We start from the raw sequence: 61,119 nt of genomic DNA on the forward strand, positions 1-61,119 counted from the left end.
ATCCTATTTTAGGTAACCCCTCATAGTGCTATCTGCTCTTCCATATGCAGCACCTGTTGTTTACCTAACACAAACAGCTCCGATTTACGTGGTTCCCAGCAAATCTCTAAAGTCCTATCATCCCTCTTTCCCCCCACCTTTTCTTTGGGGTTGTCGAACAGCTGTGGAGTGGACGATGTGCCCCGGAGTAAATGCACCACTGCACTAAAGTGTAAAGGAAGGACGGTGTTGCAGGACAGGAGCAGTAAGGTGCAGGACAGAGAGAGATGAAGATGGGCAAGACTTGTAATGTGACACCAGGCTGTGAACACTTGCACAACATCTGCTCTGTGTATGGGCAGCTTTCAGTTTCAGTTTCCATGCAACTGTTTTATGACTTTTTTAACTTCATTCAGTTTTTCAATGCCAGTCCAGAAAACACTGCAAACAAATGGTGGATCAGAAATTCAGCAATACCGTAACTAATAACTAACCAGCCTCAGCTTTTTGTAACAAATGTCTAAAGGACAATCTGCACATTTATAACATCTTTCTATGTTCTTTTCCTTTAACCATTAGGCCATCCGCTGCCTACAGACCTCTCTCACCCTGGACACTTCACTATAGTCCATCAAATGTTTCCGGCCAGCGACCAACGAGAATCAAAGTTGAACTGATTGTTTATCACTATTACCTTCACAACAGGTCTACAGTCAGTTCTGAGGGGGTTGAACTCTTTGCTTTTTGGAGTGGATGGAATTCAACATTGCAAATAAAATCTCAAACAAGGAAAAACAAAAGGCTTTTGGGGGGTTTCCCAGTCATAGTCCTCTCAATGTGGAGGAGAAACTGCGAAACTTTCATAAACTCCTTGCCTTGTGTCTCTATGGGAACATGCAGCCCCCCTGTGGAGGAAGAAATGTCCTGTTGGTATTGACCCAACAGCGGTGGGAACAGGTCTGACGTAATGCTCGCAAAGCGAACCATGCGCCAGCTCCGGACAAGAGACAAGGCCCAGTCAAACCTCATCCGAGGGTCACAAAACACAATAGATCAGTTGGATGTACTTCTATGAAACTTCTAAAATCTGATGGAGCGTTTAGAGCTGGTCCGTTGTTCTGCTACCTGGACATAGGTTTAACAATGTCATATCCTCCTCATACCAGTGTGTTTGGACAGGAAATAGAAGACACAACAAAAGCTGCTTGTCCACTGGTAAATAGTCTCAACTTACAGTGCTTTTCCACCTTCATTAGACCCAAACGCTTTACAGCAAGGAACCAGTCACCCATTCACACTCCAATGTATGCAGTCACTGGAGGCAAGGTGGGGGAGATGTCTTGCTCAAGGACACGGCAGTGTGCACCTTCAGGAAGCTGGATTTGAGCCCCCGACCTTCTGATCATGACACGACCCGCCAACCTACCAACTGCACCACTGTCAGTACATCCCATGAGGTGCTTGTGGGTGCTTCCAGAGGGGAACTAGAGAGTTGCTGCTTGAGTGGTGTTAGTTTTAGACTGACAATCAATCAATCAATCAATCAATCAATCAATCAATCAATCAATCAATCAATCAATCAATCAATCAATCAATCAATCAATCAATCAATCAATCAATCAATCCATCAGTCAAGTCTTAGCAAACATAGTGTCCAACAGAGGTAATGTCTAAATAAGCGTCAGCAGCAGGTGGTCCCCTGTCCTTAGACTCTCCTAAACCCAGTGGGAGGAGAAACCTCGGGGAGAACAACAGAAGGAAAGATCCACCCCCATGGACGGAGAGGCTGTAGATAGAGAGACCCAGGGCTGATGGGAGTCCCTGCTGAACTTCTCAGCAGTCAAGCCCTTCACGAGAGTAGAATTATTTTAAAGTAACGTTACTCTTACTTGAGTAAATATTTTGGCCACTCTACCCATCTCTGCCCACACACCACATTGACTCTCAGGCAATGTGTCCTACATGAAATGTGCTTTACGTTGGCGTGACATCCCGTCGCTGTGCGTGTATGACATCAGTGTAATGAGGAGAGCCCAGCCGGCGGTGTTAGAACACACTCTTCTTTTGAGGCTAACTTTACCACACTGGCTCGAGCTGACACAGCCTGGGACCATCAGTCCGATGGAGGACTGTGTTTTTGGCAGCGTGATTTCTTATTCTGATGCTTGTTTGTCTTCCATCGAGATCTGAAACCCCTCTTTCTCTCTCAATGCCAGTGAATTGTGCAGACAGTCCCTGGTTTCTTGTGGCCTTGTGGTCGGTGCTGCTCTGAGCCGGAGTGGGCGGCTGACTAACAGGCCGCCTGTCCTTCCTCTTCAGACATGAGGAATGACAAAAACTTAGAAAAACAAAAGCTCACAAAAACCTCAATTGACTTGCACAATAAAAGTCTAATTAGCCACCAACAATAATGATGATAAAATATCGTCTAGACACGCTGGATGGGATAACAAGGGGGTAGTTTATGAGACTGTAACACTTGGTTAAAAAAGCCCCCACTGTGCCGTCTGCAGTGTGACACTCCATATGATGAATAGTAAAAAGTACTTTTCTTGGTGCTGATGTGAGGGAAAAGTATGTGGCTGGTATTAGGAGTCTGGGTCATAGGATGGAAACTTACAGTTTCATTGGCCTACTGCTGCTGCTTTATTGTTTCTCAAGTGGTTCTTAATTTGGGAGAACCCCAACCGACAGCCACAGTGGCAAATGAGACAGACCGTGACTTTGTAGGAAGAACTCCAACACAGATCACAGTTTGTGTGTGTGCTTTATGTTGTTGTAGATGAATGATTTAAAATAAGGGAATTATGGCCATTTATTATTAGCTAATTTTAATACAGTTTTATGTAATCATAACTAGGTCAAAATCATTAAAATTTTATTACATGATGTTTTTGACTTGCTCCTGTTCCTTGAGTGCGAATATCTACCTTTAAGGCAGAGCAGGTCATCACAGCCCAGAGTGAACTACGCTAATGTTTAGCCAACAACTTTTTTGTATTAGATCCTGAATCCCTTTCAGATGAGTAATATAATGATTAATTAATTGTGATTAATCAAATTTAAAAAGTGATCAATCTGACTGAATACTATATACTATACTACTATATTTATTTAAACCTATGGTATAATGCTAAAGCACAATGTTTAATTTCATGAAAGCAAGAGAGCCGATGCTTGAAAGTTATGGACAGAGAAAGTTTGAGGAGGTTATTGGTGTGGTAAGTTTACACCAGGTGCAAGGTGAGCGCCCTGACTCTGAATAACCAAAGTCGTACATTTAAAGCAGCACTAAGTGACTTGTTTACCTTAATAAATCCCTTTTGTAGTCCCTCTGGGGGTAATACAAGTGTTAATGGGATGATTGGGGGGGTCTTTCATCTCCCCCTGGTGTTGCTGGCCAGAAAACCACGCTAGCAGCTTTCCTTGCTCTGACCCGGAGCACCAATACGTGATCACGAGGAATGAACGGGCAAAGCTATCTGTGGGTTAGCGCCATTTAAACAGTATTTACAGCCAAGTAACTGGATTTACATTATCCCTCTGTCCCTTTGTCTTTTCTGTCAGCGTAGTATTTTCTCTCACGGACGATTAATGAGTAAAAAATCGCGACATGCTACGACACCTGCAGTGGCGCTTATGGCCTCTAGGGGCATGAGTTTCTCAGTACTGCTTTAAGATAATAACAATAGCCCAAAAACAAATATTATCTCAGGGGATAAGTTTCAGCTCAGTTTGAGAAGAACTAATCCAACTCCTTTTGTCAGCTCGTAACACAGAGGGAATTCTTCAGGGAGATCCATTGTTGGACGTCGGGCATAAAGAGCGGTTTAAAAAGCATCTATTTCAATCGACCTGCGGTGAGGAGCAGTGTGCGGCCTCTTCCAGCTCCCTCTGATCTTTTTTTGGAAACAAATGTAGTGATTGTGGTGAACTTTGTACTGTGCCAGCGTGCTCTCGTCTCGGTGGAACATTAGAGCTCGCCATCGTTCATTCATCTACAATATGAAGCTATTTGTCACTCAGTCCCGTTGACACCGAGTGTTGACATTAGGTAATGACAGACTCGCTGTTTTCTGGAGAGTCAATGGTGCGTGGTGGGTCATCCACAATGTCAAAGTGTTTATTTGAATTTGACCGGACAAAGAGAGGAAAGATCCACTTGAAGCGCTTCCCACAGCTACTGCAGCAGATGACATGAAAGCGACTCGGATTTCAGATCTTACTGGCCCGTTCGAACGTCACCGAATTCACTACCTCGTTGAATTTGCATGCTCTCCCTCTATTGTCGCATTCAGCTACTGCATAATGGCAGCACGGAGAAAAGAGCACGGCCTTTAATGTGGTTCCAGGCCCGCTGTTTCATAAAGCGAGTGCACCGTGACTTTATGTCTCTCATATACTTTTTTATAGACCTATATCTTTAAGTATAAAAACTTCTATTAACCACAAGCATCATTTAGCTGTTATTTAAAGAAGAAACCGAGGAATCCACATGTCAAAGATTTCAAGAAACTATTTTTTTTTACTTTAAGGCACCTTAGCAATGGTGTTTTACTTTCCTTTATGGGACTGTGACGCAATATCCATATCGTATCTCTATCCTCATTTGCACTCCCGTCAGCGTCATTTTTGCCATTTAGAAAAGCACCCCGTGTTTTTTTTTCTTCTTTTTCTGGAGGTCTCACTTGAACTCAAAGCATTTATGATAATGACGCACGAGGCACCAGTTGACACATGCACACTCGGTCCAAAATAAGAGTTTACGCTGAGGGCTAAACAAAGACTCTATTATGGCCAACTGCAGGGCCCAGACAAGACGCTGACTGTTGATATTTCTGTTTGTTTAAACTTTTTACTCGCAGTGAAACAGCGTTAATTTTGGTTTGCGGGATGTTGGCGGTCGGGGGGTTGGAGAGCAGTGTGAAGAACAGATGGTCTGAGTAAAAAACCTGTTCAAAAGCTGCCGGGACAAAGATTGTTTTTTTTCCCCCCACTTTCACTAGCAGTTGTAGAGCACCGCTCAAGTTTCTGACACACCAGATATGTTAGGGTTGTGTATACAGTGTTAACTTGTTTTCAGAGTGACACAATATCAATTCTATGTGTGTGCAACTGGTAGAATTGGCAGTCCGGTTAGCTGACATCAAATACACAATACCTCTCTTAATGATCTCTTAAAGTCATGGGGTAATTGTACAACAAGAGGTTTGTCTGATCAAAGGGTCAGGCCTCAGAAACTTTGAATACGTAATAACACAAGTAACTACAGGTAATTACACAATTTAGTGCAAGGTGAGCAAAGTGTAACAAAGGTGTATAACATGTAGGTGTATGTGTAAAGGTGTATAACATGTAGGTGTATGTGTAAAGATGTATGACATGTAGGTGTAGGTGTAACAAAGGTGTATAACATGTAGGTGTATGTGTAACAAAGGTGTATAACATGTAGGTGTATGTGTAAAGGTGTATAACATGTAGGTGTATGTGTAAAGGTGTATAACATGTAGGTGTATGTGTAACAAAGGTGTATAACATGTAGGTGTATGTGTAAAGGTGTATAACATGTAGGTGTAGGTGTAAAGGTGTATAACATGTAGGTGTATGTGTAACAAAGGTGTATAACATGTAGGTGTATGTGTAAAGGTGTATAACATGTAGGTGTATGTGTAAAGGTGTATAACATGTAGGTGTATGTGTAAAGGTGTATAACATGTAGGTGTATGTGTAAAGGTGTATAACATGTAGGTGTATGTGTAACAAAGGTGTATAACATGTAGGTGTATGTGTAAAGGTGTATAACATGTAGGTGTATGTGTAAAGGTGTATAACATGTAGGTGTATGTGTAAAGGTGTATAACATGTAGGTGTATGTGTAACAAAGGTGTATAACATGTAGGTGTATGTGTAAAGGTGTATAACATGTAGGTGTATGTGTAAAGGTGTATAACATGTAGGTGTATGTGTAAAGGTGTATAACATGTAGGTGTATGTGTAAAGGTGTATAACATGTAGGTGTATGTGTAAAGGTGTATAACATGTAGGTGTATGTGTAACAAAGGTGTATAACATGTAGGTGTATGTGTAAAGGTGTATAACATGTAGGTGTATGTGTAAAGGTGTATAACATGTAGGTGTATGTGTAAAGGTGTATAACATGTAGGTGTATGTGTAACAAAGGTGTATAACATGTAGGTGTATGTGTAAAGGTGTATAACATGTAGGTGTATGTGTAAAGGTGTATAACATGTAGGTGTATGTGTAAAGGTGTATAACATGTAGGTGTATGTGTAAAGGTGTATAACATGTAGGTGTATGTGTAACAAAGGTGTATAACATGTAGGTGTATGTGTAATAAAGGTGTATAACATGTAGGTGTATGTGTAATAAAGGTGTATATCTCACTTAAGATTACAGTGTGCTGACGTGTAGTTACACATTAGGTAAGGTGTGTTTGCACATTAGTTATGCGGCTCTTTCCCGTTGTTCCACCCTTTACTCTCTACAGGCCGTAGCGTCTCACTTCAGATCACAGCCCGGCTCACGTGTACTTACACAGTAGGTACAGTGTATTTGCGCTTTAGTTATGCAGTTATTTTCCTCAATTTATTTTATTTATTTATTTATTTATGATGGGACAGTGCATATTAATTAACATGAGTCCTCAAAGTCCACATGTAAATATGCCAGAGTTAGCCACAATGGCTAATTTTTATCTGTAGTCCCAGGGCAGGTTGCTGTCTATGGACTTTATAAAGCTGCCACATCAGTAATGTCGGCCAAAACACCTGCAGTAACACTTTATTTACACTACCCTTGATACATTGTACCTAACTACAATCTGGATACATTGTACCTAACTACATTTAGTACAGTGCAATATGCTCTGCAACAATGTGTAATAACTTGTACCTATGGGTTAGATACACAATGGAATAATGTGTATTGTAGGTAGATAATGTAATAAGACATAAGTCTAACCCTAACCCTCCTATTACATTATGTACCTACAATGTACTAATACAAGTCATTCCATTGTGTATCTAACCCATATGTACAAGTTATTACAGACTGTTACAGAGCACAATGTTTTAAGGTATTGTAAAATAAAGTAATACGGGTTGTACACTTTTGTTACACTTTGTGAAATCTTGCACTTTACTGTGTTATTTGTACTTACATGTGTAATTACTAATTCTTGTTCCCTGTATCTACACGTGGACCTTATGGGCTGTAATCTAAAGCGATGCCTAAAACAGATGATTGGAAAGGGAGCAGGACATACACAAAGAATTATTTACAAAAATCTAAAATTACAATCATGTTTTCAATAATTTTACAAAACATTGTAAGATCTAGAGTACTCAGTGTCGACTTGTAGGATAAAAGGAGCTTGATGTTGTATTCAGCTGCACCACAATAAAATGTGTCTTTTAACTGAAACGCATCATAGTTCTCACTACAGTAGAGGCATGGTTACAGTTGCTGTGTCATTGGGCAACATACTTCCCTCACCTGCCCTGAATGACTGTACAATTACTAATTTATTTGTTTAAGCTTCGATTTGATTCAGCACAATGGGATAGTTACCAAACGGACAACCCAGGCACAGTGCAATCACACGCGCCAGCAAAGCCCCATTCCCAGCACAGCACACATGGCAGTCTGTTCCCACTGCTCTCCTAAAATAGTCACCGAGGGCTTTTCAATTATACAGGCCACGCTTTAAGAAGGGGCCCAATCATAAAACCAGAGTGTTTACCTCCTCTCTAAATCTTACTGGGCTTTGATTAAGGGGGCAGAAAGCAGTTGGGAAGCTCCAGTGCAGAGGGGAGTTCGGGTACACGACTGACACAACGGAAGCTGTAAGGTTGGATTCACGAGACGACAACCTTCGAAAGCTCACAGACTGACGGGGAGAATGTGCCTTTAAACCGTCATACGCTAGAGGCTGAGGTCTATCCACATGAAAGAAAAAGGGGTTTATATTAGCACAGATGACCTAACGTGAAACTATTGTGTCACCACTTGGAGATGTAGTACCGTAACCTATGAATGAACACATGCGATTATGTACGAATGATTTGGTTAGAATTGTTCATTGCTATGACGGTCCAAAGGTTTCAGCACTTGAGACCCATGAACTGCAGACTATGAACCAGCATGCCACTCTCCAAAATGTTATGGTGAGAGGTGACTTTGTAACACAGTGAAGTGCAGTTATTACAGTAGGTTAAAGGGGTCCGCACTTCTTTTAATGGAGTGTTGTGTTAAAACGTTGTCGCTTGTTTGAGTTGGGCACGCTGAAGAAGCTGTAGCTAAATCGTTTCCTTAGAACACAAACTCCTCATTAAAAATCTTTACGTTCTCACTTTTCTAGCTCCATTGCATCACTGACCTCTGCAGGGGTCTCAGCACTGACATAATCTGTTCTGTTGAACCATTTTTCTTTTTTCTCTTTTGTCCGCTCTCTTGATTCTGCTGTTCCATAATAGTTTAATATTCCTTTTAAATCAGATGTATTATAGCTTTTAGCTTAACTTCTTACTTTTTGTAGCTAATAAACTTTGCTACCAAAAGATATTTTTGGCACATGAAGCTAGTTTCATATGTAAACATACATACTCAAGGTCATTCAAGGTCAACATTGCAGATTTAGGATTTGCATGTGGCACCTGACAAATGTGCCTATTCATTATTGTGTGCGATCCAGACTCAAGAGCCCGCACCATCTTATGAATGAAAGATCTCATCAGATGTCGGAGACTCATTAAGGGCGGGCCTGGTTAAATCCTTGATGGGATCAGAAATACCGGGTAGCCTGTGTAAGTGCGTCCGTTGGTGCAATGTGTCACACCAGTGTCATTCTACCCCAAGGGCAACTGTGGCTACATGTGCAGCTTAGGCTTGCCACCATAAAAAAAAAAAAACCTTCCTTTGTAGGAAGCTCTTTGACTTGTGCGCTGTACAAATAAGCTCCAGCTCTCCCCCTTCAGTGACCTTTATTTACCCTTCTCTCCTTCCTTTGGAGCATTTGCATGGGTTTTATGAATGAGCCTTAGTCATTGTTTGTGTCTTCTTACCTGAGGATTCCCTGATTGTCATCATGGAAAAAAACACACACCGCAGATATTACGTGTTTCTCATTGTGGCTTTACAGAAGCAACGGTTGCGTCTGAGGGCGTGGGTGCTCCCGCTGAGGCCTTCACACTCATATTCCCAGCTTTTATTGTCCACAGGTGCTTTGGGGAACCTGCTCAACCTGTCTGGAATCACTCTGTATAAACGAGAACATCTTTTACAGAGCGCCCTGCTGGTGCTGTGGAGGCAACGTGACGGTATCGCCTCATGTCACGGGTATATGGGTACAACAACTCTAATGCTGTTGGACTACATTTACTATGACTTTATCTTACTGGTTCTTTCTCCTTGTTTGTTTATTTGTCCTTTTATGTTGGTTTTGTCCTCTGGAGTCCACTGTAACTAAAACAATAAATGAGGCTTTCATGCTCAAAACTGTTATTTGAAGTAAGTATTCTGGCAGTACTTGCACCTCTGCAGTTCAGCCATCTCTCGGGCTGAAGGAATATCCCCGCAAGAACATGTTAACATTTTATACCTACTTTATGAGAGCCTTTCCATTTCTGTCTTTTTTTTCCAAAACCACAGCTAGAAATCCCCTAAACATATGTTTGTGTTTTAGTATGTTAATCCTCACATAAACAGGACAAACTAAAATCTCTTCTCTGCATATCTACTTTGAGTTAACCCCCCCTTTTTTGTCGCTTTTATGTCATGTTTTCATAGGGGGTTTTTTCTCGCGTTGTTCTTTTCAAGAAGCTTTAAGATTTGGGAAAAGCCAAACTGGAGAAAATGAGCTCGGTTCAGGTGGGGGTTAAGAGATTGGAGCCAAATTGCAAAATATAGCAGAAGTAAGTAACTTGTTTACCTTAATAAATCCTTTCCGTAGTCCCTCTGGGGGCAATACAAGTGTTGATGGGATGATTGGGTCTTTCATCTCCCCCTGGTGTCTCTGGCTAGAAAACTTCGCTTGCAACTTTCCCTGCACCGACCTGGAGTGGAGACCCAATACACACTAATAGAATCACGAAGAAGAAGCTAACGGGCTAACGGGCAAAGCTAACTGCGGGCTAGCGCCACTTTAGCAATATTTACAGCCAAGTTCGAGTGAAAAAAAATATCTCTATTGTGTAATTGAGTTGTGGCACAATGTACAATATCCCTCTCTCCCTTTTCCTTTTTTAGCAGCGTAGTATTTACTCTCACAGACAATTATATATAATGAGTAAAAAAAATGTTACGACACCTGCAGTGGCGCTTATGGCCTCTAGGGGCATGAGTTAGTCCATTAGTCCTGCTTTAAGGTTTTATTCATTTTATTTACAGATAATCTCATTTTGTTTTAGTAATGCATTTACCTTAGATGTTAAAACCATCTGTTTAGACAGAGTTTCATTCGAAGTACCGCCAGGCCTCGATCAAGATCAAAACATTGATCTCGGCCTGGCGGTACTTCGAAGGCCTATTACTTCATGAGGCGGTATTTGGGAGCTATTTAACGGGGTGGTGGTCTGAGAACTATTTCATTCTGTTTGTTGGGGTAAATATTATTTAACTCTTGCTTTAATATTTCAATCAGAACTGACTGGAAAATTCCTAATTGCTTTTAAATGTAAACATAAATGATTAATACAGATTTAAGGCTACATTAGATTTTGGTTGATCTTTAATTCAGCAGGTCAAGTGCATAAACAGTGCCGTGTGCTCTATTTGTGCCGGCTGGAGTCTCCGTGGATTAGGATTTCTAACGAGCTAGTCTTTATAGGAGGCCCATCATCCCTAATCAATATTGCACAGCATATATTAACATTATCCAAAATGATGGAGCACCTGGGCATCCACAAAGCCTGTTTATCAAAGGAAAGGTCACTGATGTAGTTAGTCTATCCTACAGGGTATTTTCCTGAGGATGCAGCAGGAAGACAGCGTGTTTTATCGATCATTAACACGCTATAAGCAAATGTTTACACAGCACATCAGAGGCGATTTACAGTGACAAGGAAAACATTCATGAACAAATTTTACATCTGTGCGATTCTTGAGAGAATTATAATATTTATTCTTCAGGACTTGGTGAGTCATCTTTCGCACTCAGCAAAATGTCGCACCCCGGCAGCTGTGCGAATCTGCTTTGTTTGTTCCTTTTGCTGCCGATGACGTGTGCTGCCAGAGCGGTAAACAAAAATTAAAGCCCTGACAAATGTTTCAGCCGCAATCTATTTTGACATTAAAAGCATGACAATTCTGATTGACTTTCAAACATTTTGCAGACTTGTGCTAAATGCTCGAACTAATTAGGATTCCAGGAATGCTTTTGATGAGGCTTTAATACAACATGGTTTAAAACTCAGAAAAGTCCAATTTTGCATGATTGAGGCCATTTAAGATGAGACACTACAGGCGAATACGGAGGTTCAGAATCGTGGCCTCGGATCTGGAGGTGCTGATTTGCATTCCAGTCCCTTCACACTCGGCTGCAAACTGCCCCCGTGCACGCTGAAGGTCCTGCAAACAGCAGAGATGAGATCCTGAGGTTCCCAAAACCGGACACCAAATTCTCTCCATAAAGATAATGAACAGAACTGGTGACAAAGTGCAGCCCTGGGGGAGACCAACATCAATCAATCAATCAACATTTATTTTTACGATGAAAAACATGCACTGGGAACAGGTCTGAATTAGAACCTTTTTGGGACACTGAAAGACACTTTACATGGTATTATTCATCCACTCCATACCTGATGGTGTCAAGCTGCAAAGGTCACAGCTGCGGAAGTAAGGCTGCTACAAAGGCTTCTTCAACCACTCACTTCACTCACTAACTTACCTTCACTCACTCACTCACTCACTCACTCACTCACTCACTCACTCACTCACTCACTCACTCACTTAACATAACTGTTATCATTGGGGGTATAATCTGGCCTCGGGGGGTAGGAAATAGCCTAGGCCATTTTATACCCGAGGCATGAAATGGCCCCTTTAACCCCGGGTGTAGTGCAGATGGGGGGTATACTCGAACCAAGCTCCTGCTGCGGCCATACAGAGAACGGACAGCCCTGAGCCAGAGCACCCCCTCACAGGAACTCACAAGGGACACAGTCGAACGCTTTCTGCAGATCCACAAACACATGTGGACAGGTTGAGAGAACTTCCATGAACCCACAAGCCCTCAATAGAGGGTATAGAGCTGGTCCAGTGTGTCAGCACCCTGGAGAAGTCCTTATTGGGGAGGTTGAGGAGTGTGTGCCCCTGTAGTTGATGCCCCTGTAGTTGGAACACACCCTTCGGTCACACTTCTTAAACAGAGGGGACCACCTCGATTTATGGAGGAACATTGGCTTTGTTAAAAGGTTAAACACACATCATTTCTTTGATTGAATTTGAAAGCAGAGCAGAGAAAACTGATTAGACCACAGCATGTGACTAAATTTACTCCATAAAACATAAGTACATGAATGAAAAGATAGTTCAATGTTTGAAGGTAAGACAGTCTTGTTGATTTGCAGTCAGGAAACGTAACCCTTAACAATAGCGGGGGAATATGCTAACATTTTACCAAAGGACATACTTTTCCCACCAGCTGATGATTCGGTGGAAAACAGCTGTTTTAACTCACTGAAATCGGCAGCATGTGAAACAACTTGTAAAATATTCTTTCATGATTCAGAAACAGTGATGCTTCAGGGCTACTGGCTCATGGATACAGTGATTTTAGCACCTTTCCACTGAAGACCACACATTGATTTGCTCAGAATGTTTGCACTTGGTCATAAGTAAGTGTAGTCCAACACGCTTGTCAAGTCTCTAATTTAGATAAAAACTGTATTTTTTACAACCACCAACAGGAACACATACTTATCTATTGACGCAAACTAATTTTTCTGATACGGGCCAAATCAGGGGTCAACTTGAATATACAACACTGCCGAGGCAAGCGTGGAGCAATCTCATTCCACGTCAGACTGTGGTTTTAAAGTCCATCCTTTGACTTTCACTCGCCTGTGCCGTAAGCACTTCATTCATGAATCTGTCAAACTTCGACAGTGCGAGCAGAGTAGCAATCAGCCTAAGCCAAGGGACACCCTTCGCACTCTTTCTCTGCTTTCTCTCAACCCATTCATGCTCCAAGAAACACGCTCCACCCAAAACAGTGAGTATCTCCATGGCAACGCGTGCTGTATATAGGGCAACCTGCAAGGTGTGCTCCCGTGTGTCTCCACCTCGGCAGCCTTTGAACTATGACAACAGTTGAACGTCAATGTCAGCAGATAAGGGGTTTCCCTTTTTAAAGCCTCCGTCGCCCAGGCAACATTCCTGAGTCGACAAACACTGGCCTAGACTTGAGCTGCATACCAGAGGATCTCCCAGGAAGTCCAAGCATTGCATGTTGTTGTTGATGTTGCTATAGTAGTGGCTGTGGGCCAGGGACTGTGCGCAGGTGAAAGTGGGCATGTCATCTACCTGTGTGACTACTGTTGTAGTAACGGAAGCAGTCTTTATTTAGCTTGGTAAGACGTCACAGTGCATTAGTGATCCACCCCATGAAGTGTCATCCAAGGTGCATGAATGGAAGTAACAATTATACTGGAATAAACTTTTGCTATTGCAACACAAGTTCACACTTTCACTCTGGTCGTATATATATATATATATATATATATATATATATATATATATATATATATATATATATATATATAATAGTTTTAGAGGGTTGTTAATGCAATATTTTTCAGCATTGTAGAAATGAATTGCTGTTAATGCTTCATGTGAGTTGTTCTTTGTCTTTGAGGAGTAACAGAAACATCCCATCGAGAGGGAAAATAAATATTATTAGTGTTTTTTTGTGTATTGACAAACTTTTTTTAACAGCAAAAACCGAGACATCTCAATAAACTATGCTCCTTGAACTCTTTGGGGATATCCGACTTTAGTGAGCTAACTTGTGTGTGCGCACATGGTTTGTCATGGTCACCGGGGAGGTGTGAGGCTCACAGCCGCTCAGCGCAAACATAAACTCAGTCCATCTGCATGCCTGGATCCCCTCCAACAGCAACAGCACACACAAACACACACGCCACTATATGATATCATATGGTGTCAGTGGCTACAGCAATAGACTCTTTGACGTAAATGCAATAATCGCCGCCCCCGGCAGATGTTATACATAGTGTAGCAGAGTAATGGCAAAAAATTTGGAGTCAGAACTTCGCCATAAGTTACGTGGCCACACCGTCTTTGCTCTGCCCAATCCCGTCAGACCTGGGAAGCTAAGCAGGGAAGGGCCTGGCTGGACTTGGATGGGAGACCGTTTGGGAACACCAGGAAGCCTGGTGAATGTAGTGAGTGGTGGTGGTCGAAAGGGCCGATGGCTCAGACTGGTTGCCTCGCTTCCGTCAGTTGACCCCAGGGCAGCTGTGGCTACAATAGTAGCTTACCACCACCAAGTATGGAGTGAATGAATAATGCAATGTAAAGTGTCTTTGAGTGTCCAGAAAAGCGCTTTATAAAACAAATGCATTATTGCTAAAAGAAAAGCAACAACAAACAAGAAACAGTGATTACAATTACATAGCTGACAGACTGAACATGAGACTAGTTTTGTTATAAAATTGTTAAACTGTGTCGTGTGAGTTATGCAGAAAACCATAAAGACCATGAAGCACTGAAAACATTGATGAAGCTGAAGCTCATGACCCCACATGGGTTCAATAAAAAGGTATTGTGTGTTCTAGCAGCTTCATCCTTCAACTACCTTGACCCTCTGTTGGCTTCATATTGATTTGTTTATTTCCATATATTATGTTTTCATAGTTTCTTTTCCCATTTGCTGGAAAGTTGAATCATGTTGTTTTGAGTAATGCCGTGTAGTAGACTGCCAAAGTGAAAATACTTCTCTCTATGCCAAAGATTTGCCTTGGAAACCGCGCAGAGCCGTGGCATGGATCTTCCCGACGCCCTCCTTCCAGCTCTAACAGGACGGTGTCCACACATGTGCACTTCCAGACCTACACCATGCGCACTGATGAGAACCTTCATTTGGTTTCAATTGTAACTTCAGAGGTGGCTCAGTTTCTTCAACACGACTGGGAAAAACGAAAAGACAAATGACGCGCTACGTGTTACCATAGCAGCATAACTAGCTTTTGAGTCCACTGTCACTACAAAAAAACAACAGAATGGAGAAATGCACGTGAGAGAGATTCTAGGAGCTTATTTGATGGGGCTCTGCATATACAAACAGAACATTTTGAAGATTGGATGCAGGCCAGCGGTATTAAAGCAAAGCCTTGCCTTGCTCTGTACCTATGTTTCTCGTTTCTAACAAATTGAAAATGTTTTGAAAAGAGACATCTTCAACTAATTATGCCTTGTGGGGTTGTCTGCTAGGTCTGAGTTGCCAGGATACAAATAAAAGCAGTGGATTCCCAGCTGTATATACTATACAGTTAACCATCCATCAAACTCATCCCATCTCCTCGGGATCCCCGCGCTTTCACTTTGAACGTGTGGTTGCAGGCCAAAACAAAGAGGGAAAAAATGTCAAATGTTTAAAATCTTGTCATGACTTTCCTCTTATCAGACATGCAGACAGCGAATACATACAGATTATTAGAGCCACATTGCACTTGAGCCTCGCAAGTTGCACCAAGTGTTATTTAGTGCAGGACTGAGTAGATTACATCTGTTTTTCTTTAATCAAACAAGGTTTTTGTCAAATGTGGGAACAGTGAACTTGGTGTCATTCATACATTATTAACATGAAAGGAAAATTACATCTCACGCTTTCTCTCACAGACAGTCTTTATAGCTGGTTTCAAACCTGTTTGTGGAAGCGTGTTTAATGACTTAATGAAAGCAAGTATCAGAACAGGTTGCATTGTGTTCTCCACTCATCTTGATTTCACTGCAATGCAAACGATACGTATTAGACAGAACTCTGTGTTTACTGACAGTTACCTAAGACCTAGAAAATGTCAAAACTTTATCAAGCATTTCTATCTCCACAGAAGAGTATCAACAAAACAAAAACACATCATGTTAATCTCACTTCAAAGTAGGCTTTTTCCAAGCGGGCAGCCTACTCCACATGAGTCATCCAGAGGTTTCACAGGTTTTACAAGTTTCATGTTAAAGATACAAGGATCCTGGTCCAACAAGTAGGACCAAACAAACAGTCTAGTGCGTTGTCAGGGCAAACTTTGATCATAATCCTCTTCTGACTTCAACTCAACAGACTGAATCTTCGTTACCAGTGTTATGGCTAGATCAAAAATGCACCGGACAGACTGAAACATATATATATATTAGGAAAGTTTACTCTATGTATCCTCAATGTTGTTTATTGACGTTAAGCATTGGCTCTCATTGTTGAGTGCAGTCAAGAAACCACTACAGCTGCATCTATAGTTGGTTCTGTTGTTTCATGCTTTTACAAAACATGAATGTAACCAAACAAAGATACACAGCACACAAAAACTGTATCAATGATATGATGTTATGAGAAACCTTTCTGTCTGCACCTGAATATGAGCAGCACACTGCACGGGCTGTTGTACAACATGCTCTGCTTCCATCTAGTGTTAGGATAATGTCACTGTAAATGTAAAAAGAGAAAGAAGAGGAAAACAGCAGTTGGAATGATCACTATCTGTTCAAAAGAGGGTTTTCAGGGGCTTTAATTACTATTTCAGAGTAAAGGATATCCTCATCCAAGTCTTTGTGATTGTTACACATTACAGTCACAGTGTGTTGATCAGTTTGATCAAGTTCACCGGATGAATAGTGTTTCATCAGTGCAACAGTGAACAATAATGGCATTGTTTCTGACAGGATAAACTGAATAAGTCCAGAAGCATCTTCTCCATCACTATCAGTTTCTCAGTTTCATCTTCCCTCAATTGAGAGTCAATTCTGAGAATAAAAATAGGCCTATTGATGTAAAATAGATGTGATTTCTGTACTTCACTTCTACTCATGATTTAAGCCAAATATATCTATATATACCTATATCTATTCTGAAAAGGTACCAGTACCCATACTACCACTGCTAGCAGCATGTCCTTAAAGTCAAAGTTCAAATAGTTCAAAATGCAGCTGCAAGATTGTTAACGCAAACAGTCTCCTGTGTTGAGTCTAGAATCAAATTTAAAATCCTACTCCTCGCATTTAAAGCCATAAAGGGTTTGGCTCCGATCTATCTCCAAGATACTATCGTTCCATATCGGCCAACCAGAGCACTCCACTCTCAGAACTCAGGGACTAGTGATTCCTCGGGTCTCGAAAATCCCTGTAGGAGGCAGAGCCTTTAGCTCCAAGCTCCGGTTTTATGGAGTAAACTCCCAGCTCACGTTTAAGAAACAGACACATACAGCGGGAACCATATGTTTACGTACTTCATAAAAAGACACATTTGCATTTTCTCTCACTGTCTGACATGAAACCAGAATTAACGTTTATTTTTATAGGTCAATTAGTATTTTAAAAAACATTTATATTCATCAAATGAGAGATATAATTTTCTACACAATTTTCATTACTTTTTACAAAACCGAAAGTACACTACACACAATACACTAAATTACTAACCCTTCAAACATTTTGGGAAAGCCCAGATGACCTTGGAAGCTCATGTCTGGATCATCCTTGGGTGTAATTTCAAGACACTTGAAGGTTCAGGTTCATTGTTTAAAACAATGATGGAAATGACATCATGCAGATCAGACAGAAGGCGGGTTCTGTGTCCCAGAGATGAACGTGCTGTGTCTAAAATGTGAATATTAACCCAAGAACAAAAGACCTGGTGAAGATGCTGAACCTGGTATGAGTTTGTCATTATCCAGAGTGAAACAAGTCCTGTACCGACACGGACTGAGAGGGAAGAAGCTCTTACTCCAAAAGAAAGACAAAAAAAAGTGAATCCAGTTGAAAATGTATGGGCAGAGCTGAAGAGGCACGTGAACGCAAGGTTGCTACAAATGTGTCTGTTACACCAGTTCTGTTTGGACGAATGGACCAAAACTTCTTCTAACTATTGTGAGAAGCTTGTGGAAGGAAATCCAAAACATTTGACCCAAGTTATACAGCTTAAATGCAATTAAACAGTATGCTACCAAATATTAATGAAATGTATGTAAACTTTTGGTGTTGTAACACAGAATTGTGTAGAAAATGATATCTCTCATTCGATAAATATAAATATTTTTTAAAATTCTAATTGACCTATAAAAATAAATGTTAATAAATGTTTCTTTGTATAAAGTGTATGTAAACATATGTTGTACCTCTTTGACTCAGCTTATGATCAGGTCAGGTAAAGCTCTGACCCACAGCCTAAAGCAAAGTCGTGTTAGGAGAAACCCTGCTGGGGAAGTACAGTACACTGAGCGCTATCCTCTGGTCCTTCTTACTGCAGACTTTCTCTTATTATGATACAATATTTCTTTGATCTGAAGTCTGAGGTCATTGCTATCACATGGTGTCCCCTGTCCCACTCCCCCTGTTTCAGATGGTGGGTTGTTGGTGTCGCCGTCTTCAGCCCTGTCCACGGAGGAACGGAGGAACCCCCCTCCTACAGGGACTGGACAATACGAGCTGAAGCTCCAACAAGGACTGGACGGTCTGCGATCTTGGCCCGTCTGATGAGGGCCTCCCATCAGCCCTGAGTCACTATAGCCTGTCCGTCCATGGGAGTGGATCTCTCCGTCTGTGGTTCTCCCCAAGGTTTCTTTTTTCTCCCACTGGGTTTTTGAGTTTTCCTCGCCGTGTCAGAGAGTCTAAGGACAGGGGACACGTACGCGGCTCGTCACCTGCTGCAGACGCTTATTTGGACAATATGTTTGCCTGATTACTTCATTTGCCTGAACATTGTCTTGTTTCTTGTTTTGTTTTGTTTTGTTTCATTGCTTTAATGTTTGTACAGTCCTGTGAGGCAACTCCTGTTGTCATGTTGGGCTATACAAAACAATTGATGTGTGGCATCAGCCTTTCCCTTACAGAGTTACATTCATCATTTAAAAAACAAAAATGCTTCTACATCTTATCTTTCAAGCTTAAAGGTGTATTACGGAACTTTTTAATGAAAAAACAAGACACTAGATACTTGATATTGGTACACATTTGACCTATTAGTGACTCAGTGACCGTATTGGTGGTTAGTGCGAACTCTACTCCAGGATCAATGTTTTTTGGGGGTTCTGGAGGAAGAAACCATCTCCATTGACGTGTGCATAACCACGTAGAGGTTTCCATCAGCACAAAAAGGCCAAATACGCATCAAATATCAAGTTTGTTTGATTTTTCACAGACAAAGTTCCACAATGCACCTGTAATAACTGAAGCTCCATTGGCTAAACGATGACACTATTAGCTATTGTTAGACAGATTACATGCATTCACTCCTGCACCCATTTTCTTTGTAACATCCACCAACACGCTATCCATGACTAACCAACAGTCATGTCCTGCCAACAGTCTGAGTCAACACATGGACTGTGTCCTGTCCAACACACCAGGAATGAAAAATTACAGAGCATTTGAAACATAAATGCTTTGGAAGAAACAAACAGGTATAAAATACAGAAGCTGTACAAAATAATACATTGTAAGCAATCTTAGACCTCCAGCCTTAAAGGAACAGGCCACCGTTTTTCCATGCTGTGACATGTTCTTACCTGAGCTTAGACGAGTTGATCCGTACCTGTCTGGTCTTTGTGCCCGTGGATGAGCGTGGTAGCTTCCAACTTCACCCCCGTTTGGAGCTGTTGGAATATGTTGGGAGAGGCTAAATACTAACAACATCTTTGGTCATTTTGCGTGACTGAGTGCACGCACAAAGACCAGACAGGTACGTTTCAACTCATCTAAGCTCAGGCAAGAACATATCTCAGTATGAAAAAACAGTGGCCTGTTCCTCTAAACTTTAGGCACCGGGGTACTGGTATCATGACCTTCCTGGCCAATAATGTCATTATATAATTGACCTTAAATGCTATCTTGCAACCCTTTTTCAATGATATATACTACTGAGGACTCACTCAGCATAGTGGAAATCCTTTTCATTCCAAACAAAGTGCATGTGGAGCACATTCTACCTCCTCAAACAACACAGCAGAGGATCAACTTGGTAACTCACATAATCTTTACATGTGGAAACTTTCCAACGAGCCCACCATGTTTTACAGTTTGCTGCCATGTGACTGTGTCCTGTGGGGTTTTCTGATCAATGGCTCATGATATTCTCTGTAGAGGTCGGTGGGTTCACGTGCCTTTACAAGCTTCATGCAACAGGTGGCGCCACTAACCTAGGATAAAATTGCTCAATAATATGTCATGACTTGATGTTAAGCTTCTGTAAATAAAATAAAGACTGTATGCTCAGTCCCTCACAAAGTGTGTTATAATTTAAATCATTTATATTATTTCTCTATGTGAGCAGTTGGACAAATGTGCTTAACATATTAGCTTCATCTGACATTTTCATTATTAAAAGTTCTACAGTCCATTCGTTAAACACTGTACTCACTGTTAGAGGTTATAACATTAGGCGAATGTTCCGAATGTTGAGAATGAAACGTTTGATGACACACAGGCTGCAGGGATGAATCATTAAAATCACTTATATGACGGAGAAGGTGAATCACCGTTTTTTTGTTTCCATAATCTTATGTGTTCATTCATAATTTAATGTCTTCAATAAGAACCGCACTGTATCACGACGACGTGTGTAAACAGGCAGCAACCTCCCGCTCTCGTGGTTTTGTTTGTTTTTTTGCCTTTTTCTGTGAACTGCATTTGTAGTTCCTGGGTTCTGCACTGTTTTGCTGGTGCTTTTGTACATCTTTGTTGTGTTTTTGTGGGTTCGGTGGCTTTTTTTTTTACTGCAAAGAGTCCATAATGGTCCTGAAGTAAAATAAACTAAAAGCTTACTTATGAGCTGAACCCATTTGAGACCTACACATTTCTTCCTCTCAAACACTGAAGAGGCACCAAGAGTCTCTCACACCTGCAGCACAGTGGAGGCGTCACAAGAGGCGCTACAGGAAACAAAAAAGGGACAAACAAGGAGGTATCTGGACAAGACTCACAGCCTTCTTCACTAAGCCTTCTATCCCTATTGCTCTGGCTAATGGACCTTCACTGGACAATGAAACAGATTAACTGCTAAGCTCTTTCCAGAAGACGATGAAAGACTTGTGGAGCGGAGGGAGCTGCGCAGGAGAAAAAGGAAGGAGGAGCTGACCAGTGCAGGACACCACGCTCTGAAACAGGGACAAGCCCAGGAGACGGTGCACTGTTTCAGAGGATCACTGAAGGCAGTAGCCCGGTTTCCGCTACTTCCAAAAACATGCAGGTCAGGTTGGCCCACAGTGGCAGCGCGGCTCAGTGGGAGCGGCTCAGGACTAACACCTGAACACTATTTCCTTGTACGGTTGTACAATGACAAACAAACCTGCAGCCTCTATGGGAGGAGCAGGTGCTAAAGAGGCTAAATGCTGTTGTGTGCTCAGAGTTTTTGCTCATGCCTTCTGGATGTCGTTTTTATTTTTTTATTTACTTTTTACGAAACGGAACACTGAGTGAAAATGGAGTATTTATTAAGAACATAGACCTTTTGAAAAGTGCTCTATTTTTATTGTTATGGACTATTGTCTTCTTGAGCCTCTACTCTTGCCTGAACTGTTGGGAGTGGCACACAGTGACTGTTTGTGAAATGTTCTGAGGTTTACTTCAAATGAATTGCCCATTTAAGATCAATAAAGTTTTCTGAATCTGAATTTCTAAACCTTTGACTGACACTGTGTATGGTCAGATTTTAGACCAGAGCATGTTATCATGGATAAGTCATGTACCCTGTATGTAGTTACATATTTTCAGTGTTTTCATCGTCAATCATTTTGTCTGAAATTTGGCTGACAGAGGAATTGTGAATTCTCTTGCCCAATGCAAAAAACAAAACAATAAACAAGACAGTTCAGGCAAATGAAGTGTCCAGGCAAACATAATGTCCACATTGGTGGTGAAAGCAGGTGGTGACGAGCCTCATGTGTGTCATATGTTTTCAGTGTTAAAAAGAGAATAGAGGACATAGCTCTTATTAAAGCTGGTAGTTTGATGGAGCCTGTGGGCTGCATGTCCTGGTGCGCCTGGGCTCACAGCTCTCTGTAATGAGGCCACTTGTCCCCTGAAGCTGCTGATAAATGACACAGGCCATAATGGTGCTGGTCTATAGCCATGACTGACAGTGCTGTCAGATTGAGCTGGTATGATCGATATGTAATCACACGTGTAATATGTTGGAAATTGCAAATAGATTGAGACTAAGGTTGGAAACACAGTAAATGTTTGCTTCCATGACAACGTTGACACCTCTACAACTAAAACAATCACATTGCCTTTTCCACAGTCATACAATGCCATTTCTGAGAATAGGCAGCAGGGGCAGAGTGATGGTTTTTCTCTGTTGGGTCAGGAGTAAAAGACAAAACTACTGTCCATGTATTACTTCAACAAACATCACAGCTTTTTTTCTTAAAATTACATTTGCAAATGTTGCCACACCTTTTTTTTTTCTATTTGTTTTGGCAAATCAATACAAGCACTTTCAATATGAGATTTTAATGATATTCCTCTCTGAAAGGCAGCCTCTACTCACCGCATCTCATCAGTCTGTGAGAGTGACCACGGGGGATGATTCACAAGCAGAAAACAGCAACAGTTCTCTCCCTCAATTGGATTTTACGCAACAGTAGTAGACACGTTGCCATCTGTGGGGTTTGTTCATAAAAATGATACTCCATCCAGTCCTGACGCACGAGGCATGTTACCATTTTAATAGAAACCCTTACATACACACAGATATGGGACAGTAAGAATGCTATTTAACTTTGGATCTGAAGAAACATAATGGTCAGTGAAGACCCCAGACAATTACAGCCTAAGGTCAAAGAATCACATTTCCTCCAAGGTTAGCCTTAATCATTCATGGCTGCCTCATCAATAAATACTGCTCAGAATCAGTAAATTCCCTTGTGGAAAGCGGAATCATCCAGGGTTGGAATCATCATGGACAACAGGCATTGTTCATGAACCACAGCATAAAAAAGGGAATATGTGAACCGATATGTTCCTTGATCCAGCCATGTCTAGCCAAAACTTAATAATAAATCCTAACATAAAGGAAATATAATAAATATTCAGAGTCTATTTACGTCAATATTGTGACATTTGTTATTATATTAAGTGTTTAATTACACTTAGTTACTTGCCCTGCCCCTGATCATGTGTTAGGGGTATGAGGGTTAGGGACGACAAATGTAAGTTGTGTTTCATTCACACAGATCTTACACATATTTTTAGAAACTAGAAGGCGCTCTAACCTGGAGATGGCAGACAGGTTAGCTTATCTCTGGGGTTGGTGCATCCTGTGGTTGTATTCACACACTGACATGCACGCACCTCATGACTAAATCCTCTTAACTGGTCTGGATCTAGGACTGACAGAGAATGCACTGGGTGATAACTAGTAATCATAATAAGTAAGTTCTTTATTTACGAAATTGTGTTCAGGTGTTAGGTTAGGTTAGGTTAGGTTAGGTTAGGTTAGGTTAGGTTAGGTTAGGTTAGGTTAGGTTAGGTTAGGTTAGGTTAGGTTAATTTAATTTATTTGTACCCTTGGGTAAATTCGTCTTGCAATTCTGAGAACTAGTCGACACATTAAAACACATTATACATACATAAAACATCACACATATTTAAATATAAAACTTGTAAGTGCTCCAGATACTAACAGGATGTGCCTTTGGTACAGAAACAACTGAAGTTTAAGCCACTTGACAGTAACAAAGATAAAAAAGCCGTGTCAGGGCCAATTTGATCCAGACTTGTTCATAAAGGAAAGGGCAGCGGGAACAAAGCTTTTCTTAAAACGGTTTGTGTGGCTCATTGGCATCAAAAACCAGACGGAAGCAATCGAAACTCTGAGTGCAAAGGATGCTCTGAGTCTTTTGCGATGCTTCGTGCCATCTTCTCTAACTGTCTATCATGCAGAAAGTCCAAACTGGTCTGAGGCTGGCCAATGACTTTATTTGACCACTTGACCAACTGTTAGTCCTGAGCCACTGCGACTGAGCCACGCTGCCACTGTGGGTCAACCTGACCAGCATGTTTCTGGAGGTCGGGGAACCCATAGCACCTGGAGAAAACCTGGCTGCCTTCAGCCTCATCTGAAACAGTGCAGCGCCTCATGGGTCCCTGTTTCAGAGCGTGGTGTCCTGCACTGATCAGCTCCTCCTCCTGCGCAGCTCCCTCCGCTCCACAACAGTCTTCACCATCTTCTGGGAAGAGCTTAGCAATGAATCTGTTTAATTCTCCTGTGAACGTCCATCAGTCAGAACAGGGGGCATGTGTGGCTTAGCTGTGAGTCTTGCCCGCATACCTCCCCGTTTGCTTGTACAGTAGTGTGTTTGAGAAACTGCGATCTTAATGCATGAAGGCAATTCAAAGTGCTTCACAGTTGCATAAATTCCAAGAAAACAGATACAATCAACAGTGCATTGAGTGAATAGAGTGTAACTGTGTGGTTCATTCTGTCACGTGGGAACCTTGAAATGGTGGGAACACGTGACCATGGTGCTTTAACACCGTCTTTAATTGACAGGTGCATTGACAAGGCCAAAGCGTCCGCTGCACCTACACGCAGAAGAGTGTAGAGAATAACCCACCCACAGAAAACCGCTACGTAACCTATAGGGTGTGTGCGCGCGCGTGTGGATTCTTTCATTACATATGGGAACTTCAAAGTCACTTGTCAAGTCCCTGCATGTTGCACGTCCACACACTAATGAAGTCAGACATTTCGAGGTGCACAGCTAATTGCAGTGTCGCCTTTACGCACCGGGCGCCTCCATAACAATACGCCTGTGTGTGTGTTGGATACGGGAGTAGCATCACGCTCTCCCATTGCTCCTCTGCGCTCTTCTTCCCCGCTTCCCCGTCCGTCAGGAGGCGTATAAAGGGCTAGGAGGTGTCTGTCCAACCCGGTGCGCCCTTCCGTCTGCTCGTCTGTCCTACTCCCTCCACGGCACACAGTGGATGAGCGGAGTAGTTTTGAAACAATAAACAGGTTTTGCCGCTCGTCTTCGGCGTTCGTGGCTCGTTGTGTCATTCCGGAAATTTCTCCTCAGAGTTGAAGCAAACAGGTGCGTACATCATTGTCTTATCACTCTCCGGGTTCTCTTTCCTTTAAAAAAATGGGGTTTGCGTGCGTAAGTTTACTAACAGGCGGGCGGATGGTCTTGGTACTTCGGATGTGCAATTCCTACAGGTGGGATTTCAGTGGACGCGAAAGCTGCTCACATGAGGGATTAGGACAATCATTATTTGAGGATTAAACACCACCAATTGTACCATTGCTCTGTGTATTAAAACAAAAAATGTGACACGGGTGCTTTCTCTCATTTCGCCCCACAGCTGCGTGTCTCTGCGTGCGAGTGCGTTATTTCGGAGCCAATCAAGCAGACATGGACGCGATAATGAAGGGTCTCACCAAAGCCAAGGATGGAGTCGCTTTAGCGGCGGAGAAAACCAAGCAGGGAGTGACTGAAGCCGCCGGGGCCACGAAAGACGGGGTGATGTTTGTAGGTGGGTGTGCTGCCATTGTTGGTGCCAGTGGGTCCTTTAGTGGGGGGGGATATACAAGGACACACACAGGGGGATGTGAATTCATTAAGTATTCATTGTGTTTCAGGATCAAAGACTATGGATGGAGTCTCAACAGGTAACGCAGACTTTACTCCAATGAGTGTGCTTTTTTACTGTGATTAGTGTTGGATGTGCCTTTATTCAGGAATTATGGCATGAAATGTCCCACGCCCAGATAAATACTGAGTATTGCATCATAATAAGCTGGTGTGAAAATTGCTACTTTCATTTAGTGAGTTTAGGAAACTGCATACTTTGGTTGACTACCGTGCACATGTTTTCTGATCATCCATACTATTCTCCAGTCCGGATGAATCTTTTACTTAGAAAGGGTATTTGATGTAATGTTTGTCAGCTGATATTTGCATTGGAAACACATAAAGAGGACCTTAATGTGTTTTTCCCACTTTGCTGTGGCGTTATTTACATGATCAACACATTTATTTCCATAAAGACTGGACTAAAACTAAATTCAAATCAAATCAGTCGGTGTTTTGTGTCAAAGCAGAGGCGAGAACCAATTCACTCGGTGTCATATTTCTGTTCGATTACTCCCCGTGGGCGCCCGGCGTTGTGTTTATTGGTTACACACATGCAGAATTCCGCCGAGAGTTTTCAGGGAAGTAAATGTGCCCCATTGTTGTGGCTCAGATTTCTGTCGAGCGAGTTAGGGCTGAACGAACTACTGGCTGTTGGGCCCAAGGCGTCGGCTGTAGATGACGACGTGTTCAAACCCTTATCATTCACATTTATCAAGCAGCTTCATTCTGACCATTTCTCTATAGATTCTGTCAAGTAAAGCAGTATATTCAAGGAAATAACATCAATTAACAATACAAGGATGTAAAGGAAATATCATTAAACCAGACCTTGAAATGAGCACAATTACAAGTGCATTCTAGCAGTAAATGTATTGGCCCTTTGTCTTTTATACAGCACCATTTAATTGAACATTTGAAACCGCATTCATGCAAACTTGAGCTGATGTGTTTGGTGAGGGTTTTGCAGTTGCTTCAGGACAATATGTTTCACATGCTTCTGCAGGGCGTTGACATGTCACCTCTAATGAGCAGGATTTGGCATCAGAGCATTAGATTCTACCCACTTAGTATGAGCACGTTTAGATTGTATGTCACCAGTTTATTTTGGTCGAACTGGTCTGGTATGGAATTTGTCGAGGGACGTTAAATCTGTAGGGAATATCTCCACAGTGGAGGCTCCGCCCGGTGCCGGAAATCCCGTTCTAAATCTCAAGAGACTTTCTGAAAATTTCAAATATTAAGAATTTGAGGTGAAACCCTACAGCTATTTAGATTTAGATCTTAGTTTTGTTCCTGGCTCCAGGGGTTGAGCCTTGTCTGTTGAGCTCTACGGCTGGTCTAATAACACTCCCACTCCCACTTCTTTCTTCTTTCTTCTTTCTTCTTTCTTCTTTTTCTTTCTTCTTCTTCTTCTTCTTCTTCTTCTTCTTCTTCTTCTTCTTCTTCTTCTTCTTCTTCTTCTTCTTCTTTCTTCTTTCTTCTTTCTTCTTTTTCTTTCTTCTTCTTCTTCTTCTTCTTCTTCTTCTTCTTCTTCTTCTTCTTCTTCTTCTTCTTCTTCTTCTTCTTCCTCTTCCTCTTCCTCTTCTCCTTCTCCTCCTCCTTCTTCTTCTTCTTGTCCTAAAGTTGCTGGTAAGACGGTGACTGGAGTGTCTCAGATGGGCGGAGCTGTTGCTACCGGGGTTGCAGCTGTGGCCCACAAAACTGTGGAGAGCGCCGGCACTATCGCAGCAGCCACGGGACTGGTCAAGAAGGATCCAGCTAAACAAGTAAATAACAATTCATCATTAATGTTTCAACAGTTTCATGATTTTCGTATCCGAGTGAAATACTTTTCCCTTTTCACACATTTTTGCATCTTGGGTTTTTCCATTGTTGTGGATTGTGCTAAGTTTATCGTCTCTCAGAGCTCTACTGACTCAAGGTTTGATCATAAGGCCGTCAAAAACGTGCAATACGATTTATTCCACAACCCACTGAAAATGACCTTTTTTGACTAGATAGCTAGAAGTTAATGGTTGTGTGAAGCCATTTGTGGTGAAACAACTAAGTTTGCTCTGTTTAAATCACAATGAAAAAAGAAACTACCAAACAGACCCTGATCAAAATTTTATAAACCACAGTTCTTAATACAGTGTATTTCCCCCTTTAACATCAACGACAGCTTTGATTATTTTGTGGCAGTGGATGAGCCTCTTTATTTCCTCGGATGGTAAAACTGGCCTTTCTTCTTGTCAAAAAGCCTCCAGTTCCTGCAAATTCCTGGGCCGTCCTGCATGAACTGCATGTTTGAGATCTCCCCAGAGTGGCTCAATGATATTGAGGCTGAGACTGAGATGGCCATTCCAGAGCCTTCACTTTATTCTGCTGTAGCCAATGAGAGGTCGACAAGGCCTTGTGCTTTGGAGCGTTGTCATGGTGCATCCCATGTGCAGCTCCAGGCTGATGAGTGACACTTTTCGCCCAGTATTCTTTAATAAGATGCTGCTTTCATCCTGAAATCTGTTTTCACCTAGTCCCCTGTAGCTCACACATCCCTAAAACATCAGTGATCCAGCTCCATGTTTCACTGCAGGAATGGTGCCCCGTTCAGCACAGGCCATCTGGACTCCTCCAAATGTAACGTTTATGGTTTGGGCCAAAAAGTCTCATTTTGGTTTCATGATTCCAAATGACACTGTTTCAGAAATGTTGAGGCTTGTCTCTGTGCTGTTTGGCGTATTGTAAGTGGATACTTTGTGGCATTTGTGTAGTGTAATGGCTTTCTTCTGGCGGCATGGCTCAGTCATCAGTGCATCTCGAAACCACTATGCCACTCTTTTCAGGGACTCCTGTATTTCAGCTGACGTTTTAGCGCATATTATCAGGCCAAGTATGTGAACTTTTGATCAGGGTTATTTTGGAAGTTTCTTTTTTATTATGATTTAAAAAGAGTAAACTCAGTTGCTTGAGCATAAATGGCTTCACATAATTACAAACTAAGATATCTTTTATATTCTTTGAAATAGTCAAAAAGGGTATGCAAATTACATTCAGGCTCACACAATGGTTGAATGGTTAAAGGGTTAAATCCTTTCCTGACAACTCATTTCTCAGGACACCGTAAACGTTTGTTGATCTGCTCAATTTCCTGTATCTTAATTAGCCACGGAGCATGTCGGTATCTGCTGTTGCAGATTCTCTTGAGACATAGATTTCCTTTAATTAGCTCCAGTTTGAAAGAATAATGTTGAATTCTATAATACTACTTAGTGAATGCCATTAGAAAAAGTAACAAATCTCTTTGTGGAGCAGACAGTGTTTAATGAACAGATCTAATTAATGATAAAATCGACTCAACTTTAGTTTTGTTCTGGAAAAGGGAGAGGTGCAATTGAACTCCTATTCTCTTTAGCTTTGTCCTTAAGGTTTAGCACTTTTCAAACGTACGGCGGTGTGTTTTTCTCGCTCCTACTCCATATGCAGATAAAGACTATCCCTGCCCCAAGTGTAGTTGCTGCTGACACAATTCCACCTGGAGTGAGACCAGCCTCATTAAGAGACACAGAGCAAAATGGACGACCAAACAAACGGAACAAAAGGAACCCTTTGAGTTAGACAGAGACAGACGTGAGGAGACGTTCTATGTGGGTTTACAGCAACACAGTGATGGCCTGTTATCATTCACCATCTTCAGCAATCCAGACTAGCAATAAATGTCATTAATATTCACTTGATTTTAAAAATGTATGCTAGGTTGAAAGGCCATCTACGCACACACAAAGTAGCAAACAGAAGCTGTCAGGATGCCGGGGTGGCCATTACATTAGATGAATCTGCTCATCTCGGTGTTTACCTCATTTATTTGCTGCTGTCATTCGTCATTGGGTGTGAGAGCGGCGTGAAGTTGCTAAGCACGACTGAAGACAATTCATCGCATTGTCTTCAGCTTTTAATGAGTTAATAATACAGTGTGTCATAAACGGAATGAAAATGGCTAAACTAAAGTGTTCTGATGGCAGTGACCGAGAATATACCTCGACACTTGGCTTAGCTACAGCCACTACTGTATTCTCACACAGTTATTTATTTTATTTTTATTTTAGTTTCTAAGCCGCCGGCAGAAAGTGACATAGAAGAACATGGTTGGCACGGCAACAGTTTAAAGTGGTTTACCTTCTTCTATGTCACTTCCTGTCGGTTTCCAATAAGGAAGTGAAACTATAAACATCACAAAAATGGTCGAACTAAAGAAAGCTGGGAACAATCTTTAGCAAAATCTTAAATACAATTGTGTTAACTATGTTTTAGCAATAATTGTGTCTAATGTGTCATATGCCCTTTAAGAAGGTCACTACAAAGACAGTGGGCGATAAATCCATATTTAAGATATATCGACATATTTTTAAATGAGATATTAATTCAGATAAGCTATTAAGTTAATCTCAAGCCGATTTTTAAACAAGTGTATCTTAAACTGAGCACTTTATGTTGTTATCTCTTTATATATAAATGCTGCCCTCGGATAAAATAGCCTATAAAATAAAACAGGTCATTGTTTTTCTTAGATTTTTTTTTTATTTAAATGTGCAACTTATGGACCTTTGTTATACAGTTTTATGTTTACATTTTATAGTGCGTTTTCAATAAAACTACTCGTATTTGATCTAACATTTCATTTCACAGCTCTCACTTTGCAGGAAAAAATATCGGGATATATATTGTATATCGATATTCAACCTAAATATATGGGGATGTGACCTTTGGGCCATATCGCCCTGAAAGACGGTGCATAATGTTCAGTGATCCTGTCCTTCATAATGGCTGCTTCATACATTGGCTTTGTTTGTATTTGTTTGCTCACACAAATAAGGTTCGAGTTATTTTTGCATATCCAACTCACACAGCGCATCGACATGAGAGCTTTACAGCCGATATGCCAGTGTGATCCCTAATTTGAAAGCCAAGTAGCAGGTTAACTTGTCTCTTTTAGCTCACCCATGCTTTTGATTTGGGATAGGGATGAACAGGACCTTTTACTTTTTGTTTTGTTGTAGACTGTGCTCTCACACTCCTCTTCTCTTAGGGGACTGATGATGATGCAGCAGCAGTACCGGACGCAGCAGAGTCACCTGTGGACGCAGACACACCTGAAGCGACAACAGAAGTAAGAGGGTTATCCTTCTATAACATTCATACATTACTAATTACTAACCCTTTATCAACGTATGGAAACATGTCTGTCTTTCAGGAGGACACTGATGACTAAAATGGTCCCAGCTGAAGATTTGTCACTGAAACATTCCATGTTGCTCTGCCAAGTCCCGTTGTGCCTCGTCTGGTCTCGATGAAGTCTGTACCTGTTCCTGTGTGTGTAGTGTGTGATGTAAAAACAGTCATGGCGAGTGTGTTTGTCTGTGCCTTCAGCACATCAGTCCTGAGCCGAGTCTCAGGGTGTGCAGCGTCCGCACCAGCTGTCGTTCCCAGTGCCTCCCTCCCACTGAGGATACCACCTGGTCTCTGCGGCTGTCACATGTGGCTTTCTTAATAACTCAAATATGGAAATATACTACACCCGAAAGCACCTAAGTGTCTCAATATAAATGTACAATGTAACTGCTGTCAAGCAAAATGATAATCTATTTTTACTGGTTTACTGTCACTGTTTAGGTGGACTATTAAGTGCTAAGCTACTTGCTGTTTGGAACCTCTGAGCATAGACTGCTATGTGGAAAGCATGGATCACTGTTCAGAGCAAAGCTGAATAAAAGAAACTGTACAAACTGTTGCCATGGTTACTGTAATGTGCAAACAAAAATGATTAATTACTATATTTAATGTAGATTTTAATGAACTGTTTTCAGGAATGGCCTCAGTGTTTTATTTATGTCACAACCAGAAAGTATGAGAAACATGAAGAGGGTTTGTGTGAAAACGATTCTTTGGTAGATGTCTCAGATAGCATCATCAATAACGTGTCTACATGTAGCACATGGTACTATATAAGCCATGTACAGATACATTTATATATGCAGTAAATTATCGTGATGTCCTTGACAATGAAGTGTGTGGAGAACTGCCTTGCAGGTCTAGAAATGTATTTCAGCGTCTGATGCTGAGAGAAAACGCATTGATGGATTCAATATGGATGATGAAGTCTTTGTCCTGACACGTTGCTGGTTACCTGCAGAGCCTGTTTATTTTTTAGAACTATTAACATATTTAAAGACAAAGGAAGACTTTGTGACTTAGAGTAGCAAACAGGCTTTAGAAGGTCAACAAAAAGAAAAGCATAAGCAGAGAAGGGAGAGGCCTGGCTGGTACTTGGATGGGAGACCGTTTGGAAGCCTGGGTGAACGTCGTGAGTGAGTGAGTGGTCGGTGGTCGTCGGAGGGGCCGATGGCGCAGACTGGTTGCCTCACTCCGGCAGTCTACCCCAGGGCAGCTGTGGCTACAGCAGTAGTTTACCACCACAGTACGGTGTGAATGAATAATGCACAAAATTGTAAAGCGACTTTGAGTATCTGAAAAAGCACTATATAAGACTAATGCATCATTATTATTATTATTAATGTGGAATTAAAACCCACTTCGTCTCAGACTTACTATGATTAAGGTTTAATGAAACATTTGTACCATACAACATCACTTAAAATACAAAAGTATTATCTATAAAGTCTATCCATAATGTGCTGTCAGTTAAAGCTAGTAGAAAAAAGTCAGTTCAGTTAAATTAAAATTTTATTCAGTTTTATTTAAAAAAACAAACAAAAAAAACAACTCCAAATATGATACAAAAAAGGGACACTTCCATTATCCATGTCACTTTCTCTTTTTCCTCTTGAGGGCCTTCCAGTCTCCCTCTTGTGAGGCCAGACTGCCCAGCAACTCCTTCACCTTTCTCTTCCTCTCAGAGTCCCTGAAAAGTAGGATATGAAATATGTTAAGTTGGGGCAAGACATAATCAGTAAAAAATGAATTAAATCAAAAAACATGTGTAGCGAATGTCACATGGGTTATACTCACTTTGTCATGACATCATTCAGCTTCTCTCTGGCCAGGAAGCGGGAGTCCTTCCTGATCTCCCTCAAAGCACCCTTAAACTCTTTCTTATACTTATGCTTGAGACGTTCCCTCTCCTTCTCCTCTCTGGTGCTGCCACGCTTCTTACCATAGTCCAATCTGACAAAAAAGATCAAACACCTGAGTGGAGGAGAAGACCTGTCGAAAAGATATACGAGGCTGAATCACCACTTACATTTCAACTATCTTTGGCGTGAGCAGCTTCAGAGGAATGGGCTTTTTCTTCTCAAAGACCAAAGGAGCACGCGTCACTGTGGCGCTGCTAATGGCCTCCAGGATGTCGCTGTGAAGTGCCTAAAACATCAAAAGGAACAATTTAGAGTGAATACCAACACGCAAGAGTTTGTTTTCATCTTGTCCATTGGTGGTACGTACATGCAGCACTTCAGGTAACATCTGCACTGGGAGGTGATTGGAGAGCAGGGTCTTGAATGGTCTAAAAATGTCTGCATAGGATGGAAGGTCCTTGTAGAACAGAGAGCACCTCTTCACCAGGTCTAAGCAGGTCGATAAACAGGACAATCTGCAAAAAAAATTCAGTGGTTTTCAAACAAGCCTTTTCAATTATTTGTCACCGGTTCTATGCAGAAACATGCTTGGCCAGCAGAGGGCAGAGTACAGCAGGTCTGTGTTGCTACGTCACTATTAAACTGATGAAAACCTTATTTTCAGAATCAATGAGAGCAGACTGAATGTAGAGAGAGGGATATCTATTTAGTCTGTGATTCCTGTATATTTGATAAGGAACAACAGGCAGGTATTATTGAAAAGGGGAACAAAGACTTTATCCTCTAGGAACTAATTCATAAAAAAAAAATCGAAATAAAGGAGATTTGTTAGAAAAGTATGCTTCATAACATGGTATATGTATAATACACTTTGTAGTTTCAATAGAAGGCATGTCCTTATACAAAATGTCTGTTAACCCTCCGTCAGTATCTTACAATTGCTCTGCATCTGCATTGTTAACTATTGTTAAAATTGTTAAACCTGAGGGAAAACTATCAAATGTCTTGAAATCCACATGTACAGAGAGTTGGACAATGTGGATTATCTCAGAAATATGAGAAAATACTAAAGAAACAGTATAATCAATGGTAGAAACACAACAACACAAAAATAGCGCTGTCAATTGAACTTCAGAACAATTCAACTTGTATAAATGCTGTGTTGACACCATTTAGGGGCGTGATTGAGAATCTATTTTGTTGAGCACAGATAAAAATATACGCTCATGCAAAGCGCCTGTGATTCAGTGAGTTTTGTTTGGAGGGGGTCGTGTGGTTTGTGCCCACACACCAGCTGCTGTGTGAAAGCACACGAGCCACTCATCACACGAGTGATTCCATCAGCGATTAGCTACACCGTCTGTCCAGGTAAAAAAACAGGCCAATGCTCCATCTTATGGTTTTACAAATCCCAAAGGCCAGAGCAACAATAAAGCTGATTATTGTGTGACTTCCCTTCCACTATTCAAACCAAAAACAGATTACGGTACTTTGGCAAAGATTGAAAAAAACAAAACAAGTAACTCAGAGGCTAAAAGCGCCACTGCAGGTTTCGTAGCATGTTGCGTTTTTTTATCACATTAATTGTTCGTGACAGTAAATACTACACTGACAGAAAAGACAAAAGGAGAGAAGGATATCGTACATTGTGCCAAAACTCAACTACACAATATTTTTTGTCACTCAAACTTGGCTGTAAATGCTGTTAAAGTGGCGCTAGCCCACAGTTAGCTTTGCCTGTTAGCCTGTTAGCTTCTTCTTCATGATTCTATTAGTGTGTATTGCGCCTCCGGAGCAGGTAAAGTTGCAGGCGTGGTTTTCTGGCCAGAGACACCAGGAGGAGATGAAAGCCCCCCCCCAATCACCAACACCAACACTTGTATTACCCCCAGAGGGACTACGGAAAGGATTTTTTCAGGTCAACAAGTTCTGCTTTAGCATAACATTCATATTTGACCCAGTTCATTAAATTCCTCACTGGGGCTGGGTACTGTCGACACTGGTCTACTACTTGAAAAAAAAAGTACTGAAAGCAGGTACCGAAAAATGTATTATATCTTTAAAGACCTAGTTTTGATGCCTCCAAGCAGTAAAGAAAGTTATTGGTTGTTTCACCTCAAATAAATGATACAAATGTAAAAGGAATAATGTTTTGGATGACATAATTACTTAAAATTACATAGACGTATAATTACATAGACGACAAATATTTCTGTACAGGTTCCGGAAAAATGATTGTTCAGGGATCGGTATCAAAAACCAAGTATCGTTAAAGCATCACTATAAAAAAAAATGTAACGGTACTCAGGCCTATTTTTCACAGAGTAAAGACATTTAATTTACTATATGCTAGTTTTATTAGATGCTTATGCTTTTTACTGCACCTCCATTTGTCTGCTCTGGGGATAAAAGAGACAAACATTACGCCGTCTATTGACCACTTCTGGCTGGCTATACATCGCCTTAGAATTATAAGTTTCTATCTGTTTGAGCAGTTCTGAGATATTTAAGTTTAAAGTTTGGAACACTCATGGAACGAAATGGAAATGGTGCTTTTTCAAGGTGTTTATGAGCAAAAACATTTGACCCAACATCTACACATCACTGATATAGTGAACAGAATGGGGAAAAGACTATGTGAATAACTTAAGACCCTTTTTCTTTTCTTTCTTTTAACGACTAGAGACTTGAAACCAGACACAAAAAGGTTACAGAGAGCATTTTCACATGTGGATAAACATAAAGACGTGTGCTTTAAAGTTTGAAGTAAAACCCTTTAAAATATCGATGTGCTGTGGAATTGTACCTGTGGTGATCTTTGTCGACTTCACTGCTTAGTTCCAGATGCTGAACCGCAGACAGAGGCATGGCTCTCTTACTCCAGCTGTTGCAGGCGGCAGGGTCTGACAGCACCAGCAGATCACAGTGCTTCCCAATGCCTCGAAAAGGTGGCACCACATTATAGCCTGTGAAAAAATCCAAAGTGTAAGCAGTGTAAGCCTGTCGCAATGTTACAGATTTCTTGCACTGATGTAGGTTTTAAAAACATGCAGTGGTGGTGGTTACCCAGAGACTTTTTGTCCTTCACAGCCACATGAAGGATTCCAAGGAGAAAGTTGACGAGCTCAGGCAGGAAACGCTTCGAGAAGGAGATATACTCCACTGCCAGACAGCCGAGCACGAGGCCCACCGTTACATCCTGGAGAGACCTCACTGGGCACTGAGGGGAGCCAAACAATCACATTTTAACGCTTAAATGTGTGAAGCTTAAAATGAAAAACACACCTTGGTTAAAGCCTGGCTGATGTACAACAGCGCTGGAGTAGTGACAGGATGTCGAAAGTCGGAGGTTGGGAAAAACTGCGCTGTCAACTTCAGGTAGATCAGCTGAGAGGTAAAAAAAAAAGCTTGTGTTCATGTTATGTGGAGCTTTAAATTGGGCAAAACAAAATTACGGTTTCATACCATGTCAAGTGTTGGCAAAGGAGCATAACCTTTGTCCTCAAGCACCTCCTCCATGCCGTGAGCTGCATCTCCAAGGATGCGCTGCAGTGACTTACAGGCGGTGTCAGGAAACATCTGGCATAAACCATACAGCTCCCTGCACAATGAAGAAGAAAAAAAAAAGACGAGGTGAAAATGTTATATCCAAACAGGCGAGGATTTCAACTCTGTGCTCTTACGGTATGAGTTTATCAGCAGTGGCTAAATCAGGAGGGGTTTTTGTGGCCAAATCTCCAATGTAGTCTAACAAAAATCCAAAGAGTTTCTGCAAAAATATTGAATGAAGCTTAGTTTAAATACAGAACAGACTGTCGTTTCACTTAAAGAGGTTCAACTGTACCTGCAGCTTGAGCTTGTTTCCTGCAGCTAAACTGGGGTGGTTGCATTTCTGAGTTCGAGCCACAATGAGTCGCTGGTTTTCCGATGTGTGACCACGGAGCAAGTCTTTTAAGTCATTGTAACTCTCAGGGGCTGTAGAATATTAAGCATACACTGAGTTTATTCGCCATTGCTGTTAAAAAAACAAAAAACAAACAGACTTTAATTTAACAATCACCTGCAAATGTGTATGGAAGTTCAGCTTTAGCCGCGTCTTGCTGGGCCTTCAGCTCTTCTTTGCTCAATATCTTCTTAGGTTTGGCCTCTTCCTGAGGGGCTTCATCTTCAGCATCACTTTGCTCTGACTCCAGATCTGAGTGACCATCTTCCCTCTCCTCCTCGTCATCACTAATATCTTCATCTTCTTGCTCCTCCTCCCCCTCCTCCTCTTCTTCTGCATCAACCTCTTCCTCATCCTCCTCTGCATCGGACTGCGCCTCCTCACCACTATCTCCTGGTTCCTCATCACCGTCGTCTTCTTCTTCCTCTTCACTCGCCCCTGTGATGTTCCACTTTCCGTCCTGGAAGAAAACATGTCATCTGTTACTGAACCTTGGAGTAAAAGTGAGACTTAACATCACGACTCAGTTCTCTTACGTCATAGGACAGGGTTTGTTGGTCGTTCTTATCCAAAATAAAGCCATCGTTCAGGTCATCGGCCGACATGTGGGTTTGGCTTTGCCTTTGGGCAACATCACGTACTTCCTCCTCTCCCATCATTCTCCTCAGCCTCTCAGCCTACAAATACATATGGAAAAGACGACGCTCGTGGCATAAAAGCGACAAAGATAAGACAAAAGACACATTTGTGAATACACACTTCTAATTTCTGTAGCTTTTCCCTCTCCTCTCTGGCAATCTCTTCCGGGGTTTTCATTTTCTCTGATGGTTGAGCTTTCATCTCAAAGCCAAGCTCTCGCACCATCATGTCATACTCTTCCAGCTGAAACAGAACAACCAAAATTAACACATATTTTAGTAAAAGGTTACAGCTTATATTTTACAGGTTTACATTTTCCCCTCCATTGGTAGAACATTCTCCAGACACATAGCAAACCTATTCCTAAACGTGTGCGGCGCATTACAAATCGTGACCGTGAACCGTGTCCCGTTTCTGAGAAATGAGTTCGATCCGTTGGTTGCTCGGTACAGAAAACAGAGAAGAAAACATAATCTTCACAAAAATGACCTTTTGTTTGTCCTGCGGTTTATCAGCTTGATCTCCTGTTGACGTTTTTTTCACCATCAGAGCTTGAATACTCTTCCACTCTTGATCCAGTTTCTCTGTCAGCTCCTGTGCCTCTTCTTTCTGCACTTGTCTTTCACGCTGAGAACCAAAACAGCAACAAATCATTTATTAGAACATCATTCATGTCAGATAACAAACCTCTCTTACCTTTTCCTGTTTGGACTTCTGGATGAGTTCTTCAATAAGTTCTTGCCTGGATTTGGCTCTCTGACCGCCATCCTCATCTTTCTGCTCCCCCGAGGTTTTCTTTCTGAGCAGACCTCCGCCACCAAAGTGTGAGGCAGTCAGTTCAGCTAGAAAAAAAGGAAATATTTGTTGACATTTTGTAGAGTGAGGGAGAAATACTACTCAATTAGTGCTTCCACAATTTACGTGCAAATAAAAATCAAAGCACCTGACAATAAACCCTTTTCTTCCGTTTCATCATCACTTCCAACCGCATCATTCAACTGTTCAATTTCAGCCAACGATTGTCCATAATGAGTGAGCTCTTCTTCTTCATTTAGGTTGTACATATCTTTCTTGTCATGAGAACGCTGGGAGAAAAGAGCAAATATGGTGTAAACAATGAAAAGGAAGAATAACAATGATCACAACTATACAACTGACCTGTCGCTCCATAGCAAACCTCTGTAGGATTTTGTCCTCTGGAGCCATCTTGGAGTCATACTCTCCCAATCGTCGGTCAATTATTTTACTAGTTTTGTTTTTCTGCCTATATTCCTTCAATAACGTTTCTTTTCTCTGAAACAAAAATCAAATGAGTTATTTTAATTGCATGACTGACATTCATTGATAATAATAATATAGACCTTTTAATTGTTTGTAAACATTCGCTGGAGGCGGGAAGCTAGATTCCTATCTATTTCCATTGCAGCTGTTGTCATAGTAACGATAAGCAAATGTCTAACTGTTGTTGGAAATATCAGATAAACCTAATTTTATCGTCTCAAATGTCATTCCTCTTGTTCTTGCACCTTAAGCCACAACAGGACCACATTTTCGGTTGTAGTTTTACACTTATAATCGCCAGTTTTAGGTTAATCTTATTTCTCTTGATCACTTCCTGCCTCCAGCTGATGTCGCGTTCGGGAAAATCCAGTTACCATGGAGATCCGCCATATTGGCAGCTGTTAGCATACATTTTCCCATTGACTAACATTAGCTAAAAAAGTGGAAATTACAAAAATCACTCAGGCCATACCCCAAAATATATTGTCTAGAGTTTCCTTCTTGTTTACTAATCCTAGCTGTAAATCCCTGTGTCTTCCTAAGCTTTTGGTAAATGGAATTAACATTACTTCTCCAAATATTACAAACTGTAAAATTCGAAACCTCTTCACTAAGAACCTTTTTCCTTTCATCTCAAACCCAAATTCAATTTCAATACAAAATGAGAAACAAAAAATCAGATCAAACTATTTGAAATTTCCCATTCCCCCAAAGGCCAAGGAAGTTCACTTTAAAGTACTTTCGGGCATTTACTCGTCCAAAGACCTCCTTCAACATCGTTTTGGGTGGGAAGACAACTGTTGTACTTTCTGTGATGTAAATAGCGAATCTACAGAACACTTGTTTTATGATTGCATGTTAGTATTGTGGGACGACATCCATTATTGGCTTTTCCCGACGATTCCCAATTTACAGGACTTTTCAAGCATGACATAATTTGGGGAATTTTCTTGTTATAAATGTTATCATAGTAATGGGTAAATTCTTCATCCACAAATGCAGATTCTTAAAAACAAGACCATCATTTGTCACTTTTCACAAAGAACTGTCTTTATTTTTCTCCTCTGTATCCTTCATGGAAAAAAATGCTGATGTGAGCCACAAAAATATCATTGATGATCTGGACTTAAAGGAACAGGCCACCGTTTTTACATACTGAGATATGTTCTTACCTTAGCTTTGACGAGTTCTTTAGGACCTGTCTGATCTTCACCCATGCCTTCAATCACGTAAACACAGCGCAGACGGCGTTAGCATTTAGCCTCTCCCCCTCTCCTCTATAGCTCCAAAACAGGTCAAGATAGAAGCTACCAAGCTCTTCCACGTTTTCCCTATTTAAATATGGTTACGTGAAGTGTTGCACTACAAAGTATAATAACACAAAATTAAACAATGTGGATTTTCTAAGTGAATAAAAGGGGGAACTATATTGTAAGCCGTAATAATACCAGATGTAATTTGGCATCCGCACAGTAAAGTGAAGATTACTGCGCGGATTTAACACTTCACGTAACCATATTTAAAAAAGGGAAAACGTGGAAGAGCTTGGTAGCTTCTATCTTGACCTGTTTTGGAGCTATAGAGGAGAGGGGGAGAGGCTAAATGCTAACGCCGTCTGTGCTGTGTTTACGTGACTGAAGCCCCGGGTGAAGACCAGACAGGTCCTAAAGAACTCGTCAAAGCTAAGGTAAGAACATATCTCAGTATGTAAAAACAGTGGCTTATTCCTTTAATAAGCAACCTCTAGTATTGCATTTCACTTTTTTTTTCTCTTATGTTTTGTTTATGTTCTGCTCTGACTTAACAATTTGTAATACAGAACATTCCTTCCACATTTGTTATATTTATATTGCACATATTAATAAATAATAATAATAATAATTAAAAAATCAAAGTATAAAAAGTGGAGAAAAATGCCGTGGAGTTACTGCTGGTAAATACATCCAACTCGCTGTAGTGTCCAAGTGTTTAGATGTGAACAATACCACCAGTATTTTAACTGTTAAAATCTCCATTAGTTTATAATTGCTGCTAATCCCATGATGCTTTGCGATATGCCAACACATTCCCGAACTCTATTACAACTTAAAAATGTAAATCTATCTTGTGTTTTTAGTGCTGAAGGCTTACTTTTGTGATGGCTTTGGACCGAGAGACCCCTGGCAGACCGACGTCATGTTTAGTCTTTCTTCCCAAAACATCAAACTTTTTCCTGTTAATTTTCACTTCAAACGGGTTGTTCTTGATCTCAGTGACGGTCTTGGCCTTGCGAACTTTGTCGGCGAGATTCCTCTTTTTCGGTGGCTTCCCCATCTGCAACACAACGCAGTTCACTTGATTTATTATTTTTAAAAACTGAAGAACACGACATGGCCAGTGTAGGATCTGGGATGTAAACAAGCCGACACGGTTGAATAAGGCGATGACTTTACCTTTTACCGGAGTTGGCTGGAGATTTATTGCATCCGTTATGAAGAAACCATGTGAGTGTAGTGCTGCAGACTGTATTTTATAACAAATCAAGAAATCCAAACCACGTTTTTTCCCCACTTCGCTGCCACAAACAGCATGGAAGGTAAAAGGTCAAAACAAAGATGTGACCAGAGACGCAACTTCCGCCGTAGCAGCATCACAGCGCCCCTAGTGGCTGAACGCAGCAACGCCACCTCTTAACCCCCGCCTTAACCGAGTGCATTTTCTCCAGTTCAGCTTTGCCCAAATCTAAAAGGCTACAACCATGGATGTATTTTAATAAGGCAACAGCCTAAAGGCCAGTGTAACACCTCATTTGAAAGCTAAGACCTACGAAACTGATTGCGTTTTTGGCACTTTGTCGTCACGTTTTTTTGTTGCTCTTTTGTTGCGTTTTCTTGCCTCGTTTTTTGTTGCTATTTGACACTTTATTTTCCAAGACGCTTTTCGATTTCGTTAAAGTCAAACTGGAGAAAACAACGGTTCAGGTGGGGGTTAAGAGGTTAATTTTTGCACCAGGGAAGAACACTCCAGAAGTTAGAAGCGGCCAAGCGTATTATCTTGACTTTACTGCGCGGATGTCCAAGCGCTCCTAAGGTGTTATTACGCCTCACAATATAGTTCCTCTTTTTATCCGCTTAGAAAATCAACATGTTTCATTTTGTGTAACTAGACTCGTGTAACTAAGCACGTAACTGTATTAAAATAGTGGAAATGTGGAAGAGCTTGGTCGATTCTAACTTCACCCCCTTTGGCCCCATAGAGGAGAGGAGGAGAGGCTAAATGCTAACAACATCTTTGGTCTTTGTGCGTGACTGAGCGCACGCACAAAGACCAGACAGGTACACATCAACTCGTCTAAGCTCAGAAAAGAACATACCTCAGTATGTAAAAACAGTGGCCTGTTCCTTTAAGCTTCTGGTATTGGGTTAAAATGTGTTGTACTTCATTCAACTACAGACAAACATCAATAGGAGGCTTGTTTTAAGCGGTCAGTGTTTATTTATGATTTGAAAAACAGTCATGGCAATGGAGAGTTGACATATAATAGTCTTACTTATGGTACATTGACAAGGTTTATTTGAAGTAAGATGCAGTGTTGTGATGAGCAAAAACATGAGAAGGGGGGAGGGGGACAATGCAGAAAGTAGACTATCCAAGCACTCAAATTCCTACATACAGTCCTTCAAGATCCTCAAGTCACCGTATAATCACATTATTGGTTATGGTTAGTGACAAACTACTAGTTGCTATGAAAAATATGGATACTCATGCAGTTGTATAACAATGATTAGTTGGTGTTAAACAGTGCATACGTTTTAGACAACAGGTGGCAATTCAAAGTGGTTTGAGTCCAAAGCAGTAAGTGATGGAAGAGTGAGTACTTTTAAATGAGGCTTTCAAAGAGCTGGAAATAAACACACATACGGAGGGAATTAAATACATGAGGAATTTATAGACAATAGGTTAATACGTCACTGTAAATAAAAAGGTAAAATAGGTCTAAACAGAAACACTTCACTACTTTGATTTATTGCTTAGGGCTCTCGTTTGTGGGGCCATAGTGGCCGTCACAGTAAGGCATATGAAAAGGGTTTAAGACAACCCCAAATGGGACAGGCTTCAAAGTTGTTTATTTTTTGGAATTTAAACTTCCATTCATTAAAAAAAAAAAAAGATAACGTAACTTGAGGTTTGGTGAATAAAAATATGAAATAAAACGAACAGTCCAGAGGGTGCACTTTATATGAGTAGTAACCCATAAATGAAGATACATGATTCATTCATTATTTACTGAAATGAATTTACTTAGTACAATCCCATTACATTCTAGTGGTTACAACAGTAAATATAAAAACAAAAACGGTAGTTAAAATCTTTGAAACCACCATACCATGTTTTTGTAAACATGCATTAAAAGGTTAGACGGGCTAGCCTGAATGCATTAGCGCTCTACTCAAAGCAAACACCAAAAACAAATAGGTCATTAAATGTGTACATTGTATAGAAAGTTGGCACACGCTAACAGAAGGAGAAAAACAATAACTGGTCGTACATTTGCATGAGAAGCTTAATTTGTTTGAAGTAGCGAGAAGCAACTGTAAATGGAGACGGTCAAAGCTATGGTTCAGTCTTTTTTTTGTTTTTCTTCAGGAAGGAAGGAGTACGGAACTTCTTTTTCTTTTTTGAGGGGGACTTGCTGGGGGACTCGTCTCCCTCGTGTTCACCTTCTGCAGGCTCCTCCCCCTCAATCGTGTTTGCTGCAGCAGCAGCGGTGGCAGGGTGTTCAGCAGCTGGAGTGGACTCTTCAGCAGCTGGAGTGGACTCTTCAGCAGCTGGAGCGGACTCTTCAGCAGCTGGAGCGGACTCTTCAGCAGCTGGAGCGGACTCTTCAGCAGCTGGAGCGGACCCTTCAGCAGCTGGAGCGGACTCTTCAGCAACTGGAGTGGACTCTTCAGCAGGGGGCGCAGTAGCATCAGAGGGGTCATCAGGGGTCAGGTCAGGGAGGGTCTGTCTCAGGGTGGCAGCGTCACTCTCATCCTTAAAGGTTTGCTCTGGTAAAGACTCTGAGGGAGGGACCAAAAAAAACAAGAAATGTTACTGACCTAATGGCATTAGCCAAGTATCTGGGCTCATAGTACAGTATTAGTCAACAATCAAGCTAAGCATTAAAAGAAACAACAACTATTTAGTCCACAAGTCTAGAAGATATTAGTTCTTTCCAGCTCCCACAGCCTAAGCATTGCTATTACGCACATATGTGCAGAAGTCCTCATGCAACCCTCATGTTAGAAGCCAAAAGGCATCTTAATCACCTTCCATCCCAACAAGCAAACTCCCTTCTGTACCCAAACACTTAGTTTTCGAGCACAAATTGAGACAAGCTTCCACACTGCATTCTCCTTTTACCTTCACTTTAACAGGGAAAACTTAATAAGTGCGGTTCTCTTGTTCAATTGCAGCCTGTGCAAAAACACAAAGAACAGGGCTAAACTTAGCAGGAGAGTGTTGGGGTTTTAATGATTGGATTTTGATCACAAGAAAGATCACTGCAAAAATGCTGCACTATAGTATGAATTAAAGGCATGTCGTAAATTTCAAAAATCACTAGAAGTTAGAACTACAAATGCAGTTACGGTGCCAAAAGATTTAGTTTAGTTTTACCGTCGTAGCAGGCATACAAATGATCACAGGCTTTTTCCAGGTATAAACCACTTAAATATTACAAAACAACAACACAGAAACTAATAACAGTGGGGTTTTAAAAAAGCAGCACATTTTAGTCAACAAAGCATTGAAGTACCTGGTAAAGGATTCATCTGTAAAAACAATGACCAACATAACAGTGAATTGTTTATGCACACAGATATAGAACATAGTTTGACACTGACCGGTGTATTTGTGTGAGGTTGGTTAATTAAAAGAGTCATCAGGAAAAGGTTAGCTGAAGGTTAGATGTTGTTGCAGGGGTTACTCCAAAACTCCATCAAATTTAATGCAATACGCTATTATTTAAAGTTGTGTTTTTCTTTGTTTTGATAAGATTAGATAAAATAAATACAAGTAGATACAGTTCTGAAATAATCCCCATCAACAGCATGTAAAGAGTTTCAGAAAGAGAGATCGGCGAGTTAGTAGAGATCACAGACTGGCTAGCCATGCACGGGACGGGGGGAGATGGCTGGTTAATAGGAGGGTGGTGAAGCAGGTGGAACAGTACGTACTTACTATGGCAACAGGTACTCTTTTGCATTTCCATCTCCTGATTGTAATCGCAGCCACGAAGAAGAAAAAGCACAAGTAGAAACAAACGTCTGATGCAGATCAAACCACAAGCACTGAATTAAAGTAAAAGGTTAAAAAAAAGGGCATCAGGAGATTTGAAAAAGAATGGTTGGGGGCCATTCTTGATTTGTCTGGAAATTATGAAGTATGAGATGATGGTGTAGATGAAAATCCATACACCAAGAGGCATGTTATTCACAACATTCCCCTCATTAGATTACACCTTTTATTGACTACTTTTAATTTTAAGAATATTAAAGAGGATGTTTGTGGATATTACTAAAAGAGGTGTAATCCAATTGTAATAAAGACCAAGAGCGGAAAACAAAACAGAAAAGAGGAGGAAATTTGAACAAAAGTCAAAAGTCTATGATTATCTCTTGGCCTATTATTACACACAGCACATTCATAGTATTATTATTAATATATAAAAAAATAACACAACATGAACAGGCTCCAATACATGCAGGCCGACTGACGGAGAGGAGTCTCCAGATTCCCGTGTTCACGACTGGAAAGTGACCATTTCAAAGGGTGGACGCAGCACATATGATACCAGGCTGCAGCTGTTAGGTTAGCGTACCTTCCTCTGCCTGGACCGGGGTGCTGGGGGGAGTGGAGGCGGGCTTTGGCTCTCTAGCCTCATCCTCAAGCTCAACCATTTGTTCTGGATCTAAAAGACAGAGGACAAAATTAACCATTGACAGTGTTTAAAGAATTAGTGTAAAACTTAAACATTTGCAAAACAAGCTCAACACAAAAAAATGACTCGTTGTACCCCATGTTACCCCTGGGAAAGAAAACATTGCAACATAAAGAAACATACCACCAAATCATGGGAAGGAAAGCTTATTCACAAAGAGATAGCCTTAAGGTCACTACAGAATATCTTCCCCAAAAGATGCCCAAGAGGCAAATCAATCAATTCCTGGTGTTTTTAGCAAAAAAGAAAAAGTATAGATGACGACTCAGGACAACACTAACTAACAGTTAGAAAAAACAAAAGGTGACATCAGTATTTATGTGCACACATATGTGATCGCTCTGATTGGATAAGTACAAAAATATAACTTTTCCTTAGATTATGACTATATCAAGTGGGATGTGGCCTCAAAGTCAACAAATTGATGCTGTCCTTCATAGCTCCTTGTCCAATCAAAACACAGAGAGGGGACTCTGCTCAGCTCTGATGCCTCAGAAAAAGACATCAGAGAAAAAGGAAGGAAACAAAAACAAGAGGTTGGAGATGAGACCGAGGATAAGGAACAACAATGGCAGCAGGCTCCCGACCCCCAGGAAAGGACAGCACACAGCAGAGCCCCAGCTATAGAGGTGGTATGTAGTGGGGACAGACCAGGGCTGAGCGGGAGGGGGAGGATTCAGCAGGACTCCACTCCTTCCTGTGTACCTGTGGCCTGCACTGCCTCAGCCGCCTCTACCACTACCGGCTCCCTGCTGAGCGCTCGCAGCACGGCGCAGTGGAACTCCTTATGGGGGGACTGGGGAGCGGACACTTCCTCCTCTGTCGCAGCAAAAACGTCATCTGCAGACGCCCCTAGCCCGTCTGCACACGAGTCCAGCTCAGAGGCCGGTGTAGCGGGCGGAGGAGCTGCCCGATCTAAACTGGGAGAGTCAGTAGCGGACTGTGGAGACGGGGACACTGACGCAGACTGCCCTGCTGTGGGTGTCAGGCCAGCTCCGGGACAGGGCGGGCTGGAGGTTGATCCCGCTCTGTGGCTCTCTTTGGCCCGGGCTGTAAATGTGTGTGTGCGTGTGGACAGAAACATAACATCACAGAGTGTCCCTTCATATCCAGCAAACGGCGTGAAAAACAAAAACAACTTTTTTCACTTCTGTAAAAGACCTTTGTTTAAAGCTGCCTTAAGCTTTCCTCCAGCAGGTGTCAGTACTAAACCTCCCCCTCATTATCATTTCCCGGTCTTTGGTAAACTTCTCTCATAATGCTAAACTCTTGCTGCTGCTTCAAATATTTGAGCATGAGTTTGTTTACACGGAGCGGGGCAGGTGAGGGTGTGTTGGGAGTGCACTGTGAGGCGGGAGAGGTGTGGAGCCGTTTCTAAGGCGGCACATCCAGTGATGCGATATGAAAATGCAACTATATCGGGCCGGCAAATGGTCTAGCTTAGGGCAGCTTTAAGTTAGTTAAAGCCATACATTTCACCAAATAAACAAATAAAAACACATCTGAGTCCAGCAAATTATAAGAAACATGTTCACTTGCTAATGTTTAAAACATTTTAGTTGATCTTATGCACAAATATTACATGGAATACACAGCAGTGCGGCTTTAAAGAGTCAAATACAGTTCATCAAAGCAGATATTCTGTGTTACCTTCAAGGCCTTTCTGTTTCAGCTCAACCTCTCTGCGATACTCGTCCAATTCTTGGTCAGTGAGTTTGGTGAAGGGGTTGGGACCCTGCTTACTGATGATAACCTTGGGCTGGTACTCCTTTTCAATAATGGCTTTGGACGCAGTCACCAACTCCCCCTTCAGGACACACAGAGGAACGACAGTGAGTAGAGGTGGAAAAGATAAACACTGAACACATACAGCCCCTCAGTTGCACAAAGAGGAGAAAAAACATTCTCTTCTCACTACTTGTGTGCAGGTAATTTAGTCTTTATTAAACTCAAATTAATTGAACACATCCATTTAGAAATTTGAAAACCATCAAGTGAAGGGTTGCCAGGTATCAAGAGCCAAATGCACCCAAAGTAGGTCAAAACCTGTGGACATGCGGCGCAGCACAAGTTTATACCTAAGCCTATGGCCTCAGGTATAAACTTTTGTCAATGGATATTTGTATAAAGATTTAAAACAAAATGTACATATTCTACATGACAAAAAACCCTGGCAACCCCTGATCTAGATAGACACATTTCTAGGGCTGGGCGATCTGGCCAGAAGATTGATCAACATGTGGAAGAAAATTGTGATCCATCTCAATTTTTAATTGATATTAACAAACAAGAACAGCTTTTACCAATAAGGTTTGAGATATTTGTTGTTCAGCTTAAACAACAAAGAAATGCTTTCATTCTATTTAGCACAAAACACACTCCATTTTATTCCTCACAAACTCCAAACCATGAACTATTACTGTCACAGGATTGGCCGTTGACAATTATACAGACTGACCAGATTTACCCACAATAGGATAAAGAAAAATGGATAACTTGTCCAGCCACAATAAATGGAGGGAAACAAATAGACCCAATAAGCCCTGTTTTGTTATCGAGAGATGTGCAATACAGGTGAAAAGAATTGGTTGTGACAGTAAGTACCTTTCTAAATGATTTAGCAGGACTATAGGACCCCTCGGACACATCAAGGCCATCAATAGTATCAGTACAGTCAGACAGAGGGGCGTCCTGCAATAGTAAACCCAGTGAAGGGAACAACCCAACTCTTAGGTACCAGAACAGCAATATTAATATTTGGGGGGATCAGTAGAAATGTGTGCGAACACCATCCACCATACAAAGGTGGAAAGAGCGCTTCACTTCATCCGAGGACTGAAAATTTGTCCCATGCAAAGGGTAGAAATAGCTTGTAACCGAAAAGCCAATATTCCTCAGATAATTGTTCCAAATGCCCATGGAAACATTAAATTCTTTCCACCTCTGTACACAAATATACTTTGCTCGGCTAGTACGTACACATTGAAAATGCATGCAAAATGGAGGCAACAAGAAGTAAAATGGAGCTAAGCAATGGCTGAGTTTTGCTTTTTTTTTCCTCAGGACATGCGCAATACCAAAAATATGCACACAAGTAAAATATCTGCTTCACATATTTTTCTTTATACCTTCTAAGCATATTGTTACATATTCTTATTCTTGTCCATAGCAACTGATAAGGAAAAGTAAATACATTGGGAACTAAAAGATGAATAGGGTTTAATCATGCCAAACCAGACGTATTCTTAGAAGATGGGTTTTAAATTACAAAAGGCAGCTTCATGCAAAAAGAAAAACGCTTTTCCTTTGAAAATTAAATCATGTTCATTAATGATGACTTGTGGACATAACCTGAGCTGGCAAGTTGTCAGATCGCGGTTACCTCTCATAAGTTACTCACCTGCCAGATTGACTTTGTCTGCTGTCAAAGAATAATGCCAGAGTTACAAAAGTCTCTAAAGGCTCCAAGAGTACGGGGCCTACACTAAGATTTGGTGACAGGTATTACTCCTGGATCTCCTGGATCCACTTTAACTAAAACTGAATCAAGTCAACAGACAAACACTATAGGTACCGTGTGTGTGCAGACTGACCTGGACGTAGGTTCTATCCGCGCCTGTTCCAGCGCAAAGAACCTGAGACTGGGGACCTGCAGTCTTTACATCTTGCAAGTTCTGTTCACGAATCTGAAAGTAAAATAACTTACAATAAGATAAACATGACAGAATGCATTCATGTGACAGAGTGTTCAAAAGATCCTATAGTTTAAAACTAGATTTGAGGACCGGCATACATTTTGTGTTAAATTTGTTATTGCCTCAGTAAAATTAGGTGTGAAGAAGAGGACATAAATTTGTTTTTATTGAGTTTTCGTCGCCTGAAACAATCGCATTTAGAAAAATGTAAAAGCATTTTTGTCCAAAAGATGAAGACCAAAACAAACAGCCAAAAACAACCCTGCCTCGTATGTCCTGTATGTTTTAGTGAGGGCTGTCCTCTGGCCAGCACTGTTCACGTCACATTAGTATGAGTCCAACATACTTTGGCCCCGGGCTGACCCCGTTCGACCTCGACTACACAGGCAGACCTGGCACAGGGCTGGGTAGGAATCTCTACTGGAACAGGGTATAGTGACTCTTTTTGATGCAATACCAGCGCCGTATCCTCCAGATCGAGGCAAAACGGGCTGCATTATGCACTGGAGGAATATATGAAAGTGACACAACATCTATCGAGGCTAAAGCACCAGCAACATGTGAAATCAGAAGAATCCCCTCGAGCCACTTTAAGGCAGATTTAAGTAACTTGTTTACCTTTATAAATTCTTATCATAGTCCCTCTGGGGGTAATACAAGTATTAATGGGATGATTGGGGGGGTCGTTCATCTCCCCCGGTGTCTCTGGCCAGAAAACCACACTTCCCTGCCTCCGGGTAGGAGCCACCAATACACACTAATGGAATCAGGAGGAAGAAGCTAACAGGCTAACGGGCAAAGCTAACTGTGGGCTAGCGTCACTTAAACAATATTTACAGCCAAGCTTGAGTGAAAATAATTATCTCCATTGTGTGATTGGATGTACAATATCCCGCTCTCCCTTTGTCTTTTTTCTGTCAGCGTAGCATTCACTCTCACAATTAATGAGTAAAGGGAAAAGTCATGGTCCTTTTGTAATGAAAATATATGACCATTATTGTTAAGTGATCAAACTTGCTAAACCTATTGGAGCAGATTGCTCCAGCGCCCTCGTCTAACACATCTGACTGAAATCTGAAAGTCACTACTTCCTCATTCTTACGAGCAGCCGCGATGTCCCATGTGCCATCAACAAAAAGGCAAAAAAACAAACATTTTTCTATAGCAGGAGATCCGTAGAATGACAGATAGCGACATTTGCCTTGAGGTATGATTGGACAATGGCCGTTTCGGGGGCGGGGGTTTTGCGAAAGGTATTGGGGTAAGATTTTTATGGCAATTTGTAAAACGAATGAGGCTTGACGTATGCGGATTTTCTGTTCATTTTGTTTTCTGAATACAGTGGTTAGCTCAGTTGTATCGGTCCAACTTGTGACCGTGTTAAAAGGTAATGTTTCCCATTTTCTACACAAAGGTCTGTTAAAATGTTTTGATGAGTTTTTAGTGTTTCACAGCTTTCCCTCCACCAGGCCAGTCATTTTTAGCACCGGTGCTACAGCGAGAAAGCAATGCTGCCCAATGAAATGAACCAGAAGATCGTAAGAACAAACAGAGGTACCTTATTCCTCATTTCCAAGACGTCTTTCGGGTTGGTGTTGAGGGGAATAAACTGATTAGCTACAGCAGCCTGACGGACTCCATCTTCTTTGGTCCACTGTAAAGAAGATACATATGGTTAAAAACCTGCAAGGACTTGACAGCACAGAAATATGCAACCTAAAATATTATGCAGGCTTTACAATATAAAAACATGCTGAAGAGAAAAAGGTGGACAATGACAAAACCTGTTGAATATAAACAAATAATGAAAAGACAATGGACCAATGATGATGAGGTATATTTAAATTAGACTGGTTTGTTGAAATCTGTGCTTCATTCATACTTCATTATTGCTCTGGTCGGTTAAGTTTAAAACTAAATTGAGATATTTGGGCTTTCCCCAAATAAAATGGCCAGCAAAAGTCCTAGCACATATCTATATTCTCGAATTTATTCATGTCGACGTTAACAAGACTGAACAGCTTAGAAACAGAATCCCTGAGCACCACACACTCACACAAAGCCAACAGTCATCATCATTGATATGAACCATTAATCAAAAGAAACGGGTGGATAAAGTGATGAACTGAAGACGGCACACGTGGGTGAACAGAAAGGTGGGGGACAGAGGATAACTGAAGGGTTGGCAGTGACAGGTGACTGGCTTACGAAGCGAGTGGCTGTGAGGGGTGAGCTGGCATCACCAAAGTTATTTCCCAGGCTGATACACAACAAGATGACAAAGATGAATAAGAAACACACCCAAGAACACTCGCCCGCTTTGGAACAATCCTATGAACACAACTTATTGACTTAACATGTTTCCATGTGAAACAAGAAAGAACTTTATCGGGAATATTTTGTGAACCTGGTAATGCTCAGCAAAAAATAACCCAGATTTTGCGGCAAATTAATTGTACTGCTGGTGACAATAAAAAGCAGGTAGTTAGCTGCCATGCAAAAATGTTCACAGCATCTGTTATACAAGGCATGTAATTCACTGAGCAAAGCATCAGCTTATGGCTCCATTCCTGTATTTACTCTGAGCTCGCCCGCTCAGCTGCAAAACCAAAGGCCAGATGAGGAACAATTTCAGGATGAAGTAGCCGAGCCGGGTTGATCGATGTGAGATGAACATGTAAACATGATATACTCACAGAGGGCCTGACAACAACATTTCCTACTATTTCAACAGGAGATAATTGGTTCACAATGAGATAAATTGTGTCTTTTTAGCAAATTCATTCATGCAAACATTTATTTTCTGAAAATAATTCAGTCATGATAAAACTAAATATTAAAAAGAAAATGAATAATTACAAAAACATTTAAACTGAAAGCAATGGGTCTACGGATCTTTCACATATAATGCAATGGATGCAATAAATATATTTAAGAATAAAAAACTAAAGAAAACGTAAAAAGTGCTAAAAAAAAGAAAAAAAAAAAAAAAAAGGTATTCCGAAGAGTAACTTGTTTGAAGAAACATTACTGTCTTGCTAGAGTTATTTGGCCCCTCAGGGAACTCATGCCACACCCTGCTGCCTGCTCCTCTGGGGAAAAACATCAACAATAATACATTGGACTACCACACATGCAGTGAGGCATGCTGTGGGCAGCTGGCCTGGCATCATGACGCAATTGGAGACCAGAAGGAAAAGAACAGAGATAGTCAACAAATGAACAGTTTTCTGTGTCAACATCATTGGTGAGGACTAAAGCTTTAACTGTTAAAATTAGAGACGATCCTCGGTGTCCTCAAAGCCTCATAATGCCAACCACCTACCCCCTCGCACTACCAAGGTAGCTGTAATTTCTATACTATGAACAATAAGGTAGGCACAGACCAAGCAGTTGGTTATACAGCTTGGCACGCAGACACCGGACGATAGAGACTGCAGCAAGGGTTTGACGTGATCGTGTGTTATGTTCGTCCACACCTTTGGCTTGGACTTGGGGCTGCTGCCATCTTGCCCATCCTCGTAGGGCTCGTCAGGTCGGCCAGCTGCATTCAGCCAGCGGGTCTTGTCACGCTGGCCGCGCTGGAAGCTGTGTTTCAGTGGGGAGCGAGCCCCTGAGTCACTGTCTTCCCCATATGAATAGCCACCGTGGCCAGAGGGAATATCAACATCACTGTGCTTTTTAGTTTTGTCTCTTAATGCGGGGCAGCGATAAGGATAGGCTGTCCTGTAGCCCTAAAGACAGCAGAACAGAAACAACATAAGCTTGGGTAGATTTGACACATGTAATAGAAATACAAAGGCTCTTACGAGGTTATCCAACATTCTCATGAAAGCCTCAAATTCTTGCTCCCCAATTTGCCACTTGGGCTGAGTAGACGACCCATCCTCATCCACCTCTGGGACACGTGGGCGCAACTTGTATTTGGTTGGGTCCAGCATGACAAGATTATCTGGCCCTCCAGCGCTGGCCAGTGTTCGAACCTGATGGAATTTGGAACAAATAAAAAACAAAACAAGAAAAATTACCAGAATACAGAAAAAATCCAATGAGGAAATCCAATGTGAAAGGCTTATAAAAACACAGAGCATGAGGAAATACGGACATATGGCGTGTCGAGAAAGGGCAGTAGTTAGGAGGGAGCACAAACATATTAAAGAACGATTGCTAGAGTCCCTTTGAGCACATTACATTGTATGACTGTATATTTTCAAGACTAACCTGGATTTCGCAGGCTGTGACCAAGTTGCGTATGTAGTAAAAAGCTTCCTCCACAGTTTCACCTACAGCCACCAGGCCGTGGTTTCTAAGAATAAGGACCTGACGAATAGAGAATAGATGTGAGACAAAAGTAAAAGCTCAGTCCATGTATGAAACTTTTTTTATATGTACCTTATTTTTGGGGCCAAGGTTTCTCTGTATCATCGCACACTCTTCATCATCTATCAAAATGCCTTGATAGTCATGGTAAGACACCTCTCCGAGTGACAATGCCTCAGGCGAAATTGGCAAGAGCCCACATTTCATTGCTGAAACCTGCAGCCAAAGGAACATAACAAATCCTCAAAGACTAAATACATATTATCGTTAGTTCAAAATCAAGTCTCTTACCGCAGCCCCTGCAGCTGTGTGCACATGAACAATACATTTGACGTCCGGCCTCGTCAAATAAATGGCAGAATGGAGAACAAAGCCAGCCTTGTTGACACCAAGGTTGGTGCTGCCTCGATCCACTATTTCACCTTGAAGGTCTAATTTTACCTGAAGGTCACCATGAATAAAAACAGATTTGTTAAAATTCATTAAGTCTTTGATCCACAAATAAAACCATAGGACATTAATACACATCTCACCAGACTCGAGGCAGTGACTTCACTGTACAGGAGCCCAAAGGGAACAATTAGAAATCGCTCCTGGTCCGTGTTCAGTCTAACCTAGAGGATGAGAGAGTTAGTCATTTACTTACTTTGTATTAACCACACTTTCTTCTTGCATCTTACTGTGAGATGGTTGTATATAAGTTGTGACCAGCCGAAAAGGTCAGTGAGTCGGTAGAAGGCAGCCAATTTGCAGCGCAGAAGCTTCTCACCCTTATCATAGGAAATGGAGTCTGAGCCCCGCAGGTCATTAACAGGAGTCACCATGCCTAAACCTTTAAGCACAATAAAATCTTTGTTCAGAATAATGGTTAGAATTTAACAAAGGCACGTGTAAGTGGGGTCGTTCGGTGCAGATCAGCTCAGCTCAGCTCGATTTGGCGGAATTAACCACCCTCAGAAAAGTGTTTCTGAAGGTTGGAGATGAGGTTAGAGGCTCTTGGAGCGCTGTGAGGCTGTGTTCAAGGTAGGGCAATCAAAAAACAATCTCCTGCTTATGGTCAGTAATTTATTTTTACATTTACTCTTGCCTCACTACACAACATCACATTAAAACTGAAGAATGTAATGGGTATAACTAGTGCTAGAAGTATTCCAAATGCTTTCAGAGTTTTTATTCATGAGGCAAGTTTCTAACAGGAAACAGCTGTTGCTAATGTGATAACTTTGTTTTGCTAAACGTGAGGTCTAAACATTTATCTTGGCATCACATGGAATCCTCTGCTTTTTGCATATTGCATTTCCTCTGTGTGCATTCTCTCTCCCCTAATCCGTCTGGAGCAGTGACTGACCATGACCCTTGATCAAATCACTTCAGACTCCAGTGGACACCCCCCCCCCCCCCAAACGAGACTGACCTGCACTGTATCATTCTATGTAAAGGTGCCTTAATGCATCAGACTCATTGTCAAAGACTCTTGTTTATACTTACTCATGTTGAGTGCTGCCATCCCTCCTTGTGGAGCTGCAGGATACATGGTGGGCATACTGGTGGACATGAAGTCTGCAATCTGCTGCAGAGCCAACAGGCTAGTAGGGGTCTTCCCCTTCTTCATTTGATCCTGGATCATGGTTTCCAACTCCTCACAGAAGGCCTGTAGAGTATTATAGTGACTAAGTGTGGCTAGTGTCAATCATACTGGATTAATAATGGATTATATGAAAGGTGTTTCTCTAACCGGACTCTGTAGTATCATGGACACTCTCTTTTTCTGCTCCATCATGTTGAAGTCCTGCCTGAGGTCTGGAGCCATGTTTCTTTCTCTCTGGTACTCTGGGTTGGTCTCATCCACCCGGTCAAAGTAGCGTTCCTTGTGTGGAGCTGTGGTGGGAGGAGGGGCCGTCACCACTCCTGCACCGGACTCGCCGTTCATCCTCGGCTGTTCTACTGGAAGGGTTACAAAAACAAACAATTTCAAACCCTGCAAGAAAGTTTCCCATGACTTCCACACATAGAGTTGAACGAGTTAATGGCTGCGTTAGGACGAGTGGACTGTTCCAGTCGGTTTTAGTCCACTAGTTTGCATCAATAGAAATGTTCTGCCAGCCCCTCAATAGCATAGTGCAGTGGTTCACAAACTTTTTTCCTGCTCTCCCAGAGTCCCGGCACTGACAATTTGCTAAATGTCTCTCCCTGCTTTCACAACCATTGAGTCGGTGCTGCCCCGTCCAATTAAGCTCCTTAAAAATGTTCAGCCAGATCTACCATGACAACAACAAAGAAAGGCAGAAGCATCCTGAGTCAGACTGAAAGACCATGTGAACCACAGGACAATAGGCCAGGCTAAATGATCAGACATATAATCATGTATCAGACACATCATTTCACCGGAACTGACCTGTGAAATAAATCTCTAAAACATAATTATGCCCAAAGGCTTTCACTGTCAACATGATACAAAGCATCTAATAAGGCTGAAGTGTAATGATTCTAATCCACCTATGACAACAATTCTTAATACTCTAGTCTAGAATAATAAAACAGACATGGGGCAAAATGCACCAGCACAGCATGTGAATGAAGTGTGGCTGTTGCATTTGTTCATGTTGGTGAAAGGCTGAAGGCAGAAAAAGTCATGGACCGCATCCTCATATCAATTTGCTGTTCAAAAATATTCTCCAAATAAAAAGAAAGATTTAGGCCTGAAACATAACAAATACTTTGCTCTTATTGCAAACTGAATCAAACGCAACTTGAACAAAGTCTTGTGGGTAAAGGAAATATTGCATGTCTTCCTGCATGAAGCCATAGAATCAATCTATTGGGAAATATGATCCTAAGAGTGCCTTTAAGTGCTGCTATAGCACTTCCCTGTTGAGAACACACACTGTGAACGAGGCATCTGAAAATAGCACGCTAAAGTAACATCCTAAAGAGAGGAGGGCCATACAGTGACAACAGTTCTTAGCCACCTGTACAGCCATGCACTGGTTTAAAGAAAAGACTGCAAAATGACTATGCAATGCTGATTTTGAACATCATACAATGACAATGAACAAATAAATGATTCCCTGGGGTTTTTAATTTTTCTCCAAAAACAGAAGAAATTGAGAAAGCCTTAAAATGACACGTCTGCAAAAACACCATTTCACTTGTAAGGCACCACACAGATGAAATGATTTGATTTGTCTAACAGCTTAAGCACTGCAACCACATCATACTAAAGGTACCGCTGAATGTGGACGCTGAACAAACCAGTAACAGAGCTCCTTTTTCAGCTCTAAAGTGTAGGCGTCTGGGCTGAAGCGCAAATACCATGGAGACCAAACATTGTCATGGAAACACAGGGACTGAGATAGATGTTATGCAACACCAGCTGTAGGCACACATCATTCGGTAAACAGCGTGTCACCTTGACATGTGCCCTCATCAAGACTTGTGTTCATTATAAAAGACAGTTAAGCAAAGAATAAGCTTATAAAACTGGATGAGAGCCAAGCAGTGGGCTTTCCGGTCTCTAAACCTTCATGTTACCAGAAAGAAAGAAACCACTTTGTTCTGTCTAGAAACTGAAACATCTTTCCAGCATGAATAAGTGCTCACAAAACAGAGAAAGAAATCTGAAAATGTGTGCCGAAAACATAAGTGATGCCTCAGGCTGATTCTTATTTAAGCTAAGATAAGACTTTATTGATCTCACAATGGAGAAATTCACTTCCATCAGCTCTCACAAGAAACACTCAGTGGTGCAAAATAGACAGGAAATGTGCAATCAGTAATAGTAACTACAGCCATCAAATACACAGTGGATGAAAAGAAAGCTTTAAAAGGAATAGTTCACTGTTTTTCCCTACTAAGATATGTTCTTGCCTGAGCTTAGACGAGTTGATATGTACCTGTCTGGTCTTTGTGCGTGTCCGTGAAAGAACTTGGTAGCTTCCAACTTCACCCCGTTTGGAGCTATAGGAATACATTGGGAGAGGCCAAATGCTCACAACATCTTTGCTCTTTTTGCGTGACTGAGCGCACGCACCAAGACCAGACAGGTACGCATCAACTCGTCTAAGATCAGGTAAGAACATATCTCACTATGGAAAAATTGTGAACTATTCCTTTAAAAAGGGCAAAAGTATATCCAAATAATACAAAATGAATTCCAAAAATATCAAAACTCAGGTTTACAGTCATAGTGCAGGTGGTTGATATATTGAAGATACTGATTTTTTAAGTCTGTAGGCCTCTGTCGAGACTATTGACAATATCTATAGCATTATCCTGCTATATCCTGCCAGTGCCCACATAAGCATGTGACCAGAACTGGGGTGATTATCTGGATGATGCACACCATAAAGAAGTGGGCCATGCTTTAAACCATGGGGCTCCGATTCTGCGGCCAGAAACATAAGTAACATTATTGTTTTGCTTTCGTCAGCCCTAAAAACAATCAACATATGTAGAATTAAATACAGAACCCAGGTCAACATTCCCATATTGGCAGGAAGGGAGAGCTTACAGCTGCACTGCAGAAAGGCTGTGGGCGTGGGACTAGTAAGAGTATAACAAACATAGCACAGGCATCCGCTGAGATCATAGAAAAGCAACACGGAATCAGAAAACATAATCATGATCCAGCCAAGACTGTCCATTGAATGGTTAGTTTGGCAAAATGGTGACATGCACTTCCAGGGGTAAGACAATAGCAGTCTTTAGCTGTCTATAACACACACTGCTGTCTCTTTTTTGCAATTTCCTGCACCTGGAGAAATCCTCTAGCATCATGCATTGGTTCCAGGGAAACACACAGTTTGTGAAAAATAAATGTGTGCGTAATAGTGCGAGTAAACCTTCAGCAGCGTTAGCATCTCGTTTTGTTATTCATTTTTTGCAGTGTTTTATAGAAGGCCATCATCATCAGCCGCCACAGCACCTCTAATACACATTCACAAGCAAAGGCAGACGTAGAAAACCATCATCATGTGGTGAAAAATAAGTAAAACCCAAAGGAAAAAGCGGTGCTGTCCTGTCCGGTCTCGTGCAGGAAGCTAATGGCAGTTGGGAGAGACACAGCGGAGATAAAAAGAAATGTTAGCTAACCTTCGACAGTACAGCCTACGATGTCACCGTTTACAAACCTGAAGAGCAAACGGAAATTAAAACCTAAAACTAAGAGTATCTCGGTGCAAAGCAAGTTTAAACCCAGGTGAACAAACCAATAGTAAAACGCAAAACAACGAAAACACTGGGACGGACATGCGAGCCATATTGTGACCAACCGAGCTCGGCAGACACAGGGCTGCTATGGCTAACATTCATGACAGTACTCACCTTCTTATCAAGAGACGGAGTTTAAAAAGTGCACAGTGTCGGACTCACAACTGTTAGTTACTATTTTACTCCCCGACCTGGGTCAAATTTTACCGAAAGCGTATCGTTACTCCGTTGCTCTGCCCATCCGCCATCATCCCACTTGGGTGCGGCAAAGAAATAAGCTGCTGTTTACGATTGGTTAAGCGCAGTCACGTGGTAAAGGGGGCGCGAGCCATTGGGTCGTGAATTTTGAAACGGCCCACTGTAACTATATATATTTCGCTTTTTTTTCTTCTTTTTTTTCCCCTGAGAATCATATTATTTTGTCATTTGTTGTCGTATCTTGCTTGTGGATTTATGCCCTGTGTATGTGCTGTTTTCATGTGAACCACGCAGACTGTATCACGACGGCCCAGTGGGAGGCGCTACACACAAGAATAACAGGGAAACGTGAGCCACTAGTGACCTGTGTGAAGTTAGCCCCTGATAGTGTCTGATTCACTCCAAAGTGGTAAGAAAAAGAAGCAACGCACCCACCAAAAGTGACATCAGAGGTGCAAAAAAAAACACACAGAAAAATCCAGCAGCATATTTATTCATTAGATGACGTTTCGGCAGCATGCAACATATTTAATTTAGTTTTAGTCTTAGTCTTTTGACAAAAATGTAATTCGATTTTAGTCTAGTTTTAGTCAAAAAAATATCTTCAATTTTAGTCTAGTTTTAGTCGACTAAAATTGCAAGTAAATTCAGTCGACTAAATTTAAGACGAATTTAGTCGACTTTGCATTGATAATATTCATTATAATCATATTTAATCTTGTTCCTCTGCTTCATGGAGCTGCTCCACATGAACAAAGCTCAGAGCTGATCCTTTGGCCGTGAATTTAAATGATCTGAGGCTCTTTCAGACGGTCAATAGAAGTTTGGATGATTTTAGTCTCTCCCTTTCATTTTTATTTAGTCTTATTTTAGTCGACTAAAATATCTGGACATTTTAGTCATAGTTTTTTTTTTTTTTTGAAAAACTTTTAATTTAGTTTTAGTCCAATTTTAGTCGTCAAAAATATCACTTTGACTAAAATTAAGACTAAATATTTTAGTCGACGAAATTAACACTGATGTGGAGTGGACCAGCTCAGGTGGTTTACAGTAGAGTTTCTCCAAAGAGTGGGTGGTGCCCATCAATCTGAAGGCCACACACAATGCAGAGAGGTTACCAAAAGAAAAACTATTAAAATAGGTACTAATATATATAGGCTAAAGTCCATAAAACATATCACAATGTCTACAGGACTTACAAGAAGTATTTCAAGTCATAGTTAATGTGAAGTCCCTGAGGAGCCAAAGACACAAGGAAATCTAAGTTTCCACTTCTAGGAGGCCGTTTTACATGTTCAATACGATATTACAATAGATCCATGGTTCAATCGTTCAATCTTAGAGTTGATGTGGGATGATTTGATTCAACAAAATGAGCTGCCACAGGATAATCCAAGTTTTTGCAAGTTGTCGTACTTCTGTATTATGTGATGCGTGTTTTTCAGTCCAAAGTTGTTAGTGCTTTATAAGTGAAGGTTTGTGCACATACAATTAGTGTTTGTATGTGCTCCGTTTATCAGTTATTGACCACTAATTGATTATTAGCCAATAAAAATATGATACCCGGCCCAGCTTTGTCACATGGGTCATAGAAACAAAAATCTTTGGAGGCAGATTTTTAAGCAAAGATTACATAGGAATGCTGTTTACAAAGTGTCTTTAGGGATTGTATTACAGCAATGTGAGCTCCACGCCATGAGGACCAAAGAGAAGCGATTTCCTTGGTTTGTGTACATTTATCCATCCATCCATCTTCTTCCACTTTTCCATTTCCGGGTCGTGGGGGCAGCTGTTGGAGTTGCCCAAATCACATTGCACCAGCCCCTTATGGCTCCTCCTGCAGGTGGTGGGTCCACAGAAGGACGGCCTCACGATTAACCAGGCCTGTTGGTCTCTCATAAGGGGCTTCTGAACCGCTCTTTATCTGACCCGTCACCTGGGACCTGTTTGCCCTGGGGGACCCTCCCAGGGGCACGAAGCCCCCGACAACAGAGCTCCAGGA

The 61,119-nt window shown here is 41.4% G+C and overlaps 3 protein-coding genes across 12 annotated transcripts; 1 reads left to right on the top strand and 2 right to left on the bottom strand.

Moving 5' to 3' along the window:
- The first annotated feature begins 24,881 nt into the window (after nucleotides 1-24,881).
- Nucleotides 24,882-31,174, top strand: LOC306959674 (uncharacterized protein). The gene is made up of 6 exons (XM_079551850.1): nucleotides 24,882-25,262; nucleotides 25,534-25,704; nucleotides 25,811-25,840; nucleotides 27,429-27,571; nucleotides 30,868-30,948; nucleotides 31,033-31,174. The coding sequence occupies exons 2-6, from the start codon at nucleotides 25,584-25,586 to the stop codon at nucleotides 31,048-31,050; spliced, it is 393 nt and encodes a 130-aa protein (XP_079407976.1). The 5' UTR covers nucleotides 24,882-25,262; nucleotides 25,534-25,583; the 3' UTR covers nucleotides 31,051-31,174.
- A 1,376-nt stretch (nucleotides 31,175-32,550) lies between these two features.
- Nucleotides 32,551-41,312, bottom strand: nop14 (NOP14 nucleolar protein homolog (yeast)). Its single transcript, XM_079552003.1, has 19 exons — nucleotides 41,168-41,312; nucleotides 40,866-41,048; nucleotides 38,613-38,747; nucleotides 38,398-38,539; nucleotides 38,151-38,296; nucleotides 37,944-38,081; nucleotides 37,575-37,697; nucleotides 37,352-37,492; nucleotides 36,933-37,275; nucleotides 36,717-36,847; nucleotides 36,556-36,641; nucleotides 36,338-36,473; nucleotides 36,158-36,259; nucleotides 35,939-36,092; nucleotides 35,679-35,838; nucleotides 33,240-33,387; nucleotides 33,040-33,158; nucleotides 32,808-32,963; nucleotides 32,551-32,700 (listed from the first exon to the last, which is right to left on the bottom strand). Exons 2-19 carry the CDS (start codon nucleotides 41,046-41,048, stop codon nucleotides 32,604-32,606), a joined length of 2,640 nt encoding a protein of 879 aa, XP_079408129.1. The 5' UTR covers nucleotides 41,168-41,312; the 3' UTR covers nucleotides 32,551-32,603.
- A 1,374-nt stretch (nucleotides 41,313-42,686) lies between these two features.
- Nucleotides 42,687-59,205, bottom strand: add1 (adducin 1 (alpha)). Of its 10 annotated transcripts, none has more exons than XR_013792648.1 (19): nucleotides 59,034-59,204; nucleotides 55,447-55,655; nucleotides 55,200-55,362; nucleotides 54,392-54,543; nucleotides 54,245-54,325; nucleotides 54,003-54,152; nucleotides 53,784-53,927; nucleotides 53,613-53,711; nucleotides 53,201-53,374; nucleotides 52,778-53,125; nucleotides 50,950-51,045; nucleotides 49,290-49,382; nucleotides 49,097-49,117; nucleotides 48,301-48,387; nucleotides 47,347-47,503; nucleotides 45,577-45,666; nucleotides 44,937-44,970; nucleotides 44,118-44,171; nucleotides 43,639-43,774 (listed from the first exon to the last, which is right to left on the bottom strand). XR_013792648.1 is itself a non-coding variant. In XM_079552109.1 (18 exons), coding segments are annotated over exons 2-18 (2,085 nt in total). In that variant the 5' UTR covers nucleotides 55,642-55,655; nucleotides 59,034-59,204; the 3' UTR covers nucleotides 43,639-43,773. The 10 variants fall into 10 exon arrangements, 8 of the variants coding, with proteins under 8 accessions (XP_079408229.1, XP_079408232.1, XP_079408230.1 ...); XR_013792649.1 differs by having other exon boundaries at nucleotides 44,933-44,970; XM_079552109.1 differs by lacking the exon at nucleotides 44,118-44,171.
- Nucleotides 59,206-61,119: the final 1,914 nt, after the last annotated feature.

Source organism: Gobius niger (genome assembly GCF_951799975.1).
Source record: "Gobius niger genome assembly, chromosome: 2".
NCBI lineage: Eukaryota > Metazoa > Chordata > Actinopteri > Gobiiformes > Gobiidae > Gobius > Gobius niger.

Bases quoted from the DNA above. Each gene is read 5' to 3' on its own strand.
- nop14 (XM_079552003.1), bottom strand. From the start codon at position 41,048: ATGGGGAAGCCACCGAAAAAGAGGAATCTCGCCGACAAAGTTCGCAAG. The intron at 38,297-38,397 runs GTGCTTTGATTT...CTTTTTTTCTAG, and splicing joins AGAAAAGGGTTTATTGTCAG to CTGAACTGACTGCCTCACAC. The intron at 35,839-35,938 runs GTAACCACCACC...ATTTTTTCACAG, and splicing joins GAAGGACAAAAAGTCTCTGG to GCTATAATGTGGTGCCACCT.
- add1 (XM_079552104.1), bottom strand. From the start codon at position 55,641: ATGAACGGCGAGTCCGGTGCAGGAGTGGTGACGGCCCCTCCTCCCACC. The intron at 53,928-54,002 runs GTAAGAGACTTG...CTTTGGCTGCAG, and splicing joins ACACAGCTGCAGGGGCTGCG to GTTTCAGCAATGAAATGTGG. The intron at 49,383-50,949 runs GTACCTCTGTTT...TTTTACTTTCAG, and splicing joins TCTTGGAAATGAGGAATAAG to ATTCGTGAACAGAACTTGCA.
- LOC306959674 (XM_079551850.1), top strand. From the start codon at position 25,584: ATGGACGCGATAATGAAGGGTCTCACCAAAGCCAAGGATGGAGTCGCT. The intron at 25,705-25,810 runs GTGGGTGTGCTG...ATTGTGTTTCAG, and splicing joins AGACGGGGTGATGTTTGTAG to GATCAAAGACTATGGATGGA. The intron at 27,572-30,867 runs GTAAATAACAAT...CTCTTCTCTTAG, and splicing joins AGAAGGATCCAGCTAAACAA to GGGACTGATGATGATGCAGC.